Below are 67,487 nucleotides of genomic sequence, written 5' to 3'. Positions count from 1 at the left end.
CGTACCGTTTGGGATTTTTGTGTTGATTTGTTTGCCGTTTCGCGGCTTTGACGTCTGCCGTTTCGATTCAGTGTAAACTGCAATAAATAAAAGTTGATTGCGATATTTTAGTTTGTAATTAAATGAAATACTCGCAAATGCAAAACAAAACGGTGAGAGCACGAAAAGCGCCGCAACGAAGAAGGTGGTTTGTTTTCGTTTTCATTGAGCGGTATTTTTATCGTACGCGCCGCCGACACATGCCGGTTTTTCGTTCTTCTCGTAATTTTTTTTTCTTCATTATTTTCCTTCATCATCATCATCGTCATGCGGCAATTGGTAATAGTCGCGATGAGTGGCTCAATGGCGTTTAGTACACACATATTTTTGGACGGCTACAGAAATATATATATATATTTATGTGTCGCATGCGTGTGAAAATTATTTAATAACAGAACAAAACGATGGATGTGTTTGTTAAGTGTACCATAGACACTCATCTCTCGCTCTCGCATGTTTGAATGCAATTTTGCATCCAAATATAAATGCGATGCGGCTGAAAATTTTCCGAATGTGTGCATAGCACTCGTTTTTTTTTGATGTCATCTCTCTCGCTCGCTCTTATTTTGTCGCTTCATTCTTTGCATGTCCATTTGCCGTTGAATATTTGTATTGTGTAGCATTTTGAATAAATGGTGGCTTTTGTAAATTAATTAAGAAATCTGACTGGCTGGTTGCTTAAAATCGACAAATTCTATTTGAGTGTATGACACAGCGGAGCTGCTTTTTTTCTTCTTCTTCTTCTTTTTGATGCAAGACCACAAAAATACCATACAAATCGTCTTTCTTTTCTCGGCCAAAACCATTTGCTGCCTGGCGCGCGCAAAAGTTTCTAATCTTTTTACCATAAATAATATTGCAGTTTGTTGTTTATGTAACGCCACAAATTGGCTATGTGTGTGTATATACACTATGACACAACCTGGCTTAAAATATCGTCTGACAAGAATGCGTCTGTTCACTTTGCTTCTCTTCGTAAATCTTCGGCTGCGATTCACATAGATAAACAATATTTTGCACGCTTGTCTTCTTGTTCAATCTGTCTGAATAGACGGTGTCGGCTACAGTGGAGCTGCTTAAGATTTGTTTGGGTTTCCCTATGCTTGACGATGCACAACACCAATCGGCCGTGTAAAAATCTGTGCATGAGAAAGCATCGTAAAGATTTTTTTTTTATTATTATTATATTAAGCATTTGCAAATGCGATGCTCTCGAACAAAAATCATTTCACATGACTTTGATGCGCTGCTCAATGTATTTCATGGTTTAATTGTTTTGCACTTGTATTATGGCTTCCAAATACACATAACACCACCACCAATATCTATATCATTTGTATTTATTCAACTTAAGCCAACATTCGAACATGAAAATCATTAAAACTGCAACCATATTAGTGTTTTTTTTTCTTTAAATAATAATTCGAACCTTGAATTTAGTCTCACACATTTTCAAGCCAAAAAAAAAACAATCAGAGAATACAGTAAATTGCAACAGTTACGTGACTTTTCACTTGGGAAAAAAATCAATAAAAATTAGATACGATTTAAAGAGCAAGAAGATGTTTATCGATACTAACGAACCAATCGATACGTATCAGATTGCAAATTGCTTGTATTTATTACAATTTGAATGTATTTATTCCCTTGTTTGATGTTTATTTGTTTGCTGGCCGGTTGGCTTGTTTATTTTTTCTTCCAAAGTCGAGCTGCATGCGCGGTTCTGGTTTCTCTTTCATTTAATGAGCAGATGATGATCGGAAAAGTGGCCATCATCATTGCTTCCTAGTAATAAAATGTGTTATCGGGCAACACCTCGCTCGATCATCTCATTTCGATCATGTTTTAAATTGTATTTTTATAAACGTCTTTCGAACAGAGGCAGAAGATCCATCACAATGTTATGTGTTCATATCGCACGTCAATTACAATCGTGTCACGAGATCGATAATCTCAAATGCAAAACCAGTTTATAAATAAACTCGAAAACAAATAAATTGCATTTTTTTTCTCGTTTTATTTTAGGTTTTATTCCCGCATAAATTTAGCGGTGTTTTATTTGGCAAATTTCAGCTGGTTCGATTCGCAGTGTTTATAAACAAAAAAACATGCACTTTGTTTACATATTGAATTTTTATTTTCTTTGTTTTTATTTTATAAAACACGTGGCAAAACTATTGGGGTCATCGAAAAGGTTAAACCTCAGCAAATCATGCTTTCAAGTTGAACGATTCTTCATGATAGATACGGTGCCATAACATTACATTAAATCACTGTGTGAACTTTGTGGACGAAGATGTGCCTGATACGTGTCATTTTCAAAAAATTAAGTTTTAAATGGGCAATTTTCTATGAATCTTTCAGTTGAACGCATCTTACGAGATGTCTTATTACCAATAATTGATCATGTCTCTTTTTTTATGACAAGTAACGTTATTTCTACGGAAAGAAAAAAAAAGATTCTCCTCGCTATTTGTAGTACGACCTCTTTCGTCGTCAAAAATAAAATATTAGAAAAAAAGCAGATATTAAGAAAGCCGGCACGTGTCCCGTTGATTTTTTTTTTACTATTGATCATGCTTTAAAAGAGAAGAAGAAAAATTATATTCTTTTTTCAATGCGACGCATTCCTTTCATCGTGAAAACACACAATTTTTTGAATCTGTGTTTGAAATGATTTGAGTTCCGGGTGCTTGGGAAAATCCAGCACCAAAGAATGATGTTAACAACAAAAAGCTCTATTTTAATAAGAAATTTCGCTTCATAAATTCGTATACGCTCTTGACATACACACTTACACAACAACACTCTCCTCGCTCACGTTTGCCAATTTCATTCGTTCTCTTCGTATTTCTACTTCTCTCGAACGAGCGTTTTTCGCTTGAGGTCCCGACTTGTGGTCATCTGTTCTGGCGTGTGTTCTATAATGAGCGGTATGACGCATGTTTGTTTATTACTTTTACGGGTTCGCTGAATTTGCGTTCCACATGAGAACGTGCAACATCCTTGTTCTCTCTGACATCGGCCGACTTAAAGAGATAGCTATCATCTGCGTCACACATTCAGCGCGTAATGTATACCATTCGTCGCGCGCGCGCGCTCGCTACTCACAGCTCAAAGTAAAATTTTGTTAAGCAAAATGAATCGGTTAGGCAAAACCAAAAATGGCATATTCAGGTGAATTTAGACGCTAAGAGTATGGTGTCAGCATAATTCAAAACATAATCGTTGGTTTACGACTCGTTTTTTTATGGTTTTATTCTGGTGAATTCATAAGAATTTCAAGCCATTAGCAAGCTGAATAAGTTTTTCACTTGAACATAATTTGTCAATTTACGAAAATATGTAGCCAAGAAGATTGAAAAAAAAAATTGTTTATTCATTTAAATTCTCGTTAGAATTTGTTCGACCTAATAGTGATAGGCTTGTTTTTTTTTCCTGCTGACAAATAAATTCGGTGATTCCGTCGAAAGAAAATAATGTCCGGCAATAAATTGTTCGAAGTGTCCAATAAAGTTGTGTTGGACGCTTTAAGCTGTCGGTTCTGTTCGCGGCTCATATCGATGAAGCATGTCTACTGCTTTTAGACACTAGCTGTTAATTATTGCTATCAATTCTCTGTTGTTATTCCCAATATCAAGTCATCACCAGTGTCACGTATCGCTTTACCCGATTGTTGTACTTGACACTCTGACCAAATTATTAGTCGATTAGTATTTGGTGATTGTTGTGCATAGCATTCCGAATAGACAATATAATAATAATCATTTATCACATAAATCGGATTCGTTGAAATTTAGTTTTTCAAAACCGCTGGTTCGTTCAATGTCCTCTGTTGGATGGGTATGCAAACGGTTCCATTGTTTTGTTCTTTTTGTTCTCTCACTCTCGCTCGTGGAACAAATTACATTTGATTCGTTGTCGGTGGTGAGACAGGCAACCGAGCGCGTTCATTTGAATTGACCGAACAAAGGTGATTTGCATGCGACGCTTTCAATGAACAAATCAACGCAACACTGTAATTTAATCAGAGATCGGTGATGCTGCTCTTCGAATCCATTCCACAGCGTTGGACTGGCTTTAGATAAAAATGCTTGTAAAATTTATGTTATCTTGGAATAAAAGGAACACCTACGGAGATTTATACACTTGAATATTTCGGTTTTTTTTCCCCACTGAAACCATATTTATTTATGAATTTGTGCGGGATCCGGTTTCATAATTTAAGACATATTCTACCTAACGAATTTACTACAATAGGCAATTTATTGGGTGCGCGCTGTTAAGCACCATCACGGCTTGCCATCTTCGGTTCATCGCTTGGTGAATGTCACTTTGCGTGTCGCGCGCACTTATGAATAGGAGTCTTTTGAAGAATGAAATGTGCAAAGCAACAGGCCATCAAGAACATCGGCCAAATGTAATGCGGTGACGTTATTCGATTTAAAATTGCCCCTCGAGCAAAACAAACCGACAAAAAAAAATGGATTAGATTCGCCAATAGATACGGATGTACGTTCTAAAAAAGGCTTTTTCGATTTTCACTTATTATCTTTTACACCAAGTAATCCATATGTTCGCAATATTTTTGTTTGACACAGTCCATAAATGGCGTTGGAATTTAACATCTATAGTTGAACATATATGTATACCTTTGGTATAAGATACGTGTATATGTTATGCGTGGTTTTTTTTTTGTCGTGTTGATCCAAAATATTTTGCGTAGCACATTTGCGATGGATGAGATTTGTCAATCAGCTGTTTATGTACGGTTCCTTTGGCAATAATGCGTGCGACAAAGGCGACAACGGAACATATTCATAATGCTTTGGTTTTATGTCATCCGCATGATGTTATCGAATGATTGACAAGTGTGAGAAGACCTCGTATATAATTGGAAACGATTCTTCGTTCGCTTGATTGCCAATCAATTGAATTAATTATTCATTCATTCGGCACATTTGGATTCCATTTGTTTTTAGTGCATCTTGCTTTAAGCACAATGCTAATCGCGCTTCGAACATCATTTTACCAAGTGACAAACAAACATCGCTCTTGCCTCACCTCTTCATTCAAAAAACACAATAATTTTTTACATGGTTAGCTTTTCTCGAGTTTTTTTCTTCTCGTGATTTTTTTTTCTTTTTCTCTTCTTATAAACGATTTGTGTCGTTCCAACAAATCATCGTTGTCGCATATGTAAAACAAAGCACACTTATCACTTGCTATCAATCTGACACACCGATTGTCCTTCTGCAAAAAAAAAGATACGTGTATGCTGCTGTGCCATTCTTTGAAAGAGACGAGAAAAAAAGCTGCGCGAGAGGAATGTGTGTGTGTGTATGTTACGGCGTTATTGAACGTTTTGATATGAATAATAAATAATATTATGGAATTATGCCTGGTTAATTAATTGCGATGACCGAATGATGTGCCTTTTATGCATATCACAATTATGTCTCATGATATCGATTGATTGGGTGAAATGGATTATTCACCGGAACATTTTCGGCATGGAATATGTTGATAACCAGCCTTTGTGTTGTATGCATTCGTTCAAACAACCTAAAATGATTGTTTATAAACAACAAACACTGGTTTCCGTGGATTCCATTCAACTAATAGACCAAACCACTTAATTTAATTTCACTTCATTATTTGTGTTCAATGTTCGTATTCAATTTAATTTTCAATCCGTATTTTTTTGCTCGCCATACAACTTTCTATCGTCTGAAATCGGTTATGCTAATGAAGGAAGAAGCAACCGAAGAAAAAAAACGACAAACATTCCATTTTTAGATACGCCAAATTTGCAGTCAATGAATTATGATGCACAAGTATTTGGACAGGTTTTATATCGTCCAATTAACTGTCCATATCCACATAGATCGGAAATTATTCGGCTTACCATTCTGAATTTATCATTTTTTCCTCTCTGTCTCTGTCTCTCTCTCTGTGTGTGTGTGTGTGTGTCTTTCTGTTTCACTCACCAAAAAACCATGCCTGGAAGACACAATAAATTTGTGGTGTATGGAGAAGATCATGAGCGCACATCAACGATAAATAGATGCGCAAATTAAAAGATGTTAATAACACCGACAGAACACATACCCCGTACACAACACATTAAGTACAGATATGTTGGCATTGTAAGGTTATTGTCTCGGCTTCGGTGTCTTTCGTGGTTAATTTAATTTATAAATTTATTGCAGCTCAGTCATATCCATTTGCTCAATGGCTCAATAGTGAGCGGAGTTGTCGTTGTCGGCGTCTACGGATATGATGTGAACAGATTGCTAGTTGTCTTACTAATTTTTTTTTCCACTTTCTGCTTGTGGTGTGCTTGTTGTTGTTGTTATTGTCGTTAAATTTGCGTCGAACATATGAAATCATTGTGTCATATTTGTTGTTTTGAGTGTACGACACAGGCTACCATTTTGATTAAGTGTGGTATCATATACAGATTGATTGAATCAAGACGATCGTCTGGGTATATGAGTCCAGCTTATTGTTATTCATTCACGCGTTGTTCCATTGTGATTGAATTCTGAATGTATGTTTTTCGATGAAAAAAAAAGAGCTCGTTTTAAAAAAATCATTTATGCAAAACATCGTGCGCGCGCGTCCACAATCGTATAGAACGTCGAAATGTTGATAAAACTTCTATTGGTGCAAACGAGAAAAAAGTGTTATCTATTATAAGATGTGAACATAGAATGACACAAGTGTTAAAACCCACATAAAGCACATTTTGTTTGGAATTGAATGCTATGCAGGGGACGAAGGCATTCTAATATTTAAAGTCATAAAAATCTGTATTAATTTGCACGTTCCATTGTTTTTATTAACAGCAAATAACGGCATCAAATCGCACATGCATTCGAAAATTCTTGAACGGAATGACAAATAGTTAGCAGCATTTGTAGGTGAAGCCCCTTGAGTCAATTGATTTTTGGACCTTGAAAACGTTCCTCTTAGTTCAGTCAATAAAACAAAATCGTTGCGAATGAATCACCGGTGGTTGGCTCAGTGCATCCGTGTTTCGAATGAATATTTTGTTTCTACGTCACCCATAGACACACTTTGGCCATAAAACGCATCCACTTGCAATTATGCCCATGAATGTCGGTGTCTCTCTCGAAACCGTTCACCCACATACGGTCAAACCGCTACTTAATAAACGTTTACATAGATTATCCGTTATAAATTATCATGATGAAGTTCGTGCACCGCGTCACTCATTCTCTCTCGCTAAAATTGTATCGCATTTAATAATGAACACAACAAAAATGGAAATAAAATATTCAAAATTCCATCGGTGGAATGACGATTTTTTTTAATATAAAATAACAAAACAATTTCGATTTCATCTGATCCAGACACGCACACGCATATTTTTTCTTGCCTATCCAACTATTTGATCTCGAATACAACACGGAAATAGATAAGAAACGAGAATTTTTCTCTATAATTTTAAAATACTTTAAAGGGACCAGTAAATCAAACCGATCATTAGGTGTGTGTGTGTGTGTGTCTGCGTGCGCGTGTGTTTGGATCGATGTTGTCTCTTCCGCATTGTGCTGGGCAACACTCATCAAAATGACGACATTGCCCTAAAAACACTAAAGTTTAAAAAAAAAATCGATCAACTTTATTCAAAATGTGTGAAATATGAATAATAAATAAACTGGAATTTTATACCGAAAACCTATTCTTTTATTACGCAACGAGGAATTATTATAATTATTACGGGTTTTTGGCGTACGCTTGCAATCTTTTAATCTATGCGATAACTGAGTTTTTAACGATTGACACATCGACTTATGGCTCTCGATAAGAGAAAACGTTCGTTGCGTTTTCCCCTTACATTCAAATGATGAGTTATGTTTGCTTTTTTTTTATTCAATTATATCCAAAATATCTAATGTATAATACAATACACAAGCAAAATAATTAATTAATATGGATTTTTTTTTGGGAATGTATTTGAGTGCTTTTGTTGTCTGTTGTTCACTTTCCATGGCATGCCGTGAGGCGACACACTTTTATTTTAATTTTATTTTTTTTTTAATTTCAACGTCATTTTCATTTTAACGAAGGTTTTTCAGGTTAAATATGAAAATCAATTCCACATATTATGCGCAGTCAAAAATGCAATAAAAAAAATGTTTCACCCAATTGGTTTATCAGTCGAAAACAATCTGTTTATTGTTTTTTAATTAGCAGTTAAAGTGTGCGCGTGATTCGATAATAAAGTGTTTTTTTTTTTAAGAAGAAGAAAAAAAAAACAAATATCCATTGATCGACCGACCGACCGATTCTAGGAATATTTTTTCTCGTGAGTGGGTGTATATTGTTCCATTTAGATCAATTTAGATACGAAACATGTTGAATAACACAAAATTGATGCCGGAATTCCACGCTGGATGCAATTTTAACGACATCTGAACTAAAACCGAAGTGGAATTCGTGAATGGTCTATAATTTATGGATGATGTTGATGAATATAATATACATGTCATTTAAAAAAAAACATGTTGAACTGCACAGCATCACCTTTTTGATAGCACAGAGAACATGTATATAGATGCAATTTAGCTAGGGAAAGATAATGATCCATACAAAAATTGTACATAATTTTTGAATCAATCGATTTGTACAAATCAAATGGGATACACTGACTAATAGCTAATAATATCTCAAACAGACATACTACATTTTGAGGGAAAAAAAATGAAATTTTGTGTGTTTGTTTCTGCTGTTGTTTGGCTCCTCGAGCGCCGCATGAAGGAGAAAATATTTTGTGCGTCTACATGTTCAATTCAAAGTGACCGCTTGCATAATCGATTATGCGATGAAACCACATAGTTATCATCATAGTTTTTCAACTACGACGACCACGATGACAACAAAAAAAAAGATGAAAAAAAATTATGACGAGCAATCTATATGGTGTTTGCAATGATTCAACCAATAAATAAATAATAATGCGATTGCGCAGACGCCAGCGATATTTTTTTCTTCTTTCGTTGAAATCGTTGTGCGCGCTGGCCAAATTATCGCGCATAATGTGGATCTTATGGTTGCTTCAATGGGCGCTGGTTTTGCATATCCATTGAGAAGAGACACAAATCAACGCCGCATATTTTTATTCGATTGCCATGAAAATACTATGCATAAATCGTTTTAATCGACCTGTTTGTCACTTGTGCATTCGCAATCGATGATAACCAAATTTACGCACGGCCAATTTCAATCAAATCAATATCATCATCGAATCATGAAATATTTTTGTGGGCGATGTACAACACATTCCGTGCGAATAACAAAGAAAAACGCCGAAAAAATAGAAGCGATAAAATAAATTATGTTTGATAAAATTCCAATGCCCCAGAGAAAGGTGTCGTGGTTATACGAATTCAATGCACAAAGAAGAAAGGAGGAGAATTTTTTTATTTGGCGCTCAAACGATTTCGATTGATGCTTATTCATGAAAATGACTTGCCGGTGACGGGACGATACATTCCATTGCATTGCATTTTTAATATCACGTAGTGGGTCGGTTTTTATGTTCATCGCAGAGCATATTTTAAACAATCACCCGAAATTAACCCAGATCATATTAATGACATTTGCTGCGAAAGAAAAAAAAATGGCGACTCGCTGCGATTGGCGATTGTTGTGTGCGTGCATTCCCAATGGAATTTTTTTCTGATGGTTCAAGCTCCCTTCATAAAATATTTCATCACATCATTTTCATAAACGTCGCGCGCGCGGCTGGAAAGCACGATTTATTTTCTTGCATTGCGTATCACATAAAATTACCCCAGGCAATCGACATATGCACACAGCTAAATGAATCACAACGTGATATGAGAACTATCGTTTATTTTGTCTAAGACATTAAAATATGATAAATTATATATTTCTTTTTGGATTTCCTGTCATCGTTCGGCCACTGACGAATCGATCACGTTAAATTAAAACGATTCACATTCAATTTGATTCAGCGTCGTTTCGTACATTTTACGACTCATTTCAAGCATGGTATGTCATCACATTGAATTATGGCGTCAATATGCGGGAGTCTTTGAAAACAAACCGAAAATTACTGAACAAAATCAATAAAACATATGTAGCACCTGAAATAAAATATGGTTTCGCTTTGAAAACAAAAAAAAACGGAGTTTTATTTACTAGTGCCAAAAAATCCATCCAAATAAAAACATCGAGCTGTTAAACATAAAATTTAAATGGTTTACCAATAAATTACACATTTGACAGAGTTTTAAATATCTATTTGGTTGGGATATATATCGAGGTCAGTATGATTTCCTATTGGTATAAATCTGGGTGACCAAAAGCAGAAAACACACAAAATAGAATTCAAATTAAAAAGAAAAACGCACTAATGGAATGATATGTGGTGGCCATCGAATTATGTGTGTGTGTGTGTGTCGGTGCTTGTGATTTAGGTGTAATTTACAGCTTATGCTAAATAATGTGCTGGATTCGTGCTTTGGGCTGGTACCCAAACCCAAATGCAAATGGAATGAATGATCCATTGTTTTAATAAAAAAAATAAAAATATGACTTCATATTCGGTTGAGCATTTAATTCAATAAAACAGAATTTCATCGGTTTATTTTGGAAATATGTGTCGCGTGAAAACGTCATGCCTCTCGCACTCCACATTACGTCATATAGGCACACAACCGAGTGATCATGGTATACTTGGGTGTGATCGCAACGCAAGAGAACGTTAATAATAATAATAAAAGGATAGATTCATACAACAAGACCAACGAGAATTATTATAAGTAATGAGGTGATTTGATTGTCGACGCTGGAACAATAGTCGACAGCTCTTCACACGCACTAATGAAACCAGCAGCAAACAGAGGCGCCGAAATAATTGTTTCCATTTTTCACTTGGCATACATGATACACAATTAAATCTCGTCCGTTCAACGTTCATTCATACATAATAATAATTTTCAACAATGGTTTACGACCCATAACGATCGCCTCAAAAACTGCATTCTGCAACACAACAGCCGCCGCTGCTAAATCAATGTGTGGCCATTGCGTGTGCGTGAGTTAATGTGCGACCAAATTTATGGAATTTCAGAACAACACCAAGTGCATTTCAACCACTAGAAAGAGAGAAAATGCAGAAAAAATGAGCAAAATTTTTCAATTTTCTTACACATATTGGATTTGTTCGTTGATTCGGGCAGCGGGGGATATGTTGACAACTTCTCAATTAACAATACGTGCACAAGCATTTTCGCATGAAAATTGTGCACGTTTTCTTCTTCTCTCTCCTCTGTTAAGTATAGCAAATATCATTCTCGTTCGCTCTGTTTAAACTTGAATTCAGTGTAAAATACGTGTATAGAAAACAATCCAATCTGTCATTTACGTGGTGTTGTTGTTATAATTTTTTTTTCTCGTTCAGCTAAATGGATTGATTGCTCTTTTCCCATGTAGCAATGAACGGTTCGGTGTAGATTAATGCCAACTATTTTTGATATTCGAGTGCGATTTCAAGTGCCTCAAGTATTTGTGCAGATCGCATTAATGAAGACATTAAGAGTTAATTGTTCATGCAAAAGGTATTAAGCATATAGAGTAATGCTTGTATTTGCTCTCTGTGGCCAATTAACCGCGATGCAGTAACTTCTGTTTACACTAGAGGTGTACTTTCATTTTCAAGACTACTTTTCAATTGCAATTGGCCATCCATCTTGTTTGGAGACACTCAATATTGTTAGTTGCATCACAGCAATTTGAATGAGCGAACAGTGCGATTGAGACCAAGACAACAGCGTCCACGACGATGACGAAGCGCTATATCATGTGGAATTGACGAACAAAGGCACACCAATGAATCGACAAAGCCAAAGGTAAATCCAAATCATGATCACCATATAGTAACGACATCACCAAGTAAAATATAATTCAAGATAAATTCATTAGGGCACCAACCGAGAGTATGTGATTGAAATGAAAAACGAGACGAAATCGTGAAATATTAAAGAGCTGAATGAGTGCTGCAAGCCCTGAACAATGTAAAAAACAACACAAACACACACATGCAGCATTTATATAGGTGTATAAATATTACATTCAATTCATTACGTACCGAATCATGCCGAGTTCAATGCAATGCACAAGAATGGAATCACGCATGCTCTCTCTCCCCCCCCTCCCTTGCAGTCAGCTCAAATTCTCGCGCTGCTGTGAAATGACCTTGATATTTTTTTCTCTCTCTTTGTACTAAGATCGATGATGAGCCGTTAAGGTAACATACATTACGGGACTCATCTATAAATTGGTGATGAAGTGTGTGTTTTCTCACCGGCGTCAATTTGCGGCTGTTTTGTTTACTTTACAATTACATTTTGACCGATGATCATTAAACTCCTTATCTCGTACCAATTTTTTTTCTCTCTCTCGGGCAAATCGCGTTCGACACAATTGGGTATGTGTCTCAGCAATGGGTAATTAAAGTAAAAAGTAAAGCATACCGAAACATTTCAACAATTTTGACTGCGTTGTATATTTGTGGGTCCGCCTTTGTGTCGGTTGGAAGTGTGTAGCGGCGTGGTACACATGTGTATGTGTGTGTGTGTGTGTATGTGGTTGCATTGTATGTTACTCTGATTTTAATGTTTTTCGTTTGTAGTTCCATTTCCGATTACTTCACATGATTGCATCATTCAAATGGTTATGTGTGCACCATTGTCTTAGCGCGTATTTATGTGGAATTTTTGTTAAATGCAGCAAAATTTTGAGACAGAAAAAAAAGAAGGAAAACTTAGCAAATGACTACAAGCAACTTTTTCTTTCTTTCTCTCCGCCCATTTTAAAATGTTCACCACCAAGCTCACAGCATTTGCGACCGTCAATGTGCTGGAAAATCAGCGTGTTGGCGTGAGAATCGCATACTGTTTACAGTATATTATATTTCTTGAAGTGGCTTTATCATCGAAACTTATGGCTTTGCATGACAAATACGTTCTTCCTTATTCGAACGCATAGCACTATGCTTGTCTTTAGCATATGAAATATTTCATCGATACAAAACAAAAATGAAAACACGAAAACCGAAGAGACGCAAAAAAAAACAAGTTGGTCCTTCTTCTTTCCGAAGAATAATATGTACGATTCCATTTAAAATATCATGTGATTTAAGTGCGGACGGATTGTTCATCTTACAATCAAAAAAATATTAACGGCAATTATGCTGTGGAAAAATGCTTGTGTCGAAATATTGATAATTTAAGGTTATAAAGATCGGTTGTGTGTGTGTTTGTCGTTTTCGTTTTTCATGGTGCACGATTTCTTCGGCTTTTGTAATTCAATTTTCGTCCAATACGTCACAGAAAGAAGCGAAGCAGAAAAAAAGATGCATTTACCATCCATGCCCTGGGACACATTAAATGGATAAACTTAGTTCTACGCATGCCATACATGTAAATTTCATTTTTATCAGATTGACGCATATTCCAATTTTCGGCTATTGATGCGATGAATGTCGGTTGATAAAACGCCGATGTGTGTAACACATTATTTTGGAACTGTTGCACTTGACCGATTAAATATTTAAATAAATTTATCTTTTGCTCATCATATTTATTTTTAACGTTTGGTTTCGTTTGCTTTTTTTTATATTCGATACATTTTTCATAGACATAAAGATTGTTTGGTCTGATTTTGGGCAGTGCATGTTGGCGATCAAATGAGATAGCCGAAATGATCCATTCATTAATGTCACGATCTATTCGCACACATTTTTCATCATTTTCTATTTATTTTGATTATTATTATATTTTCAGCTATTGATTCGGCCCAACATTAAAATACAGTATCGTTTGCGTTCACTTATTGGTTTGTCTGTCTTCTGTATTTTTCGTTGCGATTGTTGTTATTCGTTCGGTGACTGTTCTTCAGACGTTTGCATGCCAATTTCATTATTTCGATCAGACCTTCAAATTGTCGTGCCAAAAGTGTTGTGCGTGTGCGAACACGGTCGCGTAATTTTGTGGCTTGTCTTTGCGCTCGTCTGATGTGCTTACGAAAAGCGTCAATATACGTATTGGATTGGATTGGAATGTGTCTAGGCAGCATATACTGTTTTTTTTTTACGGCTCGTCTCAATTACCGAAATGGTCAAAGAGGCTTTAGTCGAACTTCACGCCTTTGAGATTGTCTTTTATGCTTGATGCGATTATATGACACACTTTTCTCACATGCCATACCGCTCTATTGGCCGTTTCTCGTCCGTTATTAATGGACATCGACAATTGCACATTAAACATAACAAACTAATCGCTCATCTCAATGAATGCCACATACCGACAACAACGAAGCAAAAATAAATAATTGTTGTAAATAATATATATGGGAAGAACGCACCATCATCATCATCGACGTCGTCCATCTCAGGTGAATGTGATACATTGGAATACACACGCATTGTGCTATGGCTTATAAATCTGGATTATGTTGTTGCTGTTCGCGCAAAAAAAAAAAAAAAAAAGACCATATGGAGCCAGATATTCTCCAAAACAAAAGGATACGATTCATCGTATTATGAAGAAAAAGAAGAAAAAAAAATCTATCGAAAGACTACAAAAAAAGAATTCTGGTGAAGAGAATATGGTATTTTATATTCATCATGATTCAAGTATACTGATAAATGAATCACGAAATGTCGATGCAGCATGGTTTTTGTAACCATATTCTGAGGTTTGTCATCATTCTTTCTCTTTTTCTCATTCGAGCTGACAACAACATTATCTTCGTTACGCCAGTTCCACGTTTCGAATGAATATTTCAGGAAATTCCCATGAAAAGTCAAAGATTAATTAAAACGCCGGGTGCTAGTATGCGTTTAGCGATGACGAGACACTACCAAAATTTGCCCCAGAGATTCGATCGAATGTGAAATATACTAGAGGAGAAAACAACGGGAAAAAAAACTCGCCTGTTCTGAAAATAAAGTCTTTTGTTCTGAGAATTCACGTTGTATGCATTTCTCTTGTGAATTTCTTTTCTGTTCTGTTCACAAGCGAGAGAGAACAACACAAAAATATCAATATATACCAGTTAATGTAAATCAATTTCGATTTCAAATAATGTATTCGGTAACATTTTCGACGAGAGGTTTCTGTTCTTTTTTTTATTGAAATGAGTGACAAAAATGGCCATTTTTATAGCCTACGCTTTGAGTATAATTTCATTCTATTACCATTTCGCATGCATGTTTCTATGTATATTTTAGTCTTGATTAATGCATTTTTAATGCTCGTTCACCTTATTTAAAGTCCATCGTTTCGATCACATTTGCAATTTGAGTTGAAAACAGAAGAACGTTGTTACGTAACCGCAAATGTGGCTACCAAATATAGATGAATCAGATTTGCGGCGAGTGACGTGTATGCGTGATGAAAATAAAATTGAAACAGAAGGTGGCCGATTTCAAGTGCAAGAATTTATTGATGTTGAACGTGGCACGCTGTGTGAAAGTCATTCCATTGAAATGGAAACGGAAACTCTCAAACGATAAACGAACGTCATCAAGGTATACCAAATTGCATGGTGAGCGGCTCATTGCTGTTTGTACATGCAGACGATGCACGTGAGTCGTTGATTGTTTTTTTTTTCAATTAGCCAATCCACATAAAAGAAGAAAAAAAAAATTAAATTTTTATTGCATTCATTTACAAGTTACGCTGATTTTGTTTTTTCTTCATTTTTGTTTAGCGGAAAAAGATAAGATGTTGACATTGGATTTTTTCGGTATTTTATTTTCTACTGCATTCTCATACACTGAAATACACGGCACAATCAGAAGACATCACTCACACACACCAAAACTGTTGAGCATCTCGTCCGCTTTCAATTCTACCGAAGAGAGTCAGCGTCTTTTGTCGATGATTTTTGCCATGCTGATACCGTACGAAATATCTGAATATTCGATTAATAGTTTCTGCGAATCTGTTCAATAGCACTCTTGATTGAGAAATCCCAATGCAGTTAATTGACTGTATTCATTTGTTGTACAGTATTTTTCTGTTGAAAATTTAATCCGATATTCCATTGATAGCGGAGCCAAAATGTATGGGCAGAATCGAATGTTTGTTGCAAAGTTATGGCAGACAGAAACTTTTTTTTCATCTTTTTCTATGCCACACACAAGAATTTCTGTCACTTTGTATGAGGAAATAGTCGCAACTGTTAGATATTTCGCATTTCTTCTTCAACAAATAATATTATTGACTGAAAATGTACACATACCAATCCCGGATGGAAATGATATCAGATTAGGTTATAATAGCTTTACTTCACTCAAACTTTTCTTTCTAAAATGTAACATGTAACGAAGCCAAGCGACCAAAAATAGCATGCACAAAAATCAATCAATCATTCATTCACACAAGTTCCGAAGTTACTTCGTTGTTTTTTTTTCCTACTTGGGTTCAAACGAAAATCTGCTGTGTATGACAAAGTGCAAAGCATGCGTGTTGAATTCTCTTGGTGGTGCCACAAGAAAAACATTGGCATTAAATCAGTGATTAAAAGCACAAAAATGTAATTTGAAATGCTATGCATCGTATCGACTTCAGAAAAGAAAAACAAATTCGTGGACTTTTGCTTTTCATGTTGCATATCAACGAAGAAGAGTATGAACCTAAATCAAAACGAAAAGAAGCAACGACGAACCGAAAGAAAAAATAAAATAAAATAAATGCAGAAATGTTGTGCTCGAGGATGCTTGCCTAAAAGTGCAGCGAAGAAAAATATATTTAAAATATGTAAACAAATCGAAATGAGGAATTAATGTAGGTATTTCATTAACGACAAAATCCTTCAATTTTATCAGCATTTCGGTTTTAATGTGCAGTCATTAGCAGGCTTATTAAGAAAGTGAGCTATGGAAATTGGCTCCACGTATTTTTTTTCTCTCTTCTTTTCTTCTTCTTCTTCTTCTTTTCGTGCTTTGCTTGTCTCACCACTCGTGCAATTGACGATATGCAAAACAAACATGTTAGTCGAGACGGTTTTCGCTCAATTCGACTGACGTGAAAAACTAATGTGAATAAAAATTAGCCTAAGTCTGCCTGTTTATAATTACATTAGTTGAGATTCGACCTGTATTAATTGAATGAAATCTAAAAATTATCAATTAACCAACGGCACCAACGACGTAATTCAACGATGCTTTCGACACAAACGGTTACAAAGTGGTTTTCGGTTGCAACAAAATCGTGGGTCTGTGGCTCTCTTCCTCACGCACTCTTTGACGTCACGTCAATCTGCCGTAGTCAAACTATTGTAATTGAAATATCGTGTAGCGGAAACAGAATCCACTGAATAGATTTCACTCAAGCAAAAAGCTTTTCATTTATCAACAATAGCAACAAAAATCAGATTGACCGATGTCAATTCAGTTCAGTTTGAATCAATGTTTTGTCATTGTGCATGCTTTGCGCATCAACCCAACGGCATATTAGGCAAAATGTGAGTTTTTTTTGGTGCGATTATTCGACAATTGCTTCATCACGAAATCATTGTTTAGTAAACACCTTTTTCTCCTCTTTGCCGATTGTCGATCATTATCTATGGCAAACTTTTCATCAGACATCCACACGCAATATTGTTCAAATCGCGTGGCCTGAAACTTCCTCAATTAAATTGTGACTTCGATTGGCACGGCTAATAGATATTAGAAATGATTAAATGTGAACATTTGTGAAGAAATATCGCGTGCATGGTGCCATCAATCGAAAAGAAATTCATTACAACTTAAATCGTTAGCGGACTTTTTTTCTGTTATTTGCCGTTGTCTTTTGTCTTTCGAACTTCATGGGGCAGTAATCAGCATCACTTCCCATCGTGTATGGTGTTTCTGGTTGGATTTTTTTCCCTCTTCGGCTGTGTTTAGTCAAGTCATTTGTTTTTTTTTTTTGTATCAAGTTTTGGCATTTTGAACCACGGCATAACTTAAATCGTTACTCTTCCTACCTACCGATCAACCAAATGACAATAAATCAAATGAATCAAACGGATGCCATTGTTTTAGAGAGAGAGAGAGAGAGAGAGAGAGAGAGAGAGAGAGAGAGAGATGAGAAGAGAAAAATGCGGCAGCACAAGTTGTGCCATTTAAAGCATTCATATTTAATTTATAACATTCAAATCGCAGAAAATCGCACTTTGATCATTTATATGCGGCGCTAATTGCAATACGAACATCTTTTACATAACCTAATCATAAGTGGTTCCAATTTTTTTTTCTTTCATTTCTGTACACATTCATTTGGCTTCATGCCGTTGTGTCGTCTCATCAACCACTTATTTAATTTGGTTTTTTTTTGTTGCTGTTCTCTCGTCGTCTGGTTCGGGTTTTTCGTTTCGCTTAATTTGATTTTTTTCTATGACTAGGAATTTATGTAATTTAGTGTAAATGTCAAATGGGGACTCGTGTTTGTTCCATTTCTGACATTCTGATGTCTGCCAGCTGATTTTCCGTAACAAGAATCAATTTGTTGACATTCTGATTCAATAGCAGCAACGGCAATGCGGTGATGGTCGAACAGGACGTCAGCAATCATGTTAATTCAATATTAGCAAATGAAATGAGGTCCATTATTCCGATCTTGTACCATCTATTTTTAAAATTGTTTGGCATTCCTTTTTTTATTGGCGACACTGTGTCGATCAACTTTAATCGCCCTCATTAGGTTATCGAGGAATCCATCATCTAAATTATGTAGCGTATCGACGTTAATCCTTTTTCAACTTGATGACACATTTGAACTTCAAACGAGAAATTACAACAGATCACATGTACGCAATGTGAGTATTTTTTTTTGTCGTTCAAATTCTTCTTTTTTCTCAATATCAACCGCAAGATTTTTATATCCCTTGAGATTCATACACGCATCAAACGTTGTATTGACTCAGAAAATACTAATATTTATGTTTTGATTCCGTAAATTTGTAAAGAAAACAATTAAAAGCAACAGCACAGCAATTAATTATTTATTATTTACAAATTTGTGTCTTTGATGATAATGTGATCATCGGTTTTGCTGATTTTCCGTCAATGATAAAATTGCGAAAATTGTGACGAATAGTGAAGAGCGATCAAAACAAAACCCATTTAACTGGTTCGGCCAATAGATTCCATTCTAGTCACGCTATGTGGAACGGATTAAATGTCTTCGTTATCATTTGATTTGTTTCTTCTTCTTCTTTTACACACCGTTCCATTCTAAATGAACGAGGCTCATATTTTGAATATCTCATATATTGAAGTCTATAGTTTTTTTTCGCCGATCATGATAAAATATTTTACGAAATTTCATTATGAATTCGACTAGCGATTTGATTATTCTGTCACTGCGTTGCCAATAATGGGCAGGAAAAAAATCCATATCAATCATTTCAATCATATGCACGCAAGGCTTTTTTCTCTCTCTCTCTCTCTCTCTCTCTCTCTCTCACACACATTTGCCCGTCGCATGTGCTTTTTTCTCTCCTTTTGTTGGATCGTTTCAGCGAAAATGAATTTCAGATTTAGTGAAATTCCATTTGCTCGGCTTCACTATGCGTCTCTCGTTAACACTCGGCCAACTTGGTTTTAAATAAATGCATTACATCATAAGATATTTTTTCGGAGGATTTTTATCCATATTTCTTGATAACATTGATATTTTCATAATCTCTTTCCCGCATTTTGCGAATAGATATATATTTTTTAACAAAATCGGTTTTTAGGCCAACAATTTTATATAAATGGCCACTTTCATACATATGCAGTAAATGGATTTTATATTGGAATGCTTTACGATTTCGAATTCGATTGAGGAGTGTGAAAGTAACTCAATTTTTTGACCTAAATGGCACTAGTTCTGGCTCACGTGGTCTTTTTTTTAATGGATCTGAATCCGGCAAAATACAATTCCAAAATATTCCACGAAACTAACACTTATGCTATAATTTCACACTAGGTTTTATTCCACGCTTCGTATTTTTTTCTCGCCATTATTCTATCATCTTTTTTAGCCCCAAATTCGGCTTCTGTTGTGGATCTTTTTTTTCTCTTTTTTTCCTTTCTTTTTTTTTGTCTGAGCCCGCACATACGTTGATGCCAGGGGAAAAAATAGATGAAATAAAAACCGACCAAATTTGCAAATGAAATATTCATATCATTTAAGTTCACGAAATCTCATAGCAACGGCTGACAATGCGATCATCAATTCTGAAATGAGCTATTGAATTGTTCTGAAATGCTTTCAAGATGATATAAGATAAGGTTTTGCTGTGTCTCTGTGTGTATGTGTATTTCAAATGCCAAAAACATATTGATTGCCTTCATTCGGTATTAAGAATGAAGACAACTCAAACATTGGCTGAATGGACACAATGCCACAATTTCCTTATAAAATTTTTGAGCCGCACGGCCATGCTATTTTGCATCTATTTTAATATTTGGCTCGTTCTTCGCATCTTTTACTGTTTCTAATCTTTTAAATTTATGATGAATTGACTAAAATGCATATGAAAAGAATGAAAACGATTTTATGCGATGGGAGGATCAAAAAAGTTGAATATTTGAATAAATCTAGTTTAGTGAATGTTTGGATTTTTCACTTTTTTTTTCTCGCAATTATTTATTGTATCATCTTCCATTTGGCCAGGGCGAGAGAGACTCGCATCATTCTTGACGAACGTCATCGTATATTCATTTGATGTATGTGTTGTATCAATGAAAAACCCTCCCAAACTCGGACGATTTCATGAACTTGTGCATATATTTCGAGCAAATTAAATATTCTACACAGTGAAATCAAATAGTGATAAATCCATGAATAAATGTTTGTAAATTGTACCCAATCACATGGGTAGCAGCTTGATGGAACCGATGAAAAAACTGAGTTGTAAGTTTAATAATTTTTGTAAGCTTCAACGAAACCAAATCTTTTGAATTCTCATAGAAATATTCACTTCGGCAAAACTGTGCGTTTTAATTGGGAAATGAAAGAAATTAATCGCATAATCACTTTATCACATCATGTGTATTTTGTCTATCTAAGTACAGTCCGTTGTTGTCACAGGGCAGAATGATGATAAATATTGCAGCAGATGTTAGCAACAATCTCAAATTAATTACAGCACACAATTTTAGAGCAAGTGATAAACAGTAATTGAGCTTGGAGCCATGTGTTGAGATTAAATAGAAATAAACAAAATATTTCGTTCAATCAATCGCTATGGACTGTGGACTCAATTATTATCGAATTTTCTGATAATTTTTTAATTAATCACAATTCAAGAAGAATGAGAAGACTAACTACCGCATCAATCAATTACATTATCTGTCAACTATGGATTCGCTCTTCAACGAAGTATTTAAATTCAGTCGAATTGGGCGTCGACTTTACGATAATAGCTTTGTTGCACGTGTCTTCTAGCGAGCCAAATGGGATTTATTAATTATTTCTGATGCTATGCGGTGGGATGAACAAATTTTATTTCATTTCCAGTGAAAGCTTATTTTAAAACATGATTTTTTGGGGCAGAGACAGCACCTTCAAAAATTATCCAGGTGTTTATACTCGAGTCTTACACATCAATTGGATTAAAAGTGTCGTGAAGAATATGGCAATGATGCACAAAGTCTCAAGTGCATTTTTCGCAGCAACGGAAACCATTTGTGTTTTGATCACAATTCGATCATTAACTTGCTGTGTGCTGTTTAAGAAATTCAATAAATCGAAAAAGTCAGAGATAAATCACATTTCCAGTCCATAAGGAAGTGATGCTACAAGCAGGAAAAGAAAACTCAAATCTATCTAAATAATTTAATCATATAAATTCCTCTTTATTTCTCCCTGTTGAAAATACACTACAGTTTATCGGCTTCATTTCGCTTTGTATTTCTCTCTTCACATTAATAAAAAAACGATCTCTTAAAAATTGCAGTAAAGAATATGTTAACGACACACTTAGGAAAGATTCAACAAATGTTCATGTGAAGGGCATTTGTGTAGGAATATATTGCCATATCTATTTAATTGGTACTGGTTGGTATAATGAGTTAGCATTATTGAGGTCGCTAAATCTCTCTTTATAATAATCAATTTGTTTAATAGTTTTATCTATCAATCTTTTGTATATATATACATATATATATATATTAATTTGGAGCATTTTTTTCAACCATGATTTTCTAATATAAATTACAATTCTTAGCTACGAGACGTATGACCAATTGCTAATGGTAGTTCGATTGCAAATTGATATGCTTTATTTGATAAAATTGTTTTCTTTTTTTTCGAAAAAGAAGGGTTAAGAATCGGAATCTTGAAATCAATGGATGTGTTGGTTCAAGATGCAAAACGAAAAGCACATTCGAATGTTATGTGTCTAAGGCCCCGGATAATATGCACCACTTATTCTACTAGTTGGCTGATTATAATAAATATTATGAGGAGGTTGTTGAGCACATTGCGGCATATTGTATGGTACATTTGTCGGCATCATCGTTGACTGTGGATATGCGTTCATTGAATATATCGATGGCGGTTGATTACCTATAAAAATACAAAATACGAAAGACCCGTTGAAACACATGATTCAACACTGAAAAGCCAATTTCAATTTTACCTGTGCATGGTTGTGGTAATGGCGGTGGCGGTGGTGGCGGTACCGAGCATGTTGTTGCAAAACTCGATCGATTGGCCTTTACAAATTCGGACGCTGATAAATTATTGTGTATGCCATTTTCAGTGTTCATGTCTTTTGTTGGAGGATCTTTCGGTTTCAGTCGTTGGGCGGGAATGGGTGATATGGCCACTGCCGTTTTGGCTTTTATCGATGGCGGTGAACTGCCTTCGGCCAATTGTTGTGCCTGTTGATTGGGTTGCTGATACAAGTCAAGCACTTGATGGCAAATATCTTCGAGAATTTCCATCGTTACATCGGATATAAACATGTCCCACCATCGTAAATGTGTTGGTTCTCGCCCAATCCAGTCGGTTGCCGTAAATTTGCTTAATTTGCTAGCTAAATGTATAAGTGCAACAGCGATAATTTCTGGTTCCCATTGCAGGCAAACCGTTGTGCTGAGTGAATCGTTGACAAAATTCCAGGCCATTTGCACCATTTTTTGTAGCTTAGATTTATCACCTTTCAAACTTTTGGCGTACGAAACGAGAAAATTGTACGGATGCTCGACTTCTAAATCAAATTTTATGGTTTGTAATAGTATACTTTCGAGTGTCATGACCTCTTCTTTGGCTTTTCGCAAATCTTCGCTGAATGCCTGGAATTTTGGATCGGGCAATATTGAACGGGCCGTGGTTATGATGTCACGGCATTTCTTTGGCGTTTCTTCCACTTTGCCGGCCAAAAATAAGCAGCAACAGGCGGTAACGTAGCGCGGAAATTCTTGAAACGTATGAAACATATAAAAGCGATGGAAGTAAATTGCACCCGTTGCAATTGTATGATGACCCAATATCATTTCTGTGCCACATTCCATGATAAATCTGGTGCCTTCTTTACGATACCGGCGTTCCGTTTCAAAATCCATGCCATCACGAATGGACGGTGTGTTTCGTAGCTCTTTTTTGTCATAGTACCAACACGGCATCGTTATTGATAATCGATCATTAAAACACAATTTTGAGCAAATCACTCTCTTCTTTGTTGTTTTTTTTTCTTTCTTCCGTGTGTGTGTTTCGTATTTCTTTCTTTTCTGGGGGCCCGATACACAGTCGCTACGAAATGTACATTTGGTAAAATTTATTGTCTCCTTTTTTCTACTTGTTCACACTTAAACACTATACGCTATGACTATTAATAAAACTAAAATCGGTTTAATTTTGAAAAGAAATTTGAAGCAAAAATAATTCGAATTCCTGTATTTGTTGTTAAAGAATAAATGAATAGAAAAATATAACCAACAAAAAAACTATCTATGTGTATTTATGAGAAGGAACTTTTGACAAATAAACGTCAATGTCACGAGTCATATGACATTTTCTTTCTCACGTACAGCGCTGCTCATTGGCTTGTATCGCAAACCAAATGCTTGTTCAAATGAATTTTTGCAGGTTTTTTTTCCGCTCTGTAGTTAAAATCATTCAAATACGAATTGAAAATCAGTCCGAAATCATTTCATCTGGCTCTTGAAGAATTTCAAAAAATAAAATTTTCCGGCATAAACATTCCTTATTCTTTGGCATTCGTATTGTACTCGGTGGTTGTAGCATTCCGCAGTGACCATACCGACACCATTATATAGGCACGCTATCGGAAACATTGTGAACTAAGTTGACACCGTCGGCCGCATAATATCTATTCGCAAAGTAAAACTTTTTTCATATTTCGATTGAAAAAAGTTGAATTGTGTCTTGTGTCGAAAATAAAGGCAACCAAAAGTGTGAGCGAAAAAAAAAACACGGAAAATAAACAAAAAGATCGCAACAAAACGGCACTTGTTTGCAAACAATCATGTAGTTATGGTGCAAAGCGTCGACAATATTTCCATGGGATACATGCCGATATCAATCTATTGTAAACATGGTAATCATTTAGAACAAATGCAATAGTGAGAAGCAATAGCTAAAATCAAAAACCCTGAGGATATATTTTTGGGCTTGCTGCCACTCTCTCTCTCTCTCTCTCTCTCTCTCTCTCTCTCTCTATCTCTATCTCGCTCCCTATCTTTCGTACAAAACACCATTCGGATTGCAACTATTTTGAATTTAAATACGATCCGTGCTAAGCCGTGTGTGTGCGTTTTCATAGTTGGCATTGAATTGTAATTTTGTGTATGTGATTTGGATGGGCTTTGATTTCATGTGATTGATAATATCGACAAATCAAAGCTAATTGAGTGATGATTACCGTGGTCTTTAAATCAGTCAGGATAACAAATTGTGAATGTATTAAATGAAATTTTGTGATAAATAAACATCAAATTAGAGGGCATTTGTTTTATTGATTTGTACATTGGATTTTATGTCGTTTCGTAGTTTCTCTTTCTCCCTCTCGTTCTGTGCCTCATTTTTTATTCGTCCACTTTGAAGCGTAGTTTTTAAATTATCCTCTCATAAATTATGCACAAACTTTGCTCAATTTGTCGTTCAATAGACGTGTTGACGTGAGTGTAATGATATTGTCGCAACACGCATTGAATCATTAATTATTGCGGTGGATAAAAATGTCGGGTGTGCAAATATCTTGAACGAAACAAAAGCATACACACACACACACACAATACCGTTTGATTAGTTTGCGCTTCATTTTCAAAATTGAATGCAAACAGATAAGACATGATAAGATAAGCATTTTGTGAATTTGTTGCGTTTTAATGACTTTTGCGCTTGTCTCGATTCGAAAGCCATTGAAAGCGAAAAAAAAAACGTACAAACATCGCATCATCTGATAATTGATTTCCAGTTAACATATCTGTCATTCAAACGGCTATAGTGTCGATCCAATATATACTTGTGTATTTCCACGTCCAATACATTATATTAATTTCTGTGTGAATTTTAGTCGATTTTGATCGAATCCCTTGTGAGACACTTTTCTATTTACCATAGTGACTAGATTTATGATTAACTAAGTGTGATTAATAGTCAACTGATTTGGGACATTTTGACTAGAGATTTTGTGCGTAATTTAACTGGAATTTCAATCAATATACAGCTGACTACATTTAACTGACTAAACCGGCCAATTTGATTAAAATGATTTAACGTTTTTCTTTTAAATGGAACAAAATTTCAATTATAGTTCGTAGGAAAAAAAAAATCCAGCCTGAATGTCTCAAAACAGGCGTTGATATTTTTGCACAAGGTATCATCAATATTGGATTTGTATAGAACTTTGGACTGCTTTCAATTTACACATTGAATTTTATTGTATTCCGATGTGAGTGTTGTCGAACAACCAGATTGCATAAAAATAAACAATTTCCGTCAAGTTAACTGAACTGTGTGCACTTTAACAAAGTGGATAACGAAAAAGTGCGCAAATATTTTGCTACCAACAAAGAAGCTGCTGTTACCGCTGTTGGTTATTTATACTCTTTAATTGTATTTTTATGTCTGCTGCGGCGGCGGTGGTGGCGGCCACAACAGCAACGGTGATTGTACGAAAGTTAAAAAGAATTTTTTTTAAACAAGAATCGACAAAAATCTTAGAGGCTTATGTGTCATGCGGGTCGGCATAAATCTTACAAGTTAGTAGACGAAATATAGGCAGCCGCACGAGTCTTGAGAATCTGTGATAAGACTCGCGCGTCTTTCACGAAACTTCAACGAGCCTTCCATATGAATATACGAAGCATTGAACCGAACTATTTGAAATTTGAGTACATGTCAGTTGACTCGTACAGACTTGCCAAATAGTTTCCGTGCTACAATTCGCAGAGACTCGTGTCAGATTGTCATGAATTTGTTTGAGTCTACATAGGAATAATGCGTGTTGTTTCTGACTCACCACAACAAATAAGCCCCTCGCAAAAATCACTTATGCACATCACTAACTAATAGCATGTAATTTTTGTTTCTTTCTTTTTCCTTCTCTCACACACAGTGTTCATATACAGTCATTAAATCGACAACGTCAATTAATAGGGTTTGAGTTGCATGGCGACAATTTGAATCATTGAAAACAACTTCAATAAAATTGACACGGTGTTAGACCGTGCTTTGATAACGTGCAACAAAGTATCATACATACACACAAAAACCGCTGGAACTGAAAGGGTTAAGGCATCGGCTGTTGTTGTGTATTCGGTTTGAATTTTTTTACTTTCTACATCAAGCAAAAAGTGGAGCGTAAATGTGAAAATCAGAGAAATGCGAATAAAAACCTTCTCAATAGTATTCGGCTGTGTCGTGATCACCAGTTATGTATTTGTTATGATAAGTTCGACCCGAGAGCAAAATGATTCAATTAAAACGATTGTAACACAAACTCATCAGCACTTCAAGGAATTACAGGTAAACAAAATTGAACCGGCAACCGTTTCACGGTCAACGAACTCTTTTGAATGTCGATGGTTTGACTTGAATTGAACTGTTTTCTTTTCCAATCAACAACAAAAAACAGGAGAACTTAGTATCGAATAAAAAAATATTGGAAATCGATCCCAAGTATCTGATTGTATTAGGATTCGCAGCCCCTGCAGCAGGAGCATCATCTTCATCATCATCATCATCATCATCATCGTCGTCATCAACACCACTGTTGTCATCACCGTTGCCGAGACAAGCACCCTCAAATCACAGCAAATCCAATTTCACCGTTGTCAGCTATGTGCTCAATGGGCAAGCAGCATCCGCAATATCGCTCATACAAAATATTGCCAGCAAACTTCCAAACGAAACGTTAATATTGTACGATATTGGATTGTCAGACGATGATTCACGTGCACTGAACACATATTGCAACAATACAAAATGCACTGTGATTGTATACGATTTATCACAATTTCCGGCTTATGTGAGCGATGAACGAATGCATGCATTTCGGCCGCTTCTCATCAAAGATGCGCTCAATCATTCGAAATCCGTTTTATTCATTGAAAATAATGTACGGATACGCAGCTTAACCAATGAACATCGGGCCGAACTCTTCCGCCATGTAAATGGTAGCGGTGTCCTTGGATGGACCACCAGATTGGCTGTGTCAAGTCGAACACATCCAAAAATGTTTTCTTACTTTCAAACCGATGCCGAAAATTTCATGTTTTTGCCAATGGTTTCAATGGATGCCGTTCTATTCATCGACTCTGAATTGGTCAACGAAAAGATTCTGTTACCGTGGATAAAATGTACACTTACATTAGAATGTATTCACCCGATAGGTAAGTGCTGCCCTGGGAACATCATTACATTTCATTGAAGAAAAAAAAAACTGTCGATCTTTTGAGAGAGACAAACAAACATATGTTTGATAACTACTAATTGTCGTCTATCATCGTTTCATGCAGGTGCCCAATCCGGTGGTTGCAGGTTTAATAAAAAACCATTATATAGATACTCCGGCTGTCATGCATACGATGTATCTGCCTTCAATATAGTCCTCGGCCTTACGTGGAATTTCGATGAAACAAAATACTCCTTACGTGGTGAATCCAATTTTTACTACTTAGAAACGCTCGAACAAGCAACTAAAATCCTAGAGAACAAACGCAAGAATATCAGCGACACGTCTGAGCATCTCTTTACAAATGATGACTAAGTGCGATAAGATCCACGACCACGCGTCTAATCAGCTAGATTAAACCGAACCGTGTAATGTGAATGCGATGATATGTACGGATTGTTACGTCATTAAAATTACAACACCAACATGAACAAACAAAGAAAAAAATTAAAGGAAACAAAACGTTCAACAACTATGGAAACGTGCGGTTAATGTTAAAGATAAAATGAAAATGAGTGATCAAAGTGCGTCATCGACAATATATTACTTAAGCTTTAAAAGAGGAGACGAATTAGAAGAAGAAGAAGAAGAAGAAGAAGAGGAATGAACAAATCAAATAGATTAAAATCAAACCAATAAATTATGATTTAAAGTCTTAGCGAATACTTGACCGATGCGTATGTCCTTGATTGAACTGCACGAAACGAATGTCACATGCTGTGTGACACAATCACCGGAATCTGAATTTCCTGCGATAAAAACAAATCACATAAACAAACACTTAGCATTAGAATGGGCAATGATATGGCACATTCATGAACCAAATAAAAAGAAAAGAGAAACAAACAAACAATCGATAAATACAAACAAAAAGAAGCAACCAACACTGAACAGTAATCATTAACAAGTTTTGTCTTATTTAGTTTAATTTGTAATGATTCATTTTGATTTTTTTTTCTTTTTGAAGAAATGCCGATCTCTATTTATGAGCACATTTAATTTTTTTTATTTTTTTTTTAGATGTATTTGTTATATTACATTGATTTTTTTTGTCTTGTGTAAATTTTTGTAAATAAACAAACAAGTGGTTAATTTTTTTTACACGGTTAAAATCGAATTAAAAAAAAAGAAAGAAGAAAACAAAACTAAACGAACAAAACATCTTGAGATAGAAGAGAAGAGAACAACTTATTCACTTATGCAAAATGAAAACAAAAAACCAATGGATTTATTGTAAACATAATGAGAAAAAAAAATACATTAATTGAAACATGAACCATTAGTCATTTACGATAAAAAATAAAATGGAAATACTTAGACATAAATTTTAAATTAAATTCACTGGTTTAGTTTAGAGGCAAACATTTAAATTTAATGGATAATTTCAAAAAAGGTGGTATAAAACCCTAAAACTTGAACGTTCTTTTGTTTCTCTTTGCTTATATATGATTAGATTATTATATTATATATTCACGCCGAACAAAATACCCATAAAAATGTTTTTGATCATCTCGATTTAATTATTAGACATTCGTTCGTCAGATGCGACTAAGAGATACAATTTATTTAGACAATTTAAAATGGAACCACAACCAAGATAGTGAAAGTCAGCTTCCACAACAGTAAGAACAAAGGAATAGTGAGAATAGAATGAAAAACAAGAACAAATATACTTAGATGTTGATATAATTTATATCGAACAAATCAAACGAATGCTACCTATAACAAACAAATATTTAGAAATAATATAATCCATTTTCTTCAAGTAAAATTATGATAAACAAAACAAAAAAACAAACAAACAGAATATTTAAAAAGATGCAAGCAAATCCCTATTCTGTATTCATTTTTTTCTTATCGGGGTCACCTAAGCAGCTTTTGGCTGCCAGCTACATTTAGAATTTTACATTTTTAGATGAAGCGAACATATCAAATCCTTCAGAAGTAAATCAGAATTAAAAACAAAAAAAAATACAAGAAAAAAAACATCTGTCCGATACGATTGAACAAAGAATTTATATGACATTTTTCTAATGCAAATCGTCTTTCATACATTTTTATTTACTATCATGAACCACATCATAATGACAAAGCAGCTACAAAGTGAAAATGCGATTTGAATTTGCGATTTTCCGTTTTCTTCACTTCATTCTAGTCAAGTTCTTGAATGAAAATGGCATTCGGTTTCCTAAACGTTTCAGACGAAAATCAATAAATCCAAACGCATTTTCACGCATTTGCCTATAGGAAAATATTCCAGAGCCATGCCCTGTCTACCAATTTGTTAAACTGTTCATAGATTAACCAGTTACCAACACTTAATTTAGTCCATGAGCAAACAAACAAAGAACCAAAACCAATTATAACACATTTTGGGCTTGATTCCTCTTCATTCAAAGGCGGAAAAAACAAATTCGAACATTTAATCACTATAGATATTTCATGTAATTTAAATGCAATACGTGATAGTTAAAACTTAATGCTCGACCATCACACACACAAATCATAAACACATACACACACTTGATGCACAACGTTTACTTTTCTCTTCAATTCAGATATTTTTGCTTAATGAGCATTGGATTAGGTTTCTCGTTATTTTCCAATATCATTGTTAAATAGTAAAATTTTACTTAAACACACATTTCACCGTTCAAACAGTGATAGTTTATAGCTTCGAATTATTTCATTAAACAAATCGACAGACTAGTGATTTTTTTCTGCGCAAAGAAAACGACAACAATTTTAGGACACAAAAAAAAAAGAGCTAAATAATTTAAAAATAGCCAATTCAAATGCACTTATTCCTTCAAGTTCCCATTCCTTTACACGATCACATTAATCGAAATTATAGTGGAATTAGCACGATAAACAATGTTCGACGCTACTTTCTAAATTCTTGTCCAATTCAAATTTAAATGGCTCATTAATTAACAAGTATTATGACACTTGATTTAAATTCGATAAAATTATTATCAATAAATCAAGCTAAATCTATCCGAACTCATTACAATATGAATAAAACTAAAATAAAAAATTTGATAATGAAAAAACAAAACATTTGCACTTTCTTTTTATTTCATTTCTTCCGGTCAGCTGAATTAGCTGTTGATCAGCTGAGATCTTTCACACAAACAAAATTTTAAGATAAGATTCAACGCTGGAGCACTTATCGACACCATTTGTAGTCAACCATAAGGTAAAAGCAACACCGAGTTGAAATGCTGTAAATGGTAATAGTAGAATTAAAAGTGAAAAAACTCGACGAAGCACTCTATAACGCAATTTTATTTTCGAACTGTAATCTATGCTCAGGTAATTTGAATAATATAGCTATTGATCGTTAGAAATTATTCCGTCGATCGTTAAAATCAAAAGCGTCCATGAAGAGATATGCGTATATTTACAATTTCGCATATTAAACTCATACTATATTTAAAGCTATTTTCGAACAGTTCAATGGAAATGATTATTTTAACATTCAATAATAGGAAATTCCTCAAAGGAATTGCTCCGTTGAACTGAACATTTTACAGTAAATTTAGAGTATTTCGCCCGATTCAAGGGAAACGTCAGTGTCTGAATAATTGTTTGTGACCTCATCTTTGTTGTCATTCATTATTGAGTCTTGATCAGCAGTGTTTGTATCAATTTGGCTTTGTGATTCTTCTACAATTTGTTCTTCAGCTTCCGAAATACATTCATGTTTTAGTTCAGTTTGATGGTCTATTCGGTGCATATGCTTTATGTTTTGTTTGATTTTCTTATTTTTGCTTGCCGAACAAGCGAAATTTAACGAATCCGAACTTTCTGCATCCGAATTCGACTCTGATTCCGATTCCGATTCCGATTCATCCGACGATTTGCCTTTTATATTCTTTCGAACTCGATACTGTTTGGGTAAATTTGAATCGTCATCTTTACGCAATAATCTTGGTAGGTCAGTTGAACGGTTATATTTCCTATCACCATCGAATGGTTTCCCTTTTTGTCGTTTCATGCTGTGTGCCATGACACGTTTTTGGTAGTCAAGCTGTGGGAATAGTTCCGATGAGTTTTCTAGTGCCTTTTTGGCTGCTTCCATTTCGGCTTGCTGTATCGAATGACCGGTAGAACTTGCCAAGCGTTTGCCTCTGAAATAAACCGCCACTTTGTAGACACGCGTATTCGTTGGTCCTGTACATTCGATCACCTTGTAAATTGGAATATCCGGTTCACCACCATCCATTGTACGAACTGTGGAGAAAAGAAATTGTTTGATTGCCATTGTCAAGATGGAATTGATAATTTCTTAAACTTACGAGTCAAACAACATTGCTGTAGCTTTGATTTTGGATCGTTCCAATCTTGGTTCATGATAAACAATTGCAAACGGGGGAATAGACACACTTGACAGAATAGTTCGGCGAGTGGAAGGCCCTTGTCAACGTACAATGCACCCAAGAATGCTTCCAACAAATCGGCTCTGTCTTTTGTTTTCAATTCACTCTTTGGATTTGAGTAAATTGCATACTTTGTCATACCCAAATCATCACAGACCACCGCCTGTGTTCGATTGTTGACCAGAGAACTTCGCAACAGTGACAAATGACCTTCGTGATGCTCCGGAAAATGTCGGTATAAATATTCGGAACAAATCAGTTGCAGAACAGTATCGCCAAGGAATTCAAGCCGCTGATTTGAGCCCAGTGTCAAATGCGTAAAGCCAATGCTACGATCGGTGAATGCACGTGCCAGCAAACGAATGTGACGGAATTTTAGGCCAATCGATTCTTCGAAATCGGTTAAATCTTTTAGCAGTGGATAGGATTCAATCCATTGTCGATCGCCGAGTGGCTCTTGCTCTTGCAACGGATGCGGTGGATAGTTTATCCAGACCTAAGTTCAAAGATTGATACATTTAATATGATAATGGGTTCAGTTTAACCAAGAAAAGGGAATGCATTCCGTACTTAGGTGGTTTTATCTTACCTCTTTAAGTCTCTCATTCTCAAGGAACAATGTGTTGGCAAACACTTTGTCAGCTACTTCAATGCCACCATCTAGCAGTAATGCGCCCATCAATGCTTCAAAGCAATTGGCCATTGCGTGTCGCAGTTCCAATTCGTGGCACAAATCAGATCCATGAGCATACAGCATAAATTCGTCCAATCGCAATTTCTGTCGGCAAACAAGAAAACGTTTTAGCATTTCCATTCGACTTGAGAAATCAATCTCCACATTTACCTTTGCCAATACGGCTAAGTGCTGATTTTGAACAATTGCCGCACGGTACGTGGCCAATCCACCCTCTTCCAGATCGGGAAACATGAAAAACAAATGGATCGACGTAAGAAATTCAACAACGGCATCGCCCAGAAACTCCAATCGTTCATTGTGTGTGATACTGCTGTCGGTTTCATTTTCTCTTCCAAACCGTGACATGATATTAATGAGTGTGTTTATGCCTCGTTTTCTCGTATTCAAATAATGAATCTTCCTATCACCATATTCTGGCTGTCTGATGCCACAGTTTGTTAAACTGTTTCGGGCATGATCGGGGTTTGTACCTTAAAAAAACAAGCGACAAAATTGCGTTATTTTACATTTTTCTACTGTTCACGAATAGCAACTTAATTGAAGCGCTTTCATACCAAAATTTTCTTTATATGATGGATGTGTGAGAGCCAACTGCAGTAGATATCGATTTTTGAATTGATAGTCAATGTTTTTCTCCAGTAAATTGAGTGATTGATGAAACCGAAGATGAGTGGTAAGTACGGGAATCAACAGCGCATGTTGTACAATATCACACATGATGCCAGTTCGATAAAATCCTTTGGAAACAATTTCAACCGTAACATTTCGTTTCATACGACCCTGTGTTCGCATCTCCTGTAAGCGACTTTCTTTGCTCTCCAATTTTCGTTTGTCCTCAAACGATGGCTTCGACATATTGGCCACCAGATGCCGAAACTTAACATATTCACGCCATGATTTCTGGTATTCCGGATTACCAGCGTAGCTGAGCTGTGGCGGTCTCACACCAAAATGCACAATCACCGGATGAACAATGGTCGCATCCTCTGGATCAACGCATTCCGTTAAATCGGTCACATTTCTATCCAACTGATCGATACGAACCGAACATGGTTTCATGCCGGGATTTGTTACAACCATCCCTTTTACATCGTCTACATAATCTTGCCAATCACGTTGTTGCAATGTTTGCATATTCTTCAATACCGAATCGGCAACCAAAGGACCCGAATTGTCCAATAAATGTCTCAGGACATCGCTAATCGAAAGAATCTCCTTGCCATTGTCAGGCAAATCACGCACGAATCGTGGAAAAAAATGAAAACACGAACACGTATTGTCGCCTTCCTTTGGTTTTAGCGAAAAGTCCAACATCTCCAGTACTTCCGTGAATAGATATTCGGCTGGAAATGACCAAATTTTCTCGTGAATATTTTCCATTGTTAAAAAAAAATGGAAATAGAAAGATGAATTAGGAAATAATTAAATGGCCAACTTACAAAATAAATCCAATTCTCGAATGGTGAAATTTTCGGGCATTTTTTCTTCAAAGTACATGATTTTGTATTCGATATTGAAACGAATGACCTATTCCAATGAAGATGGATAAACATTAAAATCATAACCATGCATTTTGTTCAAAGTGTAAAATACAAAGCATACCGAACACGTTGGAAGCTCGCCGATTGGAGTGTGCGACAAAAGAGAGAATCCTTCGAAGAGAAACTCGTGTTCGTCGTGCTTTATCATGGTTGGCGTTTTGGTAAGGAAATTAGTCGGCGGCGATACACTTATTTTGTAATGATATAATTTTCCGGCATTATTTGAATTCGGAGAACATGTTGGTATTCCCTCTTCGCCCGGGTAAATGCCATGCCGAATGCCAGTTCGTCGTGATTTTGCTGAACATCGACACAGCGGCCCATCGTTCATTTCCCCAGTTTCGTTATGCCATAAATCCGCATGCAATCGATACGGATGTTTTATCTTCTTCGTTAGCTCTTCCATTGGGCAATCATCTTCGATATTGAAATCATCATCCGATGATTCAGACGATGAACATTTATCACCTTCAATAATGGAAACGATTATACAACAATTTACTGTTATGAACAACTCGAGATAAATTCAACGATTACTATCACTAATCTTTCTTACTTTTGTGTCGGCAAACACGATGTTTCCGCTTCTTTGGTTTCTCCTCGGTCACGGGTTTCAATTGGCGTGCACGAGTGCCACGTTCAACAAGTTCCGTTTTGAAGAGAGTACACAATGCTTCCAGGCGAGCGGTACCTTCGATTTCATTGACCGAGGTTCGTTTGTAGAATAAATCCGCTGGAGATGATCGAATCCAACATTCTTTCTCACTATCTTCAGCCAATTCTTCGAGTTTCCTCGTGATATCTTCGGATGTTTCACAGAAATTGCTGCGCCACTTTTCCAAAATACGTGCTCGCTCGGTTAATTCTTTGTCATCGATTGGTACCGTTTTCTCGACTGATTGTCGAGGTTCATTGTCCTTTGAGCGCTGAACTGTTGGCGATGGTTCTCGTTTAATTGACGATTCTCGTTTGATTGACGAACTCCGAGATGTACTAGGTGGCCTTGTACTGGATGATCTATCACTCTTACTATAATTACTTCGATTATCAATTTTAGCCATCGATACTGATCTTGAATTACTTCTACTTCGATTCGAATATTTATCATATTTACGACCAAGACCATCGCTGTCTTGTCTATCCCTGCTGTCTCTTTGACGATTTTGATCTCTATCATCGCGGTCTCTTCCATTTTTTGGTGTATATTTATTGGTTCTGCCTCTGTCTCGGTCCCTCCTATCCCAATCCCTATCTATTTCTCTTCCTCCATCTCTATCGTACGGTCGTTTTGTTGAATGATGCGCATTGGCATTGGTTCTCTGACTGGATTGCTTCGAATCATGCCATTTTGATGTGTCTTCAACACCTCTTCGGCCATCATTACGTGAGCTAGATGATGGATTTGCTCTGAAGTTGGGATGAGTTTGGTGTGGTTGCTGTTGATGTTGTTGCTGCTGCTGCTGCTGCTGTTGACGCATGAGAGGTAACGGCGGCCGTGGAGGTTGTGTCGCAAGTAGCTATTTAAATTGAATAAATAAATCCATTGCATAAAAATGGTCAAACATTGGAATTAAGTGACGATTTATTCCATTCGAATGATGGTTCAACTTACGTTCACTTGTGTACTGAAATTGGGCGGTGGAATGCTGAAATCCATCGGTGGGAAAAACATGTTTGGAGGACGAACGGAAGGATTTGGGTATGGGACTCGTGCCGGTGCTCTACCATATGATTGCGTTTGAAATGGATCAAATTTTCCTTGGTAGCTGTTATTCGGCATTGGCGCCGCATTTTTCGATCTAGAAGCGGGCACATTGTCATATGGACTCGAATCAAATCGCTGTGGATAACTCATTATTCACAAAACTAGTGAAGATTCATTAACAATTGCACCAAAACATATTCCGATTAGTTTATCAATCTCATATCTGTAAACTAAACCGTGCTTGCGACTGACAGTTGAATGTGACAGCGTTCAGCAATGTTTTGACATCGAGATTCGACGAACGCACTCTTGCCAAATGAATAATGCACTATCTGTTGAAAATCTGCATTGCAGATTACTGTACAAGCAATTACCATTTTTCAATTACCAAAAAAAGGGCAAATACAAATGAAATACAAACCATGCATGGTTTAAAAAAAAGTTTTATTCATGGTGGTGTCTAATCTAGAATTTGTTAGTCTAAAACAAATGCGCTACCGAAACCGAAGTACAAATGATGAGGTAAATAAAATTGATCTAGTAACTGGATAGAACGGAACATGGTCTGGTTGATTTTCTTCTTCTTTTTTTTATTGATGGCCATTTAAGCCACCTTTGTCACCATTGTCTTGATTGGTTTGGTCACCATTGGAACTACATTCGCCAGCGTCATCGTAGTTCTGAAAATGCATAAATGCCTGCCAAACACACTTCGGTGGCGTATTGTATAATGGATGTGTTGGCAATAGTTCGTTATTCAGTATATCGCCTATAACAAATGGATCGGCATCAACTTCTGAATGCTGTGCAACTGAAACACCGCTCAGTGTATAGCATGTGTGATAGAGATCGGGCGGTCTACGGAAAACGAACATTGTAATGAATAATCGATTTATTTCCGTGAAAATAAGACAGTTCAAGGAAAGCAGAGCGTTTTGGTTCACTTACGTGTCAGGCTTATCGATTAAACCGCCTGATGGACGTTGACAACAAATAAATATGTACTCCTGCAATGCTCTCACATCGAATACGGGTTTCGTGAGTATTCGACTCAAATACGGTTCTACAAATAAAAAATGAAAAATAGAGCATTGACATTTCATGCGAGTCAATAGTGAAATGATGGTGCATACCTTTTTTACTGATAATAGCTTGAACGATAGGTACGATTGCTCCACACCAAAACGAATAACATCCATCAACCAGTTTGTTTGTCCTTCCTTGGAAGCCACCTTCGAATTTCATTTGCTTATTCACCGTCCATCTCTGAATGACAATTAAAAAACAAGTTTATTACATTTCCAAAGCTGACTCAGGCTTGACTGAACAGAGGAGAAAATGTTTTAGATGAAAATTTGATTTGACTTACAAGTAAAGCATCTAAATTACATTTGCCCGTTGATCCAAGCAACGCAAGTGCAGCGATACCACAAAATGTGTAGCCACCGTGCGCTTCTTTATCGGGAACACCTCCCATTCCACCCTCATACGTTTGACACGATGCAATCCAATCGACGGTTCCGTTGAACAGTTTCGCCTCCTCTTCAGCCGATATGTTTACTAATTTTGCTACAGAAACGGCACAGTATGCGCCACGTACATCAATTTCACCGTCTGTATCCATGCGAAAGGCACCAATTTTATCATCACGAACACGATACAAAAAATTTAACAGCGTCGGTTTATCGATGGCATCATATGCCTCTGGTGTTCCAATTATGCACAGAGCATTAACCGATCCGTATGTTGTGGCTAAATGTGGCACCTGACCCGGCCCACCGCCAAATCCACCAGTTTTTGAACGACATTTGACTAAAAATTTTACAACGCGCGATAACAAATCGTCTGGAAAACGGGAATTTAACAAGTGTGCAGCATTTAAAATCCAATAAATCAACCATGGTCGACTACTGTCCAAGCATTCATAATTTGTTGACAGCGATCGCAACATATTCTCCAAGAATTTGATGTGCTGCAAACGATGTATGGTTGGTAGTGCCTTCCTATTATCCAAATAACGTAGCTGCTCAAAACGATCGTAGCATTTTTCGACACGACGTTCTGTATCGACCTGAATAAAAATGAGAGAAAACAGGAATACCAAACAATTAAGAAACCATTTCCAATGGTGGGTGTGGACAATTCCGAACAACCTGATCCATTGACGTGGCCGTTCTATACTTTTCATCGTCAAACTTTAACTTTTTCAATTGTTGCAAATTCCTCAGCTGATCGGGACCATCCATATTGCTATCTTTTTAAAACTATTCTCGTCTTGGACCGAACTTGTGTGCGGTATACATACAACGTATCAGTGTTATTCGTTCGGGAATAAATCGAAATAACAATGTCATGAAATTAAATAAAACAACGTTTTAAGTCGCGTTGTACAAAATATCAACGCAATTGCGGCGAATCACATTGGAATATGTGTAAAAAAAAATTATAAATTTTTGCAAATTGTTTTCAATTCAAGCGTAAACCAAATGTCTGAATATTTTGAGAAAAGTATGAAATAAAAAACACAATTGTCAAAACCTACACACTACATTTGGCAGAAACTCGTTTCACAACAAACTGTCAGATGTTTGACACTTTCTGCGCGCTAAAACTTTGACATCCGCACCATTCAAACAAGTGTACAATAACTCAGTGAATCATACGGTTTTTGTTTGTTGAAAGCGAATGTTGTTTGTTGAATAGTTTGTAATGTTTTAGTTTCGTGACCAGAAACAAATATTAGCCGGTAAAATGTCATCGATGTCGGCGTTGTTGATGCAAATCAAGCAAATAGTGTTGATTGATTTGAAAAGTGATAAAGCAACTGTGCGTACAAAATGCTTGGATGAATTTCACAATATTTTCGATAGTCGTTCAAAAGACTTGTGTGCCATATTAAGAGCGAATAACAACAATCGTTCGGATGATGATGATCATGAAACATTCACATGGTCTGAATTATTTTCCGGTCTTCATGAAGCACTCAAGGATCAATGTATGCGGATCGACGCGACTCAAAATAAAAAGAGCCTAATTGCCAAGAACAACGCATACAAAGAAGCATTGCGAAAATGCATTAATGCGGCCAACGAACACGTTCCAAATGTGTCGTACGCAAGAATCTGTAATGCGGCTTTCGAGTGCTTTGATATACCGTCCATTTCCATTTACTTCGACGAATTGTACTTGCAAATCGTCTGGAAACACATTTTGAGTGCAAAACACAGCCTCAGCGAAATCAGAGTTGCAGATTGGAGCAGTAAGTCGGAATATTCATAGTTTAGCTTGGTGAAAGAAGGAAAAATCATAGGGACATTATTTATGAAAGATGTTTTATATTGACTCCACATTTTATTGCGCATTAAGCATTGTCAGTGGAAGCTGCCTAGGTCAATCTCAGGAACAACAGTTCATTTACAATGAAATCATGCAAATTTTACAACAAAACGATTTTTTTCCTCATACATTGATTCCTGATTTATTTCAATTGTTCCATTTAAAGGTTTACTTTCACACATTTTCAAACTGTACGATCAACGGAACAGCCAAATTAAGAAGATTGAAATTTTGCAATGTATTCCGTTGATACTGCGAAAAGGTGCAAAGTATCGATATTTGGTCAGCGAGATGCATCAGTATCTTCCCAATGTCATTCGAATCGTGAACGATGGACAACTGCAAAATCAGCCCAATTCACAGAAACAAATTCTACAGATCGTTTATGAACTAATTCGAAACCTGGCAGTCAATCAGCGATTGTCTGTCATCGGGTTCACAGAATCAGTTTTGGAGAAGCTGTTAAAATTCTATCAATTCTCAATGGATCCCGATTTCAAGGTCAATTTGTTGAAGATAATGCACATTTCGATTGTGGTCCATTCGCCCGAGCCAAACAGCTTCGAGAGCTCATTGAATGAAATGTCTGATCAAAGCGATGATTTATTCAAAAGCAACGTAGCTGAGGATGCACAACTGTGGCACAAGCATTTGCGGAACATGCTGAGCATTGTTGAACGTGAGATAACGGAATCACGTAAGCGATCCCATCGCTTGAATCCGATACCAAAAATTTGCCCGATTTTTGTTGAAATGTCAGCTAAACTTTGTTCGGTGGTTAGTATTTTGATGGAAATTTTCTTGAGCTTAGAAGATTTTTTTTTTATTTTAATCGAAATTGATACTTTAGGTTTATTGGAAAGAGGATGTTTGGAACAGTAGCAACGACGAGCAACAACAGAAAAGACGTCGTCATTCGATGAGATTGGAGAGAATTTTCGAACTGATCGAATATGAACCGTCGAAATTTTGCTGGAGATGGTAAATAGTACAGCTAATTTTCATATCATTCTAAAATCCATTCATAAATTAATTTAGTTTCAATTATTTTCTTACATTGAATCAATTGTGAACCTATTTCTTTCTGCTTCTTTAAATGTCTAGGTTCGCTATTTTATCGCAGCTATTGGTCGACTTTCCGCATTTACTGCAAGCAGAAGATTATCAGTCGCTGTTGAAGTTATTGGTGGATTTCAAGCCGACAATTCAACATGCATTGCACATGAGCCACTTCATTCACATTGTCGATGTCATGCTCGGCAAAGAGCAAGAGCTAAAATCGACCTCCGAATACGTCCGAGAGTCATTTTGCACGGAGCATTGGCACAAAATAATGGATCTATCATTCAAACAAGCGGCCACCGATAAAATTCAATTGGAAAATTTGGATTTGATGCGCATTTTAGTCGAAAACAAAGTGATTGTCTCGCACGACTTCATCAAAGAAGTGATCAGCGAAGTGACAAAGATGTCACACATCAAAAAGTCACATCAATCTGTCAATCTATTGATCAGTATTTTTCGCAATGTGAACATTGACATGATCGAGAGTGGCTCAACGTTGAAGATCACTGTGATCAAGTGGCTGAGCGCAAAAGTTAAACTGTCCGAATTGAAGAAGGTTATCGAAAGCAATGGCACAATTGATAAACAATTGATCTCAGAATTGTATGTGTTGTGTGTTTTGTCACGACAAGAAAATACAAACAAAAGAAGCTACAAAATGGAGAAGGCCAATGTCCCAGAGGATGCGGATGTGCTAGAGGATGTGGAAGTATCAGAGGATGCAGATGTGCTAGAGCATAAGATGTTCATTGCTGACATGGTTCAAAATCTTCAATATCGAATGTTGTCCAAATTGATTGTTAGCGATAATTTACAATGCACCAAAAAGGATGAGCCGCATTCAATCGAAGTTTTACCCGAGAAGAAGAATGACGTCAAAGCATTCATAAACGAAACGATTTTTGGTGAATTGGAAAATGCGATTCATGATGAGAGCTCAAACGATAATGTCAACAGTACTAATGAGACATCGCTGGAAAATTTTCATTCTGTTTCGACGTCATTTGTAACGTACGTGAATATATTGAATGCACTGGTTGGCTATGAGTCGATCGACAGCGAAAATTTCTACAAATATTTGTCGAAACGAGTATTCCTGAAGGTCGGACAGCTCAATTCAATCGTCAGCAATTTCAGCAGCTCATTCAATATTGACCGAAATCCGAATGATGTTAACGAAGTTGTCGAAGGATTGCTGAGCATTTGGCATGATAAATATCATGCGATCATCGCCGAAAACATGTTCATTGTTGCCAACAATGTATCAATCATTCAGTGGCTAACGGAACAACTGAAACCAAGCCGACGAGAAGAGTCGTTGGTTTTGACACCACTTCGAACAATCGGTCAACTTGGCTTTGAAGAACGAATTCACCTCAAATGTTTGACGCTTTTGGCCCAGTTTTCCGCCTATGACAACGAAAATGACGACGAAAGCGAAACACATGTGTTTGAAGCGATCTCAGAGTACGAATTCAACTACAAACGTAATGAAGATTTGTTCATATTGTTTCAATTGATCAAGGTAAGACATTTTTTAGGATAGCAGTTAGGTATTTCTAAGCTAGGCTTGAATTTTAAGCTCAACCCAATGATATTCCGTAGATCAATTTTAACGAAAAGCTTATTTTGTAGATCATTCTTAACCAAAGACACCCGTCTGAAACATTGACCGAATGGGCATTCTCGGAAATGAAAGAAATTTGTATGCGTCTCACATCGCATCATGGTTACATGGAAATGGTTGTGGAAAATATTCCAGCTTTGATCAAATGTGTCAAGCCATACACTGATTTGCACGACGATTTGATAAATTTACTGTCATCATTTCTGAAGCAAATCAAATCGAAGAAATACGGTCCACATATTAGCATAAAAATCATCAAAAGTGCCCATTATTTTGCTCAGGTAAGAGAAAAAGAATCGCTACGTTATGAGATGTTTGTCTTGAATTTATGTTTTGTTGCAACAGGAATTTTTCTACATTGAAGATGGCTTCGATATCATTGTATTTCTGCATCGTTTTCTACAATCTAAGTATTTAACCATTCAATTTGCCACAGTCGCCTGTTTGACCGATATTTTCAATAAAAATTGGTTGATTTATCAAGAAGACGAAGTGAACTGCTTGGCAATACAAGAGTTTCATACGAAATTGGTGGAAAAACTAAATATTGATGAGTTGTCCGTTGAAGATGTAAATGATATCGATCGAAAGACATGCATTGTTTCAACTCGACTGCAGCTTTACTGTTCAATCATTGGAGCGTGTTACCCATTGAGACGGCGAACGTGGTTTTATCTCATTGCATTTTGTGGGCAACATCTCAAAATGAATGAAGGTATTTAGTTTGAGAAGCGTTGAAATTTAACAGGAACGCAGCATTTTCAACATTATGGCAATTTTTATTTTATAGGAAAAACGGTTGATATTGTGGCAAAACTGTGCAATGATGTGTTTCACACAACACCATCAGTCTTATTATCCGATTTGTTTCCACATCTCGTTTCCTTGTGGATTGACAACGACTACCATTTGACCAGATTTCCAGCGAAGCTAACGCTAAGCGAAACGCACAATGATTTCATCGTCGAATACATAGATACGATCACATTGCGAATTCTGTTGTACAAATCCGAGTTCATCCCAGAACTGTTAAAAATGACCGAATCCACTTCGCTTTCAGAACTTTTGTCGTTGGTACGTTTGAATTTTCTTCTAAAATGCGTTCAATGCACATTAATCAACATTAACCTTTCGCTTTACAGCCAGTTTTGATCAAATGTTTGGCCCACTTAACGTCCGTACAAGTATCGCAATCAGCGTCTAGAGAGAACAAAGCAAAGGCTGTGAATATGCTGAAGATTCTAAGAAAGGAAAAACCACGCATTGAAGACTACTTTGATTCTCATGCACTTGAAATAATCGAGGAACTACTGAACAATATGTGGGATGTGGATAAATTCCGCGAGTATTTCGATACCGAAGTCGAATACGTCACCGATGAACAGTCCATCGATCACAAAGTATTCCTGAAGTCGCTGGAGTACATTCAGGTAATTCATTGCAAATTGAAATAAAATTTATAGGCACACCTGTTTGAGGCTGTAAATTCTCATGGATTTCCCATTACGTTTCCAGCAAAAGGCTATGAATCACTCGAACATCGTTCATCACTACTGTGAAATGTCACCAAGAAAAGTCGTGAATATGTTGTATTCGTTGAAATTGCTTTGGCAAAAGTCCGTGTGTGATGAGCTTAAACATTCACAAATGTTGAGAATCTGTGTGTTCATCGATATAATTGTGGATTTTCTGATTGAAAATGCCACAAAGCCGAATCAATCAAGTATTATTGGATTTTTTGTTCGAGATTTTGTGTATTTCATTGGCAATACAATCAGCAGCGACTGCAGTGATAAACTTAAATTGGCCACATGCAAATATTTCTACAAATTTTGTGATAAACTTTTGCCCGCTTGCGCAGAATACCTTCAGAATCATCTAAATTACATTGTGTCGATTTTAATGCCAATCACCAAAAGTAAATCACCACCGAAGATTTGCGAAGCTGGTATGCATCTGCTACGATTCTTGATTGTCGAACAAAGAGATGTGCTAAAGACAGCGATTGGTCAGTTGGACAGTTTCCCGAAGCTAGAAGAGTTCAACGAACTGAGCCAAATTCAAAGCGATGTGAAATACAATGGAAAGACATTTACACTACTCGATGAAATCGAATACTTTTTGTCCGTGGACAAAAGAAAGATCGAAGGACTATTGTCGCTCAAGGAACATGTAAGTGCTGATTGCTGACACTCTGTGAGTTTGAATTTCAACCGAATGTTTATTTTTGCAGCTTTCGAATAAGAAAAATGAGCTTGAGGATATTTACAAAATGTTATACGATACGCGTGGTTTCTCGGAAGATTGTGAGCGAAGCCCCATTCATCGATTGATCTCGGCATTGCTCACGCAAATCGTTCAGAACGTAGATAGTGAAAAGAGTGTGATAGCAGCAAAATGTTTAGGTGAACTTGGGCCCAGTGATCTTGGATCCATAGCACTGAAATTCGATACACAGTTGCAGACGTACAAAATTGTAAGTGACTTGGGTTAGGAAGGATTTTCTCAGAAGAGTGTACAATAACCAACAATACCCAAACTAATTTGAATGGATTTTCTTTCATTTGTTCAATTGCCTTCAGTGCAAAACATTCGAAGATGCCGTTTCAAATCTGTGCGAGCACGCATTGGAGAAACTGAATGGAATTTTCATTCATAGCGATGCAACGGTGCTACAAACGGCAGCCGAAGCATGCAAACATTTACTACAATCACAAAAAGCGGTGTCGTTCTTAGGTAATTTTTTGGTTTTTCATCAAATTCAGTTGTAGGAAATTGAAAAATTTATTCTTCTTCTTTTTACTAGACAAATACCCATTGCTGAAAGTGTTTGAAACGGGTGCTGTGACAGAGTTACCGCTTCATCAGAGCGATCAGCAGCAGCTAGATTTCGAAAAACTCTTCAGCGATAACGCTTTCCGTAAAGCACACTCATTTTGGGTGAAAAGTTTGGCCATTGAACTGTTCACGCTATTCAGTGGCGACCCATTAGCTCAAGTAGCTGCGAAACAAACGCAATTTTCCACGGTGATGATTCCTTTGTTGATCAAAGCACTCTTGACCACCAAAAATGCTGGCCATAAACAAACTCTGAACACGGCAATAAATCGGTTCTTTGCAAAAACATTCGAGCGATTGACTGCAACTGGAGAAGTGGTAATAAACACTCAACTTAGATCTTTCTAAAGAGGAAACATGTTTCAATTCTTAAATTAATATTTTTCACTAAGATTGTTGCCAACGAGACCCAATCATCGACACCCGTATACCTGAACAAGGTGTCAATAAAACTGATGTTGAATGTCGCTGAATGTATTCGAGTGCACAATCAAACCATCTTCAGTTCGACACCAGGCGCACAATTGAAACTAAACTATTTGCACATTGCAAAAGCCGCATTGTTCTGCGAAGCATATTTTACGGCAATTTTGTATGGAGAATTGGCTTCGTATGAAAAGCACGAAGGAACCAAACAGGCAGAGATTCAATCGATCATGAAGAATTCATATCAATCGATCGGTGAAACAGATGCTGTATCGGCTTTCCTTGATCCAATCACCCAAAAAATGGAATATTTGGAATTGAATGGATGCTGGAACGAAATACTGATTGGAATTGATGCACAAACAAATGATTTTACGCAAAATTCGAGATATTTGATGGGGGCTGGTCTGTATAGTCTCTCAAACAAACTCGCTCAAGGCAACGACACACCAAATTACGAATGTGCATGGCGTTTGGCTGATTGGGGAATCGTTGAAGGCAGCTCAGAAAACGCAAATCAGAAAGAAGTCATTGATGCAAACGGGTTTGATAAGTATCATTACTTTGCTTTGAAAAGCCTACAGCAAAAAGACCAAATCGGAGCTAATCTAAATGTGAAACGAGCATTCGAAGCAGTCATTAAGATGTTCAAGCAATCAAGCTATGAATGCACGAAGAACATTTACAAGAACCTCATGATGTTGCACTTGTTGCTGCAAATCGAAGAATTTGGCTATGTAAGACACCGTTTTCTTGTGTGACATATTTTTTTCTTTTAAAATAATTTCAAAGCCGAGAATTTAGCACTTTTTAAGTTATTTTCATCTAACTGTTCATTCGAAATGTTTTCAGGTACAATTTCCAGGCACCGATGATCCGAATCATGGTCCAGAATTTGTAATCAACAAGTGGAAGAATCAAGATCGAATAGCATCATGCGGATTTAAATACCGCGAACCAATTTTGGCGCAACGTGTCACATTACTCGAATCGGCTGGCGTACGTGCCAAGCGAAAGTTCGAGAGCGTGTGCAAATTTGGTGATGGTATTCAGCAGATGATATTGAATCTAGTGGCTGAATGCCGAGAAGAAGATTTTCTGAATTTAGGCGAACGATATTCAGCCGCTCTGCACAAAAAGGCTCTAAATCGTGAAATGAAGGCCAGAGCTTTCATCGAAGATGCCCAACTAAACTGGAAACGTGGTGAATCAGAAATGGCGCAACTGTTAATAGCAAATGTGATTAAACAAGAGTTTCCCTCATTAACGCGTGCCAAGGCATTTGGAATAATGGGGGAGTACTTGGCAGAGGCACGTCTGGAGGATACGAAAACCATCATAAAATCATACTTCAAGGAATCGAGCCGATTTTCGGAAGGATGTCGTAAAGTCAGCGATCAAATTAAACCTGACAGCCCATACTATGTACCACCCGAAGAACGCGAACGATTGCACTTGGAAAACATGAAGCGTAATCATTCAGCGATCGCCAAATGTAAGATCTCCATGATATTGAGTGGGGAGGGTGACAGAAGAAAATAACTAATTTTATTACATTTTTAGATGCCGATAGAGAATATCAACAGATTGCCGCCTATAAAAATTCGGCAGAATTCGAAAAGAAAGTCACAAATATCAAGCGAAATCAAGAAATCCTTGCTGAAATGACGAAAGCCAAGAGCCTTACGAAAGATGAACACAGATCAGTACAACAAGTGCAGAAATTTGTCTCCCTCGATGAATCGGACGTAGAGTCAACGAATGCCGATTATAAACACTATCTGCACACGGCAGTTTTACATTACATCGACAGTTTGATGCTTGAAAGTAACACTGAAATGAACAGCTCGGCCATGTTTCGTTTGTTCAGTCTATGGTCGTCGAATTCTTCGGACGCGGACATTTTGAAAGACATCGAAGAAAATCACAAACGAATCCCAACATACAAATTCATTCCGCTGATGACGCAGATAACCACACACTTGAGCACCGATGGAATGAAGAAGACGATTGAAGACATAATCCGTGAGTTTTGTTAGAAGTGATGGATTAATCTCATCCACTGCATGCGATACATTTTCAAATCATTTTTTCTTAATTTCATATAGTGCGATGTGCATTGGAGCACCCACACCACGTGCTACCCAAAGTGCTGGCACTGGTCAATGCATTCAAGGATGACGAGTTTATCCACGATGCGAAGAACAGATCATCGATATCGAGTTCACCCCGAATCGATGCCGCCTTTAAGCTGCTGCAAGTGATGAAAGGTCGTCGAGAGCTGCGAGACATCATCTTTCAAATGGAACTAATGTTCGAAAGTAAGATAATGTCAACTCAGTTCCAAGTTTTCAAGCTAATAATACATTTTATTTCTTCCGTTAGATCTCATCCGATTGGCAAACACAGATCTGAAAGACAAGAAAGAATTCCCATCGAATGATCCGATACGAAAGATTCGAGATTTGAATTTGGTTCACTGTCCAACGGTAAATTTGCCGGTCAGTATTTCGGGTGATTACACCAAGACTCGAGTTGGTATTCACAGATGGAAGACGACATTCACTCAACCGGGCGGCATCAATGCGCCAAAACGAATTGAGTGCATCGGATCGAATGGTATCCAGTATTCACAATTGCTAAAAGGGACAGACGATTTGCGTCAAGATGCTGTTATGCAACAGGTGTTCACCATAATGAACGATATGCTGAGTCAGTCGAGAGTTACGAAGAAGGATCGATTGCACGTGCGTACCTACATCATTGTACCATTATCACAGCGCAGTGGCATTTTGGAATGGTGTGAAAACACAATGCCATTGACTGACTACCTCGTTGGATCATCGTCTCGAAAAGGTGCACACGAACGCTTCCGACCACAAGATTGGTCGCCAAAAGTGTGTCGCAAACAAATGAGCCAAATAACGCTGCGCAACTCAAAGCTCGATAAAATCCATGAAAATTACAAAACAATTTGTGACAACATCAAGCCAGTGTTTCATCATTTCTTCTTGGAACACTTCAATAATCCTGGCGTTTGGTTTGAACGGAGAATGGCTTACGCACACAGTCTTGCGACAACATCGATGATCGGATACATTCTTGGCATTGGCGATCGTCATGTTAGCAATATATTGATCGATAAAACAACCGCGGAATTGATTCATATCGATTTTGGTATTGCATTCGAACAAGGAAAATGTTTACCGACACCAGAATTGATTCCATTCCGGTTGACACGAGACTTGGTCGACGCACTTGGTCCATCCGGTGTCGAAGGTGTTTATCGAAAATCATGCGAGAAAACAATGGAAGTTCTGCGCAAAGTAAGTTCTTCTATTTGATTCAAAGAGATTGAATCAGTTTCTAACCGTGTTTTCTTTATTGTTTTCTCTACATTTCCTTTTTTTTCTCTACGATTTCTTTTCTTCAAGAACAAATCAACCATACTAACGATTGTTGAAGTTTTGCTACATGATCCGCTGTACGCATGGGCTTTGACAAGTAATCAAGCATCGAAACGACAGCAGACCGACATTCAGATCAACGAAGAAGGTAATCTACGGTGAAATTGAAGTTAAAAAGTGAACCGACCTAACTCTTGGAAATTCTCTTTTTCTTTCACTCTCATTAGATCAAGATATAAACACGATGGCCGAACGTGCTCTATGGCGCTTAGAAGAGAAACTCGATGGAAAACACGTTAGCCGAAGTGAAGGAATTTCGGTGAAGCGACACGTTGAAATTCTGTTCAAAGAAGCTATGAACGACAAACTGTTATGCAGATTATTCGTAGGATGGCAACCATACCTTTGAATTGATGCTTGTGTCGTCATTAGATCAATAAATAAAAGAAATTGCATCATTATATGACCATTTATTATAAAATAAAATTTACAATTTTCATTATTAAAAAAATGTTGGCATTAAATACCACCGGTAACTTCGATTGAAGCACCATTTACATATGAACTTTTATCTGAGGCTAAAAATGCAATGACTTCAGCAACTTCTTCTGGATTTCCAAAACGTCTCAATGGACACTGCATTGTCATGTAATCCTTGACCTTTTCTGGTACCGATTCAGTCATTGGAGTATTGATAAAGCCGGGTAGGACGCAATTCACTCGAATGCCAAATTTGCCAAATTCCCTGGAAGCGGTTTTGGTCATTGCTTCAACGCCCGCTTTGCTCGATGTATAATTCGCTTGACCTATGTTTCCAATTTTACTGGCAATGCTGCCCAGATTGATGATGGTGCCATTTACAATATTTTTCTCAACCATAGCATTGGCACAGTTTTGCATCATCAAAAATGTACCCTGAATCGAAAAGAACATTTTTACGATCAATTTCAATTTTTATGATCACTTAGAAGTGAAATGAAGCAAAAAAATGGTTCTCACCTTTAAATTGACTCGAATCACATCGTCAAATTGGTCTTCTTCCAGTTTTAAAATGAAATTATCTTTGATGATGCCGGCCGCATTAACAACGATCGATGGCGGTGCATTGAATTTCGAGACAATGCTTTGAATACCGTTTTGTATGCTTTGTTTCGATGACACGTCGAGTTCAATAAACTGATTGTCTCCATTCAACGAATTGGCCACCTGTCTAGCTGCTTCAACATTACGATCAGCCACAATAATGGTAGCTCCTTCTCGATTCAGTAAACGACAAGCAGCTCTACCAATTCCACTTCCAGCTCCTGTAAACAAAATCAATTCAATACTTTCTCTTTTTATTGTTAACCGAAAATATCACAATCATTCAAAAAGCAATCGAACCGGTAATCAATGCAATTTTGCCACTCAATGGAAGACTCATTTTATTTTTTCGTTGAAATCCCTAATAATTTCTAAGTTAATCTAAAAAATGGTTATTATATGATAAAAATAAACAAAGTCATTCAATATAACACGAAATTTAATCTTAAAACCAGTCAAGAGATAACAGCCCGCAAATGGCTGCATACTTGACACTTCAGTCAAAACAAATGCTGAACGCAGCCCAAAAACAAGCGTATGCTTACAGTGGTCGCTGACAATTGTCAAACAGTTTTGAGTTTCATTCTCATAGAAAACTCAAAAAAAAATAGCAATTTGCAGTTTATTTTGTAAACAATGGCTGATCCACTTAGTTTATTACGGCAATATAATATAAAAAAGCGTGAAATTATCGAACGCGAAGGACAAATTATATTTGGTGAATTTTCGTGGCCGAAAAATGTGAAAACCAACTATCTAAAATACGGGTATGTATTTTGTTGTACTGCAACGCAATCGAAATAACAAATATCAAACTATATAACAAATGTTAGGTTATGGTTCAGCAAAAATACAATTTTTACGTGGATTTCTTTTTCCTTTTTGGATTTTTTCAACATAAATTTCGGTTCATGGGCAATGGTTTTTCATAAATTGAATGCATTTTTTTCTCTAGTTCGGGCAAAAAAGGAGCACCACCAGAATATTATACATTGGAATGCTTGTTGTACTTGTTGAAAAATGTATTGCTTCAGCATTCGGTGTATGTGCGTCAGTGCGCTGTAAGTATTGTTCATTTTGGCACTTTCTCTTCTACTAAAATTGCGATACGCAATGCTTACGGAAATTTATGTCCCTATGAAAATGTGTGTCATTTTTAGGCCGAAGATATTCCAGCGGTAAATCGTCCCGATCGTAAAGAGCTATTGGCTTATCTGAATGGTGATACAGCGACGTGTGCTAGCATTGACAAAAGTGCACCGTTGGAAATTCCAACACAAGTGAAGCGTCCACTTGAAGGCGATGGTTTGGAAAATATTGCCAAAAAAGCGCGCTATGAAGATACACAAGTGCAAAAAGTGCGTGAACAGTTGGCGGCACGTTTGGAACAAACCACAAAAGAGGTGGCTGTCAATCTTGACAACATCAAATCGCTGTCAGAGGCGATGTCAGTGGAAAAAATTGCGGCCATCAAAGCCAAACGTTTAGCTAACAAACGTACCACAATCAAGCGAAACGATAATGACGATGCGATGGGCACCGATCTTCGTGCCATTCTTGATTTTGATGTCGATTCCACAAAAGATATCATCAGTCGAGAGCGTCAATGGCGTACACGAACCACAATTTTACAAAGTACCGGGAAAATGTTTGCAAAGAACATTTTCGCCATTTTGCAAGGCATCAAAAATCGCGAAGAAGGACGATCGCGACCGATGCAGCCACAGAATCGTTTACCTGAACCGGCACGTATCATTCGGCCAACACCACAGCCTGCACAGTACAATCGGTACGATCAGGAACGTTTCAATCGGCAAAAAGAGGAGACGGAAGGTTTCAAAATCGATACTATGGGCACATATCATGGTATGTCGCTGAAATCGGTGACAGATGGTTCGGCGATGCAGAAAAAACAACAGATCGCAATGATGCCACCCGGTCGACCGAAAGACATCAATCCGGTGCACCAAGGAATGAATGCACCACAGCAAGGCAACAAACGACCGTCACGTACACCAATCATTATTATACCCGCTACAAATACTAGTTTAATCAGCATGTACAATGCAAAAGATATTCTGCAAGACCTTCGATTCGTTACGACGGACGAAAAGAAAAAGCAAGGTGGCATTCGTGAAAATGAAATTCTACTGCAACGTCGCAAAGATGGAAATGTTACGGTGCCATATCGTGTCATTGACAATCCGTCGAGGTTGTCGCCACAAGATTGGCATCGTGTTGTTGCTGTGTTTGTCATGGGACCCGCATGGCAATTCAAAGGTTGGCCTTGGAATGGAAATCCCGTCGAAATTTTCGCACAAAGTAAACATCCTTCTTTTGTTGTTTATTCAAAGAGATTGAATCAGTTTCTAATCGTGTTTTTTTTCTATTGTTTTCTCTACAGTTTGCGCGTTTCACTTGCGATTCGACGAAATGAAATTGGACGCGAATGTTGCACGTTGGGCTGTCACAGTATTGAATCTGTCACGAACCAAACGGCATTTGGACCGAGCTGCACTAATGACATTCTGGGAACGCTTGGATAGTTACATGTTGAAAAACAAACCCGATCTTCGATACTAAATCCATTTCATGTTCAACAATAGAAAACACAGCAAAAAAAATTATCCTTACGACTTCTACTTATTTGACAATTTGAATTGTATTCATGTAGCATATAGCTTCTGTTCTCTCCCGAAAAACATTAAAAATTGAAATTCCATTGCAATTGAAATCGATTGAAATGTTCTCTCTGTACACAACATTTCAATGACAACCCTTAATTGATTTCTAAGACGACCAAACTACATAGGAATGCATCTAATAAATAATTATGTAATAATTAAAAATCCGATTTTTTTTTTGTAATAATTAGTTTGTTTATTGTTCAATTTTTAATTGTGAGTCGTCACTTTTCAAAATATTTTAAGGAGAGCAGGTTTCGTTTTCCGAATAAATTAACGACAAATAGATCGTAATAAAGTGCCTCAAGAAGCATCCATCTGCATTTATCTCCAGTGGTTTTCGAAAACACAAGGTACCGAATCGGCCAATCGTAGCTTTGTTCGAATTTCTCTGCGAAAGGATTCGGTTGCTGTGGAAGCAGCCACCCAAATTGCTGTAAAATTTAAATCACGCATTGTATAAGCTAAGGATATTTATCAATCTATTCTCTATTCTATGTACCAATTTTGGTGAATTTCCAACGATTGTGAAAGATGACGCCACAGACCGTTGATGAGTCAGAGAGTCGTTCTTCGACGAGAAGCAACAATGTATCAAGCCATAATCGATTAACTTCGTCACTATCCACACGCTTTTCAAGAGTGATAATCCAACGACCACCGTTTTGATTATGTTCGTCTTCCCACATTGGTCGTATGTTGCTTCGAAATAGTGCATAATTACAGCCTTCATTTATTTCCGTTGGCAATTTTATCGAATTGAATAGAATCCAGAATTCACCGATTGATTTGCATGCGGCGACTTCGTGGAAACATTGATCCCATGCTTTGCCACATTCCTTTTCGAAATACCAAAGTGACCATTCACCTTTTGGCGAGCTCGGCTTTGGAGCCTCTACTTCAATGTTCCCAACACATGAATCCTTGCAGAGAAATTCAAATATGTGTTCAATTCTAAACAAAATTATTCAAATCCATCGAAAATTTATTCACTTACAACCAAATTCGATGCCATATTTCAACGTTACCCGTCTTTAACAGAATAATTACAAATTCAACAAAAGAAATGTGTATTCTGATTGAAAGAGCTATGGTTTCTTCGAATGATTTATTTTTTCGCATTATTTTAGTTTGATCTAAAAATGCCATTTTCATTAAAGTTAACATTGAAAGTGAAAAAAAAAACACGTATTTCCAATTGCCGAATTCAAAGTGATTGATATAAAATAGAGGTGAGTTTTATGATTTACTTTTTGCCTTCGACCATAATAATGTGATATCCGAATTTAGTTTTGATTGGTGGGTCAGTGTAAACAGGATTGGCTACGGTTGAAATAGGTAGCGCGAATGCAGCATCTTGGAATGGTCCGACCATCGCACCGCGTATTTGCCAGCCCAAATCACCACCTTGACGGGCTTTGTCTTCACTGTAAGCGGCAGCTACATCTGGGAATTTTTGGCCACTCTTCAATTTTTCCAATGCTTCTAAGCATTTTCCCTGCTTTTCGCACAATATGTGACGCACCTTCACTGAATTACCACCTTTCTTCTCTTTGCCGGCAGCACCTAATCGATTGTTTCGGTAAATATTTATTATTTGTCAATTCTGATGGACTCACAGATATTCTCAAAGTAAATTACCTTTATCAGCGGCATCGCCACCACCTTTTGCAGCTTTCCCTCCCTTATCCTTAGCTCCACCGCCTCCTTTTGCGTCTTTTTTTGGTGCCATGATTACAATTAGAAATGCCTACAAAATCAAAATAAATGCAAATTCGCTTCTAATTCATTTTTAAGGTTAGGTGTTGTTGACACTTGTAAACCAACATTCAGCTGTTTGAACGACAAAATCTTTTTTATCGACTTTGTTCATTTGAAAAAAAAAATTGTTTTGACATTTCTATATGTTTGTATTCACCGGCTGTTTTATAATTGCATCAAACATCATCTTAGCGAATATTATCGCAAACAAACCATTTGAAACACAGTTGAGCAAACCGAAATTGAAAAGTAATTTTTCGCAAAATTAACCCAGACAGCGGTTGTTCAATTAATTATACTGATTGGTTTAAGAGACAATTTTTTCATCAAATTTTTATACGTAAGTATTGTAGCGGTATTTTTTCTATGTACTACGTCTTATTGACTCCGACATTTTTATTTTAAAAAAGTAATAAAAGATCATCTTTGGAATAATACATCAATTCGATTCAATTAAAAAAGAACAATTATACGAAAAGTTGCCGAGAGAACATTGGCCTGTTAATGAGTTGATTATATTCATATAGCTTGTTTCAGTTGATTTGAACAAATCAACTTGTTATATTCAACAGAGTTGAATTCCCTTAATGGCTGAACGCGGTAATGTATCCGACCTGAAGCATCATTCAGAAGAAGTAGATGTAGGTGGTATACCAAGTAAAAGTCACAAGCCTGAAATAGAATGGATTGAAGCAACAGAACTGAAAGACAGCATTGACTGTCTTGAGCAAATTTTCCTGAGAAACCCATTGAGCCCATCGGATCTGCTGAACTTTGCGATGTCAGACAGCAAATTGAAGGAAGCGGCTGAACGGGCTTACAAGAGCAAATTCGGAAAATGGTTGGTGAAAATTAATTGCGAAGAAAAATCAGTGGAATTGTTCGACAACAACAACAACAAAAAAGCCATCCGATATAGCCGCGATGGAATTGGAGACAACTATAACAAGAAAACCAGCCGAAATGAAATTAAATGGCGGTATTGCCTAACATTCTTACGCCATTTTGGCCATTTGATTTCCAAATTGGAAATTTTCTATTGGGGAATGAAGACGTTAGTGAATTTGAAGTTTGCCGCACACTTGGATCATTACGTCAATGAATACTGTGCCGAGTCCTTGCTGGAAATCTCATTGGAAGAATGCGACAAAGAAGCGATGAAAGATTTGAAAAAACCGTTCACAAAAATTAAATCAGTTCGTTTTGTGTGTTGTCATTTGGGAAACGAGTTGTCGGACATCAATAAATGGTTCCCTAACGTGAGTCATTTGGAGTTCTCCAAAGAAAACCGTTTGGCAAATTGCTATGGAGTCGAGGTTTATCTCCCCTATTTGCGGAGCTTCAGTGTATATCTGCCGTTTGTAGAAGAAACCCGCTTGAGCAAAAGAAATGTGGTTGAGATTTTGCGTGCGAATCCTCAGATTGAAAGTTTGTACATTTGGGGTAGCTTCGGTGTTAACTACCTTCAAGAAATCAGCACATTTCTGCAGCAGTTGGGAAGCTTGAAAATTTCCGCACATACAATGTTCCATAATTTTGGCCGTGGCACCGCACATTTCAAAAACGTAAAGAAGTTTGAATTTCGGTATTATAATAAATGCACTAGAATTCCATTGTCGTTTGACAGCCTCGAGGAATATAAACACAACCCAGACCTGGGAAGCAGCGGAATCGATGAAGTTTTTGATTTCATCTGGCAGCAAAAGTCGCTCACTAAATTTACTTACAACGACAAATGCGAAATGAAAGGTGTACTATTTAGGTTAGCATTGCCATCACTAATAGAAATCGATATCCCACTCGGTGATTTTCCAATTGAAGAAGTGGTCGCTTTTATAAACCAATGCAGATTACTAAAGAAGCTTACGCTTACACTCGAATCTGGCTTCAAATCCTGTAACGATTGGCGAAAGCATTTAGGTACTGAGTGGCGCAAAACCAATGAACGTGAAGGATGGGGTCGTGGAAAGTCTATTACATTAGAACGTTGAATCGAGCTTACACAACGTCAACTCGTTAATATCATCGTTTCTTTTGACACATCACCACAATAATATTACCTAAACTGCAATCAATCAAATGTTCGTGCCAATGAAAAGAATTAAGAAATATATCTTTCTACAATCCTTATTAATATAAATAGAAACCATCAAGTTTTTTCTCGAATTTATTTAGAACATAAGTTTAAGCCCAAAAAACGAAAAATGTTCGTGCAAAAAAAAACTTGACAAAATTAAAAAGAAAATTCTAAGGAAAACCTGAATTCATCTGTAGTTTTTTTAACCCATTTTCTACCAGCGTTCGATTTTTCGAACAGAGGCCATCCCTATTCATATCTCAACCTAGAGATAGGCAACAATAACAGACATATACTCAAAAAACAAGTGTTGAATATTATTCTTAAAAATGTGTAAGTCCTCTGGGCCTATGTTCAGGAGGTGATTAGGGAAGCCCAGGGTGGATTTGGAGATAATAAAGAATCCCGGACTAATGACCAATTTTCGAAAAATCGAACAAAAATTTTCCGGGGCTTTTCTGGAAAACTACAAGACGAATTTTCCATCTGACATTTTTTTTCATTTCTTCATGTCAAAATAATTCTAAATAGGCTTATAGTTAATATTCTTAAATAAAGCATAACGGCTTTTGATTGATCAGTTTGTGAGCCTACAAAAATATGGCTTTCCGGAAAATCCATTTGCCGGAAAAACTGCAAACAAAATTTTCCCATATGACAGTTTTTTCTGGGCTTCCAGGTGAAAATCATGCAAGATAGACTATTGGTTACTTATTTCGAACCCACTTTTGCACCTTGGTAAAAAATGGGTTAATACATCAAACATCGAGTCTTTCGAATAAAAACAATTTAAATGTATCTGTTGAAGTTGAAAGTACAATCAAGGATCACGAAGGAAGTTTCAAAAACTAGCAAAAAAAACTATGGTAATTTTTTCATTCAGCTGTTCGTTTGACGAAATATTTTTAACTGTGCATACCATCAACGAAATTGCAGTAAACCATAATTGATGACGGTGTGTGGAAATGCAGGTAGGATATCCCTATGATTACAGTTCATATGTCTTTTAAATAGAACACAACAAGTGTTTCTATCATTTTTATACGCTGTAGACATAACGCAAAACGCACACCTCTTGTGAAACGGTTATCATTATTTACCGTGTATTTTGTTTTGATTTAATTTCATGCTGTACGTATGTATCTGTGTTTTCTTCTTCTCACATTTTAAAATTGACTGGCTACATTAAGATATGTATAATCATCACAGTTGTATTTTTCGATATATTATATGGCATTAACTGAATATTTGTTGTTGAACATTTATATGAAATGAGTGTGTGCGAGAATTGAAAAGAATGGGGAAAATATAGGAAATAGTAAGTGTGATAATAAAGTAATAAATGTTTTAGAATTTTACAAGCATTGTATCTGTAGGCAGATCGGCTTTGTGCATTTGCATAAATGCGCTCACTGCCTCCACAACATTAGCGTATGCGTATTAATTGTGTATATCATGTACAATTGACAGTCGCTGCGGTGTTGTGTAATAGAGAGTATAATTATTGATGCGTCATTGGAATGAACCTCACTCTGACCAACGTCACAACACTTCAATGGAGAAGGTTGGTACTTCAATGGAGAAGGTTGGTAATTCAATGGAGAAGGTTGGTACTTCAGTGGAGAAGGTTGCTGACGTCACGGCAACTCAATGGAGTAGGTTAGTAATCAACACAGAAGATTATTGACGTCACTACTATTCAATGGGGAAGGTTAGTGATTCAATGGAGAAGGTTCATTCGCGTGACGTAGTCTGTTTATTTTTAAGCCTTAAGAGATTAGTATATAAGGATTGAGCCGATTACGGTCGGCGTTCAGTTCAATTTAGTTTTCATCCAGCAATCTAACCAAACCGTTTGTCACTTGTGTGGAAATAAAGAATTAATGTGAAAAAACCAAATCAAATAAAAAGGTGTCTGATTAATTCCTCTATCCAAATACCACTCGGCTTACATATCATACATTTCGTATTCCATTCGATTCCGAAGATTGGCTTCCAAGATTCCTTTTTGCATTCAGTAACAGGTCGAATGGTGAGTTTTTCTAATTCACGTAATTCTCTCAGAATAATTGGGAAATTTTGAGTTAGGCTGCGAAGATAAGTATGGTGCAATTTAATATTTCCAATTTTTTATAACGCAATATGAAGTTGAGTGCGGTCTGTGGACTGTTCATTCTTCCCACTGTCAATTTCTTGAGATCTTTGAACTCAAATAATTCCAAATAAAACCCTGTGAGGGAAAATTTCGGTGGGAATTAGCATCGTATTCAATGTATGCATTGAGACGCTGGAAAATTTTTCGACGCGCCACCTATAGCAAAAGTTTCCGCGCCAAACAACTACTGTGACAGCATACATTCTGTTTGGCAAATGTGTTTTGTCATTACATCGCAGATTCGACGAAACGAGTGAGAATGACAGAGGCGGCGTAGATGGTGCGTCGAAAAAATTTCCAGCCGATTTTGCTGTTATTAATGCCCTACGGAAAATTTATCGATGGTTTTGAAATGACGAATAATCGGATTCCGTATCGTTGCATTTCTTCCACGCATATCAGCTGTGTATAATGACAATTTTTTCAATTGTGTCAGATTTTCATCAATGGGAGAATATATTAAGTCATTGTAGTTATGTCCGCGTGTTTCTTTTATCAATGATAATTTTTTGATGTGTCGATTCATGCGCAAAAAAGAAATAATAGAATCCACGTCTTCACGGTTAGTCAATCTCAACTTAGCATTTTCCAATTTGGGAAATGTTTTTTCAACTGTTTTTGTCCAAGAAGGTAGTTTCAATGTACGAAGATTTTGATAAAATTTCAATAAATTATGAACCAAATCCAAATCCAGGAGAATCCTTTCATGAATGAAGAGTTTCTGTATCTTTTTAAGTGGCTTTACCATCGCAAACCATGGACAACCCATGACTTCCATTACTTCCACTGAATCAGCACAATATTCGGAAACGTATTCTAACACGTGTATCCATTTTAGATTAACGGGACTTAGCTGCTTCCCATACCTTTCTTCTACATAAAGGAGGCGAAGATATTTGATTGATTCTCCGAAATTCCGCAATAATTTAAACCAAGTTCTGGCATCTTCAATTCTGACAATCTTTTTGTACCTAAATGAAATCGGAAGGTGTTTGCACACTCTTGACCTATCCTGATCCGGGTCTGGGACATGATCAATTGATATTAGATGATTTCCATATTTTCGAGAGAATACTGATCCAGCAATATTTCAAAGTCGTTTGTTTACGTCGGAAACGTATGCCAAATCCTGCAGATCCAAAAGATACAGAATCGAATCAATTACGTCGTCGCATAAATCGTCGAATCTCGTTGGTGTTTTCTTGTATTCAATCACTTTCTGTTCCTCTGAAGGATGAGTTGTTTCATGTTGAGATTTTCATTTCAGTTTAATGTTGCTTAATGGACTCGATATAACAATGGAAAATGAATATTAGAGGTTTTAACACGTTTTGGTTTCCAGTGACGATCGTTGATTGAATCTCCAAATACTGAAAGCGTTTTTGTATACAAACCTCCTCGTTGTGGAAATTACACGTAGTCTGTTCGTTGTTGTCAAAAAGATCGTGTTTGTAGACTGTGTTCTGCACTTCTTGGATATCAGCTTCACGAGACACAACCATCATCATTTTGAAATGCGGCTTCAATGAAAAACATGAAAAATCGTATCTTATCGTTATTTCCAACGGAATTTTCAATGCTTCGGAACATACCTTTATACTTCAGACTCAACAGCTTTTGTCGTTCGGGCTGAACATTTGTGAGTTTGGCAATTTTATGCTTGAGCATGGCCACCGTTTCCTGGATGCTGATATCCGTTATCGAATACTCTTTTCCATTCCATTTCACGATGAACGACACATCCTTAGGCGAGCTCATTTTTAAAATTGTGTGTAGTGAAAAATTTCCAACAGCACATGGCAAAAACACATTAGTCACTCTGTAGAGTTAGTGTGTGAATGAAAACTACGATTGTCAGCTCGCCAACTATGGAAAATAAAATGGCGAAACTTTTGGTATATGACACTTGACATATTGGTGTTCCCCAATTCGAGATATGTCGATTGCGTGGGTTCATCCCCTGTTAGTTTCGCTCAACTACAAAGAAATAATGCTTCACTATGTTTGGCAGACAAGCGTGAAAATAAGTTGATATGGGTTGCATTTAGTAAAATACATTAGAATCTTTTTCAATCAATGCAATGGCAACACAATGTTGTCAGGTGTCATATAGGGCAACTCAAAATGGCGGCTGAATCATTGAGCCATCGGTACGATGCCTAATGGAAGGAGAACTGAACCCGTGAGCATAAAAACGACTTATTAAACAATCGCCGAACAAAATGATACAAGAAAAAACTACCGAACAAAACGTACCACAGCGGTAATGTGTAGCACAGCGGAGTTTCGTTTTGAACGGTACCGTCCTGCTGTGTTACGTTTTTAACGTGTGTTTTGTTTGGTAGTTTTTTCTTGTATCGTTTTGTTCGGCGATTGTTTAATAAGTCGTTTTTATGCTCACGGGTTCAACTAAAAGGAGTATTTTTCCTCTACTGATGATCAGAATCACATGTGATGCAATGCAATCACAGCACATTGGCTAATTTAATTACGCACAATTTTTATGATTTTGACCAAATAGAAGTGCCGAATATGTACTCGCGGTGTTTGGTCTTAAAATGACATTGCAACAGAAAAATGCACGCATACATCTTTCTCAGTCATCGTATGCGATGGTCAGCATAAACAATACCATATACTAACGAATGAACAATTCTAAGTAAAAGTTTCCGGGAATTTGGTCAATAAAAAGTGTTTTGGTTTGGATTTTCCGTACTAATTTCCAATGATAAACATCACATTGTCGTGAATTTCTATTCCCTTTCCCATTAACATAGCTCAATATATCTTCTTCATTCAATTGGCTGCTTTTTTGTGCGCATCCATTCAATATGGATATGGTCGTAAAGAGATATTTAAAGAAAAATTGCATCAAGATCTTGAGACAGTTTGGATATTCGCATTGGTAAATGATGTGGCGCATTGTGCGTGAGGGAGATAGATACACAGACATTTCAAACGGTTAAATGATTCTTTCCAATCTAGATTTGTTGTGTTATTATGCGATCGCAATTTCTATTGCGACAAATTCTCAGAACAAAGTTGACAAAGATCGCAGTGACTGAATGCGTTTGAATACAAATGAATATCATTCATATGGCACTATCGGAGTGGACAAGGTCTTGTGCGACAATGTTTCATTGCTAAAATGGTTGTTTTCCTAATGAAGAATTTTCCCTCTTTCGCATTTCGCAAATGTGTGTGTGTGTCTGTTTTTTTTTGTCGTTCAGCTTCTGCAGCGTGTTTTAATCTCTTCTGCGTTTAGTCATTCAACGTGAATTAATATAATTTGTCATTAGCGCTTTCTGTATGTGGAACTAAGGTATGCATTCGCCACTCTGTCTCATTACATTGAGTATGTCTCTTGATTTGGTCAAATGAGTGAAGCGAACGCTTAAATGCATCAAATCGACCGAAAAAAAATGTATGAGGGAATTTTTGTAGTGCATTCATGCTTTTCGTTGTACGGAGCGAATTCCGAGTTACGTATCGTTTTTTTGTTTGTTTATTTATTTGTTGATCAGTTTTTTTTCTCTCTCTCTTTTTTTGCTCTGTATGGGGTCGCTTTGCATCGTTTTCATCATCATCATCGTCATTGCTTTTGCTTTTCGCCATATTTGTCTAAATGTAAAATTATCATTTAGAAAAAGTGTTTAAACCAAAAACAAAACAATACCACGACATAGTACATATAAATAATCTATAATATCTTTATAAAATAGAATTGCCGTGTTGAAGGGGAAAAAAATAAGTGCAAAGTTCTGGATTGTCACTTATGCGATTCGCAATGCGATGTACAGCGTGTAATCACTTCGATATATTCTTCCACTTTGGAATGAAATGCATGCCAATCGATTCATTTTTTTCTACTCTCCCTCTCTCTTACTCTGGAGTTTTACGTGTTGGTCGAAGCTAAATACCTGAACAACGAACAACACTAAAATAGATCAGATGGATTTTTTGTGGTAAATTTTAACGAAACGAAATAGCGACGTTCCAATGTAAAAGTCGAAGAGTTTATTTTTGTCGAATATTCTGCGAATTGAGAGAATTGATAAGAAGACATACGGCATTCGGTGGTTGTAACCGCTTTTCGACTTTTTTTCTTCAAATACATTCTGATCAAGCTAACGGAAAAATTCTCTCTCTAAATCACATTTAACAGCCGATTGAAACATTAGACACGGTTGTCTTACTGTGAATACGTTCATTTTTCGTTTTGATCATACAAAAAATGTACCGCCTTCGCAAAAAAAAAACGCAGCCAATATTACATTTTTTTTCATTTATAATAATTTAAAATGCGCTTATTTCGATTGCAAACTAACCGACAACAACAGTAAAACGCTTGTCTCGAATCTGTGCATAAAAAGGACAACGCTTTTCGAATTGATAGTCTTTGGTAGCATAGTTTCCAAACCGATTTCGCAAATATGGCCATGTTCAAATGCAACGCATGAAATGCGTATTTTTTTGTTGTCAAATTGCAATTGAAAAGACATCATGCGGACAAAATGCACAAGTGGAACAGCGGTCGAATAAAAGAAGAAGAAAAAAAAGAGAGAAATAAACGAAATAAAATGCCATTCTGTATGTTATAAGGAGAAGAAAAAAAGCATCATCATCATCGTCAAATCAAATCGAAATGAGAAATCTCATGACTGAATTTGTCGCATATCGTATCGTCTGAATATTGAGTGCACTAGCATGGGAGACTTATGAACCATATTGATGTGCCTGTATTTAGTTGGCTTTGGTGCGCTTTGCGCTCTAAGTCCATTGGCTAAACATTTTATGCCAAATCACTCATGGTTTCGCATTTACGCGCAGGATATCTACCGACAATATCTTATCTTCGTGTGTCTCTGTGAAGTTGCGGCTGCCGCGGTTAAAAACAAAAACAGAAGAGAGAAAAAAAGAAAAAGAAGAAGAAAAAAAAAACACTCACGATTGCATATTTATGCTCTGTGGCGATTTTTCATTGACTGAATATAGCAACTGGTGATTGCGCTACATTGGGTATTATATTTTTATTGGTGCAATTTTTCTATCTATCTCCAACTCTCTCTCACTCACACACTCTCCCGTTGCGTTTTGTTACAATTACGTTCGATACTAAAATCTGCACTAATTGATCGGTTGGCAATACATTCATGGCAAATGCCTAACTAAATAATCCAATAAAAAACGCTTAACGGCAAAGGAATCGAGAGATCGCATCGAGTGCGCTCGACGATCTCTGTTTTGCTTCAACTCGATATCGTTTCTGTTTTTTTTCTTCTTTGTTGTGTTTTGTTTTCTTTTGTTTCGTTTTGTTGTTGCTTTTGTTGGCATTGGTCTATGGCGATACGTTGACGCAAATCGAAAATGAAATAAAATGAACAGTTTGAAGCATAACCAATAAATTGTCATCATTTTCTAATCAGTAAATTAATCTATACAACATATAAAATAATTACGATTCATGTACATTGGCATGACCGTCCTGTGTGCTCTTGCTGATGCTGATGCTGTTGTCGTCATCATCGACAATGTGTATGCGACGAATGTGGTAGATTGCAACTACCATATTTTTGTCCTTATGTCAATTATATTGTTAAAGAAAAATCAAAACACCGAGACTTTTTCGGACTGCTGCGCTTCTTTCTCTCTCTCTCTCTCTCTCTCTCGCTCTTGCTCTGTCTATATGGGGCGCTCTTTTTTATTGTTTCTTTCGTTTTCATTTCGATTCGCTCATTCTGAAAGTGATTTTTGTAGCGTTGTTGTTACTGCTACTGCTGCTGCTGCTGCTACCGTGAACGCGACCATCTCTCTTTCTACCATAATGTTTGGCATGGCATTCGAAAGCATCGCGATTTTTATTTTCCGTTGGCAAATTAATTTATTGAATGTGTAGAGAGTGCGTTCCAGTGTGTGTGTGTGTGTGTGTGTGTGTCTTTTATATTCGTTGATATGTTTTATGTACTGGCTGCTGTGGCTGCTGCTTTTTAGCTGTGCAAATGAATCGGTGAACATAAATGGAGATCCAAAGCGCAAAATAACGAGGAAAGTCTGTATCAGAAATTTAAACGATGTGCATTTATGATGAATATTGTTTGGCATTTCATCTGAAAACAGATAATATGTTACATTAATGACGAAACAAGCGAAAAACGAATGACGAGCCAGTGCAAAAGCGAGCAATCGTTTGTGGACTCTGTGTTATTAACGGAATGAGAAGACAAGCCATGAGGTAAAAAAAAAAGATGGAAAAAAACAAAAACACACAGAGAAAAAAACACAACAACAACAACAGCAACTTCAATTGAAGCAACAGCAGACACTCAACTTAAAAATGTCCTACTGATGATGCCACTTTTAACTGATGTCTTGTGTGCATTCGCAATATTATTAATAATTCATGGATTATTGCCGTTTAAATAAAGGCATCTCACAGATGGAATCAGATACTCCAGAGAGTATTTATTTGGTTTTGTCTGCACAATTTGATATTTTTTGTCGAATGATGGCGTGCATACCCGAAAGAAGTTGTCCAGTTGAAGCGATTCGATTGTTTTGTGCGATGTTTAACAAAAATCATAATTTTTTTCTTTCATTTTTTGTTGTCCCGATTCATCATTCTTTTGGCAGTTTTATCGGCGTTTCTGTTTCACTTCACTGTTCCGGCATATAACGGTAAATGATGATTTTTTGGTACATGTGTACACATGTGTGTGTATGTGTGAAGTGCCGCTGAACAACATGTAATACATCATTATATCGATCATCGGCTGAACCGAATGCAATTAAAACTGAACACAGCCAATTTGAATGCGGACGCACTTTTCGGGTGCTCATTTTATGCAATCAACCAAACGATTTTAATAATTCTGTGAAATTCCGGCAGCCGACCTCATGGCTCTTCGAAAATATGACTGCAGCTACCTGATTACACAATCACGGTTCCGAAAAGAACTGAAAACTGACGCGGGTCAAGTCAAACGCTAATAATTCCGCATGTTCCATTTAATTCGGCTTATTATTTATGTTTACATTTTTCTGGTCGCTCCTTGTGTTTCAGAACATTTTCATTTCTTCTTTTTCATTGTCGTGAATTGTTGCCGTCTCTCGGTTGTACTGCCCAAAATGTTGGCCGAATTCACACCGATCACGAGCGCATTTCAAGCATAAAGAAGTGAACAACGCGATAAAGAACGACTAATAAAAACGACACGGTCAAAACGCAAAATGTATAACATTTTTCGTTTAGCATTGTTTCGCTTGCGCAGCCGCGTAATACGCGGAAAGCAGTTTCGCAATCGCATTCTGCTTCTTCTTCTCGCTCAGTATATATTTTACACTGTTGGGTTTTCGGTATGTATGAAATGTTTAGCGGCGGCTACTTAACACCGTTGATTTGTGTGCTTTGATATGAGAAACTGTTTGGGGAAAACATATACAATCGTAATTATGAAGTTTTGTTTTTTCTTCGGTTAAAACAAAATTTAAATGGAATGAAGATCTAGTTTCCGATTTTTCACATGCTTTATGATTTATTCACATAATTTAATACCATTTATAGTTTTGTCATATGGCGCTGCGTGTATATGTACGTTTATGCTTTTTTTTATCGGCTCGAAACATAGTCAAATGGCACTTGAACTTGATCCTGAGCACAGATATACAGTCATACACACACCGAATGTGCACGTACGGTTTTTGAACTGGTTTTCCCTGTTAACACTTATTGTATAACACCGTGAAATTGAGACATCTTTTTTTTGTGTTCGTTCGCATTGCAGCAGTATACAATTAGGTATCGTTTATGTACTAGGCCATTTGAAGATATCGACATTTCACACGAACTTTGCATAGAAAAATGTGATGAACTTTGAAAAGACTATGGTGTGTGTGTGTGAGTGTGTGTGTGTGTGTGTGTATGCCGTTTTATACATTGTTTCATTGCACAATATGGCACATTTTTCTCTTCATGAATCATATCTCTATTCTATTCCGGAAGCAAATGGCTTCGTGTTATTTTCCTGCGAATTCAACATTGTTGTGTGCTGTGACTGAGATTTGTTTGCGCAAGATTGAAATGGTTGATATGCGTTTCAAAAACCGTGCGCTTGCAAACGCCTTATTGTCACTCAGTCAGTTATTTCATTCTTGATTGCGAAAACAATAGAAAGCTGCTGAATATTCCCCATTCGATTGATTGATTTGATAGAGCCATATTCGAAAACATAGTCCTGTCGTGTAAACCGATTGAAACTCCATTGCTGCTAAATTACAAAATATCTGACAATTGCGCAGCAAAACACTCAAAATCGTTGTGTGTTTGTTTTTCTTAAATTTTCTTTACCATGTGCTGCCTTGGCAAAAGCCAACCAAAGTAACGCGTGCACCACAAAGCACATTCGGTCGAAGTTTAAGGAAGGAATAGAGGCAAACCAACAGTAACAGCAGTGTATAAAATGCCATATCATTTAAAGCGCTGATTGTTATCAAGGGATTGAGCCAATGATTTTTCCATTCCGTATGTTTGATTGCTTTTCCTGTTTGTCGTTTCTTATTCGATATGAATTTGCTCTCGCGCTCACACTCACCCATTGCACGGGGCGCGCTATGAGGATAACGATCGTACACATCGAGTCTTTCGTTCTGTTGGCGGCGGCGATGACGACAACATCGGCGGCTGTGGGCTTGCAATTCCCGT

The 67,487-nt window shown here is 36.8% G+C and overlaps 10 protein-coding genes across 22 annotated transcripts; 4 read left to right on the top strand and 6 right to left on the bottom strand.

Moving 5' to 3' along the window:
* Window positions 1-21,909: 21,909 nt before the first annotated feature.
* Window positions 21,910-24,070, bottom strand: LOC129578300 (cyclin-K-like). The gene is made up of 2 exons (XM_055466628.1): window positions 22,723-24,070; window positions 21,910-22,649 (listed from the first exon to the last, which is right to left on the bottom strand). The coding sequence occupies exons 1-2, from the start codon at window positions 23,708-23,710 to the stop codon at window positions 22,483-22,485; spliced, it is 1,155 nt and encodes a 384-aa protein (XP_055322603.1). The 5' UTR covers window positions 23,711-24,070; the 3' UTR covers window positions 21,910-22,482.
* A 311-nt stretch (window positions 24,071-24,381) lies between these two features.
* Window positions 24,382-29,400, top strand: LOC129578480 (uncharacterized). 11 transcript variants are annotated; one of them, XM_055467154.1, is made up of 5 exons: window positions 24,390-24,636; window positions 26,007-26,221; window positions 26,668-27,077; window positions 27,187-27,943; window positions 28,070-29,400. In XM_055467154.1, the coding sequence occupies exons 3-5, from the start codon at window positions 26,934-26,936 to the stop codon at window positions 28,318-28,320; spliced, it is 1,152 nt and encodes a 383-aa protein (XP_055323129.1). In that variant the 5' UTR covers window positions 24,390-24,636; window positions 26,007-26,221; window positions 26,668-26,933; the 3' UTR covers window positions 28,321-29,400. The 11 variants fall into 11 exon arrangements, with proteins under 11 accessions (XP_055323131.1, XP_055323129.1, XP_055323139.1 ...); XM_055467164.1 differs by lacking the exons at window positions 24,390-24,636; window positions 26,007-26,221 and adding exons at window positions 24,732-25,007; window positions 25,864-25,926; XM_055467158.1 differs by lacking the exon at window positions 24,390-24,636 and adding an exon at window positions 24,732-25,007 and having other exon boundaries at window positions 25,864-26,311.
* A 1,875-nt stretch (window positions 29,401-31,275) lies between these two features.
* On the bottom strand, window positions 31,276-36,636 carry LOC129578476 (ribonuclease 3). The gene is made up of 9 exons (XM_055467147.1): window positions 36,238-36,636; window positions 35,182-36,142; window positions 34,687-35,093; window positions 34,524-34,611; window positions 33,639-34,427; window positions 33,232-33,554; window positions 32,977-33,165; window positions 32,307-32,883; window positions 31,276-32,241 (listed from the first exon to the last, which is right to left on the bottom strand). Exons 1-9 carry the CDS (start codon window positions 36,478-36,480, stop codon window positions 31,547-31,549), a joined length of 4,272 nt encoding a protein of 1,423 aa, XP_055323122.1. The 5' UTR covers window positions 36,481-36,636; the 3' UTR covers window positions 31,276-31,546.
* Window positions 36,637-36,755: 119 nt separating this feature from the next.
* Window positions 36,756-38,681, bottom strand: LOC129578479 (protein farnesyltransferase subunit beta). The gene is made up of 5 exons (XM_055467152.1): window positions 38,484-38,681; window positions 37,700-38,401; window positions 37,464-37,596; window positions 37,279-37,393; window positions 36,756-37,188 (listed from the first exon to the last, which is right to left on the bottom strand). Exons 1-5 carry the CDS (start codon window positions 38,574-38,576, stop codon window positions 36,921-36,923), a joined length of 1,311 nt encoding a protein of 436 aa, XP_055323127.1. The 5' UTR covers window positions 38,577-38,681; the 3' UTR covers window positions 36,756-36,920.
* Window positions 38,682-38,879: 198 nt separating this feature from the next.
* Window positions 38,880-49,540, top strand: LOC129578475 (serine/threonine-protein kinase ATM). Of its 2 annotated transcripts, none has more exons than XM_055467145.1 (19): window positions 38,880-39,589; window positions 39,833-40,443; window positions 40,517-40,647; window positions 40,771-42,256; window positions 42,367-42,639; window positions 42,704-43,073; window positions 43,149-43,432; window positions 43,501-43,788; window positions 43,874-44,530; window positions 44,592-44,834; window positions 44,941-45,094; window positions 45,165-45,514; window positions 45,589-46,359; window positions 46,475-47,117; window positions 47,186-47,647; window positions 47,731-47,943; window positions 48,008-48,948; window positions 49,057-49,177; window positions 49,257-49,540. In XM_055467145.1, the coding sequence occupies exons 1-19, from the start codon at window positions 39,082-39,084 to the stop codon at window positions 49,436-49,438; spliced, it is 8,688 nt and encodes a 2,895-aa protein (XP_055323120.1). In that variant the 5' UTR covers window positions 38,880-39,081; the 3' UTR covers window positions 49,439-49,540. The 2 variants fall into 2 exon arrangements, with proteins under 2 accessions (XP_055323120.1, XP_055323121.1); XM_055467146.1 differs by having other exon boundaries at window positions 38,946-39,589; window positions 45,165-45,511.
* LOC129578481 (estradiol 17-beta-dehydrogenase 8) lies at window positions 49,485-50,597 on the bottom strand. The gene is made up of 3 exons (XM_055467165.1): window positions 50,413-50,597; window positions 50,029-50,333; window positions 49,485-49,944 (listed from the first exon to the last, which is right to left on the bottom strand). The coding sequence occupies exons 1-3, from the start codon at window positions 50,450-50,452 to the stop codon at window positions 49,549-49,551; spliced, it is 741 nt and encodes a 246-aa protein (XP_055323140.1). The 5' UTR covers window positions 50,453-50,597; the 3' UTR covers window positions 49,485-49,548.
* Window positions 50,598-50,635: 38 nt separating this feature from the next.
* LOC129578477 (parafibromin) lies at window positions 50,636-52,961 on the top strand. Its single transcript, XM_055467148.1, has 4 exons — window positions 50,636-50,879; window positions 51,068-51,173; window positions 51,273-52,434; window positions 52,517-52,961. The coding sequence occupies exons 1-4, from the start codon at window positions 50,749-50,751 to the stop codon at window positions 52,693-52,695; spliced, it is 1,578 nt and encodes a 525-aa protein (XP_055323123.1). The 5' UTR covers window positions 50,636-50,748; the 3' UTR covers window positions 52,696-52,961.
* A 131-nt stretch (window positions 52,962-53,092) lies between these two features.
* Window positions 53,093-53,881, bottom strand: LOC129578482 (eukaryotic translation initiation factor 4E1-like). Its single transcript, XM_055467166.1, has 3 exons — window positions 53,794-53,881; window positions 53,299-53,719; window positions 53,093-53,230 (listed from the first exon to the last, which is right to left on the bottom strand). The coding sequence occupies exons 1-3, from the start codon at window positions 53,809-53,811 to the stop codon at window positions 53,121-53,123; spliced, it is 549 nt and encodes a 182-aa protein (XP_055323141.1). The 5' UTR covers window positions 53,812-53,881; the 3' UTR covers window positions 53,093-53,120.
* LOC129578483 (peptidyl-prolyl cis-trans isomerase NIMA-interacting 4) lies at window positions 53,870-54,619 on the bottom strand. The gene is made up of 2 exons (XM_055467167.1): window positions 54,438-54,619; window positions 53,870-54,362 (listed from the first exon to the last, which is right to left on the bottom strand). Exons 1-2 carry the CDS (start codon window positions 54,526-54,528, stop codon window positions 54,043-54,045), a joined length of 411 nt encoding a protein of 136 aa, XP_055323142.1. The 5' UTR covers window positions 54,529-54,619; the 3' UTR covers window positions 53,870-54,042.
* Window positions 54,620-54,694: 75 nt separating this feature from the next.
* Window positions 54,695-56,820, top strand: LOC129578478 (uncharacterized). Of its 2 annotated transcripts, none has more exons than XM_055467151.1 (2): window positions 54,695-54,897; window positions 55,130-56,820. In XM_055467151.1, exon 2 carries the CDS (start codon window positions 55,145-55,147, stop codon window positions 56,546-56,548), a length of 1,404 nt encoding a protein of 467 aa, XP_055323126.1. In that variant the 5' UTR covers window positions 54,695-54,897; window positions 55,130-55,144; the 3' UTR covers window positions 56,549-56,820. The 2 variants fall into 2 exon arrangements, with proteins under 2 accessions (XP_055323126.1, XP_055323124.1); XM_055467149.1 differs by having other exon boundaries at window positions 55,095-56,820.
* Window positions 56,821-67,487: the final 10,667 nt, after the last annotated feature.

The sequence above is a fragment of the Sitodiplosis mosellana genome, unplaced genomic scaffold (assembly GCF_009176505.1).
Source record: "Sitodiplosis mosellana isolate CC-2019 unplaced genomic scaffold, AAFC_SMos_1.0 Smas_scaffold_6226, whole genome shotgun sequence".
Lineage (NCBI taxonomy): Eukaryota > Metazoa > Arthropoda > Insecta > Diptera > Cecidomyiidae > Sitodiplosis > Sitodiplosis mosellana.
Note: the sequence above shows the minus strand (reverse complement) of the source record. Positions and strands in the feature narration are given on the sequence as shown.

What these genes read in the sequence shown, in the direction of transcription:
- LOC129578480 (XM_055467156.1), top strand. Translation starts at nt 26,934, where the DNA reads ATGCGAATAAAAACCTTCTCAATAGTATTCGGCTGTGTCGTGATCACC. An exon ending in AGCACTTCAAGGAATTACAG is followed by an intron (nt 27,078 to 27,186) that starts GTAAACAAAATT and finishes AACAAAAAACAG; the next exon opens with GAGAACTTAGTATCGAATAA. An exon ending in AGAATGTATTCACCCGATAG is followed by an intron (nt 27,944 to 28,069) that starts GTAAGTGCTGCC and finishes CGTTTCATGCAG; the next exon opens with GTGCCCAATCCGGTGGTTGC.
- LOC129578479 (XM_055467152.1), bottom strand. Translation starts at nt 38,576, where the DNA reads ATGGATGGTCCCGATCAGCTGAGGAATTTGCAACAATTGAAAAAGTTA. An exon ending in GTAATTTAGATGCTTTACTT is followed by an intron (nt 37,597 to 37,699) that starts GTAAGTCAAATC and finishes ATTGTCATTCAG; the next exon opens with AGATGGACGGTGAATAAGCA. An exon ending in TTAATCGATAAGCCTGACAC is followed by an intron (nt 37,189 to 37,278) that starts GTAAGTGAACCA and finishes CGTTTTCCGTAG; the next exon opens with ACCGCCCGATCTCTATCACA.
- LOC129578475 (XM_055467145.1), top strand. Translation starts at nt 39,082, where the DNA reads ATGTCATCGATGTCGGCGTTGTTGATGCAAATCAAGCAAATAGTGTTG. An exon ending in AGTCGCTGGAGTACATTCAG is followed by an intron (nt 43,789 to 43,873) that starts GTAATTCATTGC and finishes TTACGTTTCCAG; the next exon opens with CAAAAGGCTATGAATCACTC. An exon ending in AAAAGCGGTGTCGTTCTTAG is followed by an intron (nt 45,095 to 45,164) that starts GTAATTTTTTGG and finishes TCTTTTTACTAG; the next exon opens with ACAAATACCCATTGCTGAAA.
- LOC129578483 (XM_055467167.1), bottom strand. Translation starts at nt 54,528, where the DNA reads ATGGCACCAAAAAAAGACGCAAAAGGAGGCGGTGGAGCTAAGGATAAG. An exon ending in TGGCGATGCCGCTGATAAAG is followed by an intron (nt 54,363 to 54,437) that starts GTAATTTACTTT and finishes ACAATCGATTAG; the next exon opens with GTGCTGCCGGCAAAGAGAAG.
- LOC129578477 (XM_055467148.1), top strand. Translation starts at nt 50,749, where the DNA reads ATGGCTGATCCACTTAGTTTATTACGGCAATATAATATAAAAAAGCGT. An exon ending in ACCAACTATCTAAAATACGG is followed by an intron (nt 50,880 to 51,067) that starts GTATGTATTTTG and finishes TTTTTTCTCTAG; the next exon opens with TTCGGGCAAAAAAGGAGCAC. An exon ending in CGTCGAAATTTTCGCACAAA is followed by an intron (nt 52,435 to 52,516) that starts GTAAACATCCTT and finishes TTTTCTCTACAG; the next exon opens with TTTGCGCGTTTCACTTGCGA.
- LOC129578478 (XM_055467151.1), top strand. Translation starts at nt 55,145, where the DNA reads ATGGCTGAACGCGGTAATGTATCCGACCTGAAGCATCATTCAGAAGAA.
- LOC129578481 (XM_055467165.1), bottom strand. Translation starts at nt 50,452, where the DNA reads ATGAGTCTTCCATTGAGTGGCAAAATTGCATTGATTACCG. An exon ending in CAAAATTGCATTGATTACCG is followed by an intron (nt 50,334 to 50,412) that starts GTTCGATTGCTT and finishes TTTTGTTTACAG; the next exon opens with GAGCTGGAAGTGGAATTGGT. An exon ending in TGATTCGAGTCAATTTAAAG is followed by an intron (nt 49,945 to 50,028) that starts GTGAGAACCATT and finishes TTTTCGATTCAG; the next exon opens with GGTACATTTTTGATGATGCA.
- LOC129578476 (XM_055467147.1), bottom strand. Translation starts at nt 36,480, where the DNA reads ATGAGTTATCCACAGCGATTTGATTCGAGTCCATATGACAATGTGCCC. An exon ending in ACTTAGCCGTATTGGCAAAG is followed by an intron (nt 33,166 to 33,231) that starts GTAAATGTGGAG and finishes GTTTGCCGACAG; the next exon opens with AAATTGCGATTGGACGAATT. An exon ending in ACAGCAATGTTGTTTGACTC is followed by an intron (nt 32,242 to 32,306) that starts GTAAGTTTAAGA and finishes TTTTCTCCACAG; the next exon opens with TTCGTACAATGGATGGTGGT.
- LOC129578300 (XM_055466628.1), bottom strand. Translation starts at nt 23,710, where the DNA reads ATGCCGTGTTGGTACTATGACAAAAAAGAGCTACGAAACACACCGTCC. An exon ending in ATTACCACAACCATGCACAG is followed by an intron (nt 22,650 to 22,722) that starts GTAAAATTGAAA and finishes GTATTTTTATAG; the next exon opens with GTAATCAACCGCCATCGATA.
- LOC129578482 (XM_055467166.1), bottom strand. An exon ending in TTGGAAATTCACCAAAATTG is followed by an intron (nt 53,231 to 53,298) that starts GTACATAGAATA and finishes TAAATTTTACAG; the next exon opens with CAATTTGGGTGGCTGCTTCC.